The sequence below is a fragment of the Perca flavescens genome, chromosome 14 (assembly GCF_004354835.1).
Source record: "Perca flavescens isolate YP-PL-M2 chromosome 14, PFLA_1.0, whole genome shotgun sequence".
Taxonomy (NCBI): domain Eukaryota; kingdom Metazoa; phylum Chordata; class Actinopteri; order Perciformes; family Percidae; genus Perca; species Perca flavescens.
Window position 1 is genome coordinate 18,327,757 of NC_041344.1, and position 72,089 is coordinate 18,399,845.

Genomic DNA, 72,089 nt, shown 5'->3' on the forward strand with positions numbered 1-72,089 from the left:
GAGATCGTATTCTGAACGAGCCGCCATTATGCTCTGTTGTAAAATCCGGGAGCAGCCAGAACCACGTGACGCGTTCGTCCAATCAGCTGCCGGTCAACGTCCCTGGCCCCTCCCCTTTCCGCTGCGTAGTCAAGATGGCGCCCGTTTAGTGCGCGTAGTGTCCATTGTTCCACACTTAACTTTTTGACCGTTTTTAGGGGGTCATCCGGGTACTTTCAGTGCCCTCACTTTTTCGTTATCTCCACTATATACTTAAAACTAAGTGTTTGAAGTGTGCAAGTAGGCGGTTTGAGACACATGAAAAAAATCAATACCACTCTCATGTTTGTATGGTAAATATGAAGCTACTACAGCAGCTGCTTAACTTAGCTTAGCAAGACTGGAAACAGGTGGAAATCATTAATCCAGCACATGAAACTAACTTCCTGTAGCCTCAGCTGGCAGCTATTGAGAAATGTTGTGTTAATCAGTGAGCTTTAGAAACGCTGGTAGGCAGATTTTGTTATACTTTGGACAGAGCCAGGCTAGCTGTTTCACCTCTCAATTAAACCTCTCAGCTAACTCTCAGCAAAAAAAATGAATAAGCATATTCCCCCAAAATGTTGAACTATTCCTTTAAGTAATTTTAAAGGGAAACTTCACCGATTAGCATTAAGCTTTGTATCAGTAGAACCCCGGTAGTATTTTTGAATGACCATGCTTCCCTCCCTCATGTCCCCCTGAGAGGGGAGATCTCTGTATTGAGGGTCTGGAAAAAAAACCTCAGATGACGCAAAATGACGATTTTTGCGTCATGTGAGGCTTTTTTGCCCAGAGGCAAAAGATTACAGCCTGTATTCATTGTGTATTAGGAGCCACTTCCGCATAGCCCAAAGGGGGTTGGACTGTCGGCTTTTTCCGGAGATTGCTGAGGAAAAAACAAGTGTCAGCCATCTTGAATCCTCGCTTAGCTTCTCAGCAGGAGCAGAAACTGTTCATCCCGACAGAAATTTTGGGACGTAAGCTTTTATTTTGAAAAGTAGACGGGACGGCATGATATGGGACGCTCCAGGCTGCAGCCATACAGTCTTGGAAATTTTAGAACAACAATTATGTGCATTCAAACTACCACACACGTGTACCACCGGGATACATTGGAACACATTGGAGAATATGCAGGACACTTTATTACGGACGCAATACTTGACACGCTACGCAAGCTTTGCCTGCACGGAGACCAGCGGTGGTGCTCGATTCCTGTGGCCGGTAAAGGGACCTCATCAGTGGGGAGCGTTGAACGAGTGTGCCGGTGGAAAGCTAACGCTAGCCAGCCATTTGTTCACCAATCGTGCTAGCAAGTGTCCGCTCATTAAACAAACTGGACTACATCCAACTTCAACGAAACTCCCAACGCAAGTTCAGAGACTGCTGTGTTTTTGTTGTTGTGGAAATATTGCTGTGGACAATCCAGCCTGCTGTCACCGGGTAAGACTACTAGTGGAGGTGGGCTGTGTTACCCCGGACTGCAGGTTGCAGAAATGGGGTGATTTGTATCCAACTAACTGCTAACTGCTGTTGGAGTTTGTGACTGTAAAATGCCGACAATTCTAGCTACATCCAACGCAAATGTACGGCTGTGTTTATACTCGATGTTTATACCACAGCCCACCAAGAGCTAATGCTAGTAGCTATGTGTTAGCCTTCTTTTATTAAATGGCTTGGTTGAATTATAATGTAGAATGCGGTCTGTTATTTCTTGATAACAGACCACTGCTAAGGATAACACACCGTTGCCATGCATAGCAGAGCGTTGCCATGGACACAGTTCTGTTTACTCTGGAGCTATCAATCAATCCGCTGAAAGAAGTGCGGATAATGTATCAGCTGTGGCAAAAAAAAGCATGTTTTAAATGTGTAACACCACTTGAGCCACGGTGAAACGTTTTTTTGTGTGTTTATGGTTGAAATGACAATAAAACACACTTGTTGAGTTGATCGTCTCACGGTCTGTCTGTAAAGGGCAGGCGTGGCTTGGGAGTGGCCTCATACAGCAACAAAGCAAGTGCATTCTGGGATTTGGTGTCTTTCATCCATATGAGCCAAAAACACATTTTCTGTCTTATCTTGGCCTAGAAGGCACCAATTTCAATTTTTTTTTCTTCACATTTCTACTACATAAGTGACCCAATCTAAAGATATATTCAGCTTTCCAGCGGTGAAATTTCCCTTTTAAGGATTTGTGGGACTGTAAGGTGGGTGACAAGTGCCAACAAATTCATTAGATCACTTCACAGAAACAACATATTTTCTTGACTCTGATATATGTATATATTGTGCCAAACTGGCAACCCTGCGACCTGCTCAGGACTCTACTGCTGAAAGGTGGCTCCATGCAGGAAGGTCTATGAAAACTTTTAAATAGCCTCATAAAACCCTGGCGGACTCCTCATCTTTCACAACAAAATCTCAACCCTCAATGCCTAAACCCAAATCCGAATTTTGACAGAGAAATGTGCTGTCTACAATCATGGCTATGAAAATCTTGAAAGTTTATTATCTTTATAATTAGACGCCAATAACGAATCACATCTGTGCCACAAAAGACAATTATAAACACACAAGAGACGATCAGAACCTTAACAGTACTGGGCTTTCTGTTTATTTGAAAGCTATCAACACAAAGACTTACTCAACCATGTGGTTCATACTGTGAGCTAGTTCATGGTCTGCAGGTTGGTTTTAGTATGTGAGAGGCTGTCAAAGGAGACAAGGAAAGGATCCGAGCCAATTCCCAAGTGCTAGTAGGAGGAAGACTGTATACACATCATGTTTGACCTGGGTTAGTGGTGTATGTTTGAATGGGAAGCTTTCCACCGGTGGATCCTTCCTGCATTTGAGTGTGTATGTGCATTCAGAGGAGGAAGTATATAACAAGAACCTCCTCCTACAAATATAGTACACACACAAAGGGGTGTGTGTGTGTGTGTGTGTGTGTGTGTGTGTGTGTGTGTGTGTGTGTGTGTGTGTGTGTGTGTGTGTGTGTGTGCTTTTTGTTGGGATGCTTTGTAGCTTGTGTGCAATTCACCACTGCTGACTTCCCCTGTGGGAGAGCACAGACTAAAGTGAAACAATACACTTATGATTATCATTCTCCACCGCATGTGCACACACACACACACACACACACACACACACACACACACACTGAAGCTCCTCCAACACAAACCAGATGTCTCCTGGAACAGTGTTGAAGATGGAAAGTTATCGTCTTCACTTTTTCAGGAGTAAATATTTTTCACCGGTTGAAAGTTAACTGGAAACAGCCGGATTGAGGAGAGGGAGAGAAACTCAGATACACAAATGACATTGTCCTGGTGATTTTCAGGTGCCGAGTTCATAAGAATACAAGTAAAGTAAATAAATGTAAAAAAAAATGTCATCTGCTCATGATAAAAGAATGAGCCTGATGGTAAAACAAGACCACCGTGCTTACTTGTCTTACCTCCACAGGCCTCACACGTGTAACACACCCCTTGCTTTCACAAGTTTTACAAGCATTTTGACATAACCAGTCCTGTGCCAGTCACTTCAACCTCAAACTAAATTTATGTCATAAGTTCTTCCAACGACATTATGGTTGGTAGCATTTAATGCACACAGTGAATTGTTTTTACATTCAAACAGAGGACTACAGTACTAGTACTAGTACTAGTTTTAAAGAATAGTTCTGGATTATTACAACTTGTTTTTTAATTTTCATATCCATTGGCTATAATAATATTTGCACTTATCAAATTACAACATAACTACAATGACATCCAATGGGGCAAAAAAAAATGAGTGGTCAAGATAATCTGGCTAAAATGTTGGTTTAGATCAAAACTGAAAGTATACGCTCACCTGAAATCAGACCCATATATTGATTAATTGATTTAGACTTATAGATGGTAATAGAACCGGCGGTGTGGATTGGCTGGTGCCTACAGCCTGTGAGCCACTGGGCCTCCAGGTGTTTTTTCACAAAAACACAATATTAACACTAACAGGCAGCATGGAAGAGAGAATGAATCAGCCTGTACAATAATCTTAGTCTTATTTTGTGCTCAACTACGTAGTTTTCTAAACCAGTGAAATACTGCTCACTGTAAAGTTGAGTGTGAGATGTCTGTAATGTGGAAAATAAATAAGCGTTTGACTTAAATCAAGTGGGGAGTGTTTTTTGTGCAGAAGAAGGTGAGTAAAAATATGTGGTTTAAAGGTCCAATGTGTAGGAATTTCTCCCATCTAGCGTTGAGATTATATATCACAATCAACTCTCTCGCACCACGCAGTTCCAAGTACGTATTACAGCTACGGTAGCCTTCACGCTTCAAAAAGCCGGTCTCTTGCTCTTTTCAATATCCTTTTTCTTTTTCTGGGCAAAGAAGAAGACTCCTGTTCCTGAAATTTGGATTTTGAATACGTGTTGTCCTCCATGTTTCTTTCTTCAAACCGGGGCCGGGAAGCTACGATACCCATTAGCAGCATTAGCAGCACCTGTGAGTTTATCATGTGACAACGAAAAGCAGTGTGTCCTGTATGTCACGTATTTCAAGATGGCGCATGAACATGGAGTGTCTACCCCAGTTCATGCAAATGTAAAATTTGAAGCCAATAGGAATACTTGGAATTGATGCTGGTGGTAAATATTAATGAAAAAAGACAAGTTTGTGAACGGGCAACACAGATTTTGATAATGAACAACTAAACACGTTACACACTGGACCTTTTTAAGATAAATACTATACTCTGACTGTGTGTCAATGCTAAGAGTTGGTTGTATATCATATAGGGATGCACTGAATCCAGATTTTTGGGGTTCGGCCAAATACCAAATCCACTGGTTAAGATTCTGCCGAATCCAAAACCGAATACAGAATCCTACTCCCATCCTCAGTCCATTAACACAGTAAACACATTAATGAAGTAAACAATGCCCACAATCTCTAAAATAGTTACTTAATGTTGAATTCACACGCTCTTTTCACATCGTAGGAAAGCACAATGCTATCGCCAGATGAGTGACAATTTTGTTTGTCAAATTTTTGCTAACCAGTGTATGATGAAGGCATGTTGTGTGGGTGAAATTAAAAAGGTAACGTTAGCTAACGAGCAGCAGCTGGCCGTTCGGCCGCTCCGCTCCCACTGTAGGGAGACTCAAGAACAGCTGACAGCCCGGGAGAGGCACTGTCTGGTTAACACAAGTTTTTGGTTGTGACTGTCCTTCCTTTGCCGTACCTGAAGTTGCTGCATTTTGGCTGCTGTCTGTAGATTCCTTCATGCACAACTCGTATTCTTTTGGATGTTTCATACGCAAATGTTTTAACAGCGGCAATGTTGCGTATTGTTTTGGGTCCTTGCCACCACGAGACAAATCGGTATTGCAAATTGAACATGTAGCTTGACTTGAATCGCCTTCTTTTGACTGAAAGTACTGCCAAACAACACTTTTTCTGCTCACGAGTTCCATTTTCACTTTCTCACCGCCTACTGCATCGAACGGTCCACCTACGTAAACACCTTCTTTTAATCAATGGCAGCGTCATTACTTCGACCAGCATTAGCGCGCAAAGTGCAAGCGTAGGGTTTGGTTCAGTGGAAAAAAATTCTAAGGTTCTGCAGAAACCGAACCCTGTCAAAAAGCCCAATATTCGGCCGAATCCTGGATGCGGTGCATCCCTAATATCATAGATGCAAGCTTTATAAGCGATGCTGCTCAGTAAATATCAGATTCTGTATAACGTGATGATGGTTTTCAGTGGTTGGCAGCTGTCAGTTTTCCATAACTCATTTTGATGCATGTCACTGTGCAGTTCTGACTTTTGACTTTATTCTCTGATAAGTGAGTTAGTGTATTGTCTCAGTGATGATTGTTCATGTTTTATTTGCCCATTCAGACTTCTTTTTAGCAAAGTAACTGCATTCTCAGATCTCAACAATTAATTTTGTGACATTGTACAGTGTTATTGTTGTTGATACGTAGGGCAGCCACAATGTAATATATGTATAAATGTAAATAGCTGGTATTGATGCAGTAACTCAAGGTGAAGTTCTAGTTGTAGAGGGAGACAGTCTTCTCTGGAGAAAAGGACCTATCCAACACAGCTCAGGAAGAAAGATATTGTATACAGTATTTAGGATTAATTTGTCCAGATGTACCACCCTGTATCCTGTTCAGCCCAAACAAATTGTCTCGCCGAATCTTTATCTACTTCTCAGTCAGGATATTTCATTCTGACTCAGTCTCTCTCTCTCTCTCTCTCTCTCTCTCTCTCTCTCTCTCTCTCTCTCTCTCTCTCTCTCTCTCTCGTTATCATCTGTCTTCTCTCTTCCTCGTGCATTTATTCTCTCTTCCCTCCTGTCTCTCTTCCTTCCGTTAGCTTGCTCTGTAAAGGGCATTTGGCAAAACGTTATGCTCAGGGGATGTTTACATCACTGAATGATTGATGGGGTGTAATGAAACAATCTAACCTTGAGTAGACAGAACGTGTTCCAAGGAGCCATAGATCAAACGCACGCATCTCCCCTCAGAGTTGGGGACTTAGTATAATGTTAAATTATTAAGGAGACTATACGAAAGAATGAAGTAACTGTGAACTCATCTAAAGAAAAGTGCCGTGCTAAGTGGGTAAAACCATCACCTGCATAATATCCAGAAATCTTTAACCAAAATGGTTTAACTGTCTGGAGAGTGGAGACTGTGGTTCTGGTGTTTTGTTTCATCCAGTCACTTTGAATAGATAATGACTCAGTATTTGATCTATTGACCTCCTAATGTGAGCTCGTGGAATTAGAGCACTTTGTATTTTAAGAAGTGGAAATGTTAGGCCATCAAAGTAGAGAAGCAGCTAACTGAAATAGATCACTTGCACCGCCAAGTTGGGTTGCCCCCGGCAGACACCGCAGAACACTACTCCTTCATAACTCTTCACCACTGTTCTTCTGAGGCAGGTAAAAATGTATATGTATGTATGTTTAAACTGCGGGCGATTATTACTTGGACCGACCGGATTGTCCAATCAAAGCATTCTGTGTTGGACGCTGGTTCGACGGATTGTGGGAAAAAAAATGTATTCGTTTCAAATCTGTAAAATAAAATCGGTAAAATAGACGTAATTAGTGGCACATAACGTGAAGTAACATGGCATTTTATTTTGTTTGAGTTTTAACTTGTCCAGTGGGGCAAGTAAATTTCTCTTCCACTTGCCCTACAAAAAAATCCACTTGTCCCGGACAAGCCTTAATGTATAGCCCTGCAGAGGGAAAGGTTTTGACAAGAACAGTGTACAGTGTACAAATACAGTGTAGACAAATACAGAAAGGAAGAGGCAGACATGTATTACTGTAAGGGAGGCAATGACAAATATGTCAAGACAAGATATCTGAAAGTGAAGGTGGAATGTATAATTCAAGGGATGAGCGTACTTTCCAGTGTTATTTCTTTCCACAGGCTGTCCATTTATTGTCCAAGAGTCGTGGCAGAAGTGTTTGTGTTTGAGCTGGAGAAAGACTGAAAAAGAAAATAAGTCTGTCTGGCGCATAGCCAATGCTTTTATTGTTGAAAGGGATTTGTTTAAGATTAAAACCTTGTTTTATTCATGGGAAAGTGCTCATTTAGAGGGACATTATGTGACTTCAAAATAGAAAAGTTTTGAGGTGCAGATTTGTCTGAACTGTGTGTAAAAAAAAAAAAAAAAACACAAATGAATGATTTCACACAACAGTAATGAGGCCTTGGAAAAAAACAAACGCTCCATACAGTCAGATAATGAATATAATTTTCAATGATTTTGATGTTGGGACTCACTTTGAAGTAACCATCTATACACAGTTGCCTTGTGATGTGCTATGATGATTCAGACATGCCTGTTTTCACAGACACTGCAACATGAATCTGAATAAAAAGAACACAGCCTGTTTCGACCTGAAACATGCTTATTAAGGAGAAAAATTCCACCGCTCCCCCACACAGTGTGTGGTCTGGGGCATTAATCAAACAAAAAAAAGAACATTTTTGCATTTCAAATTTGCTGCATTTCAAAAGGCTCCACTGTCTGTGGGTTATGCCTTGTATAGGGATGGCAGACAAAGGATTGCACGGTGCGAGATGACTCGGGTAAAAAAAATAAACGGGTGGTTCGGAATTTGCTCAGCTTGGAAACCCATCATTACTGGGAATATGAGAGTATCACAGCTATGCTACAGCCGATTAAAATGTGACGTTGGGTTTCAGTGTTCAGTGGAGCGGGTTACATACATATGAGACATATTTTGCATCATATGTTGAGATGAGCTACTTGCAAACAATTACATACCAAAAGAGAGTTAATGAAAGTTAAGAGGGCATAATGTAAATGATCATGAACATACACGCAAACATCCAACCCCAACCACATCTTCATTGCACTGTTACACAACATACGATTGAAATTAGTTGACTGACTTAGAGGGTGTGTATAAATGAGGAAAAATTCATTCGTCAGTTTACAAGTGCTACAACTGTGTAGATAAAACACATAAACCAACAGAAAGTTGTGTTTTCCCTCACAACAAACATTAGGTTTTGTGTCGTGCAAAACAGACAGAACAAACAGCAGTGCTGGTTTCAAAGCCAGATTCTATAATTATATTGCAAAACCACCATTGCTCATTTCTGCACTGTCGCCACAGGACAGTAATTACGGACATGTGACGATTAAAAAGGACGATTTTCCAACAGCATTAGACTGGGCAGAGGAGAACCACTGAACAGATGACCGACTTACATCCTGATTATAGGAGGAGCAGACATCCGTATGTCACCGCATGGGGAAGTGCACCAACTAACAGGCTAACATATGTGTGCTTAGTGACTGTAAGCAATCTTGGTACCAGGCACTGGCTGGTGTTTGTGTGGTCAGTAAACACAGGATTCCCATTTGCAAAGGTAATAACAGTTACAGTGGCTCGGGGGGTGGAGGGGTGGGGGTGGGGGGGGTCAGCTTGCCCTCACAAAATTTTCACAACAGAAGTGGAAATTGAAAAAAATGAATCTGAAATCAGAATCTGGTTGGTGTTCCCAAACATACACTTTTAGCCTTCTGGTAAAATCCTCTTGGCTGTGGCCCTGTTTGTAAACTAAAAACACATTTCCACGGAAGGCTTAGGGGCTATTACCCCATCATAGGTGCACACAAACACATAAATACACATATGCTTTGCATTGTTCATTGTTGACTCCTGTGCTGACAGGGTTACCTTGTTACCGAAACATCTGTTTCATAATCCTTCATATTTGTTTTTCGACACAGGTGTTCCGCTTTCCTGTTTGCTGTGGTTGAGTCAGTTTTTATTGCAGGTTAAAATAAATTTAGTGATATACCATTCAGGTTTATTGCTTTTGTAATTTGCTTCTTTTTTGTACATGTAGTCCCTTTTTTGCTTCTGAATAATAATCAACATGGAACCGCTATAGGCTTTAGAGTTTTCTTGTTCTAAATTAGTTAATTTTATGTTGGTCATTTTAATGCATAATGCATTTTGTGCACTGTGTGAATTTTTGTCACATGTCATTTTGTTCTATAGTTTACATTTTTACCTTTCAGACACGTAAGCAGACTAAAGCTAGAGGCTTTCCCCTGGCAACCTGTGGCTTCCGGAGGTTATGGTTATGCAGGAATGCAAGCAGACTTACAGGCTCTTACAAGTTGAGCCAACACCTATTTAGCAAGGCATTTGTGCAAACCAGATGACCTTTTCAAATATCACAAGAGCGAGCGATAGCCTGTCATTTTAGACTATGATTAAAACACTATTAAAGCGGTTCTGCAGAGGATTCATATTCATGCCCCTGTGCATTTTAGTGCGGTGTTTTTGAAGGGAGTGCCACGACTGTTTGTGACCTTTATCAATGTGTTGCTCAACATCAAATGTAACAGAAAATTGTGCAAGCCCCGCAGATTAAACGCGAATGACATTGGTGGAAAACAGAAAGGAAAAAACATGCGAAAACCCTTCGCTAAAGCACAACCCCCCTTTCCTCTTTCTTAGAATGTTGCTATTTGCTTTGGGCAAATGGGCTGCAGTTGCACAACTGTGCAGCCACTAGCGCTTCAGAACCACACACACACACACACACACACACACACACACACACACACACACACACACACACACACACACACACACACACACACACACACACACACACACACACACAGGGCAGTAAACCCTGTTAGGAAAAGCTAGCCGAGGCAATTTGCTGCATTACAGGAATGTTTTCAGTTCAATTTAACAGACCCTCAAATTAAAAACACCTTGTTTTACTGAAGAGAGCCATCGCACACACATATTCCCATGCGTTTATTGAATTGTAACACAGGGAGACCTCAGTTTCATAAGAAGTCCCTGCTTACTGACCCCCAAAGCTTGTGAAAATGTATTATGGCTTAAGACGTGTTATGTATCTTAATTTTGTAACACAGGAATACCCTCTGGCAGATAAGCTCTTGTTATTCAGCCTGAAATACGCATTTTTGAAAATCTTGTCCATATTAGTTGCATTCCGTGGACCTCCTCATATCCAGTAGCTTAATGATGGGTGGTCCTCTGTTCCATGCATGTATTTAATGCCCAGTCTTCAGATCCATGGAGCTGGTCTTGTTACTTCAGTGGATACACTCCCCCTACCCACCTTGGATTATAAAGAAAGAAATGGGGAAAAAAAAATTTGCTTTCACAGCAGCTTTGGGAAAGTCCAGACTCAAGTCACGGGGCCTACTATATCTACATAATCTAGATTCTATATAATGGCTTTAATCATCCAACAAGCAGGTTCAAAGGACAGTAGATATCAGTTTCACTGGAAATCCCTTGTAGATTATTCTCAGATTAAGTTCATAGTACTTTTATTTGTGTTCAGTATAATTTCAACAAAAACAGGAATCATTGGAAATAAAGTTGCCATATCTGTGTGTTCTCTAGAGATTACATGCTCACCCTCATATCTATCCCTCCACCCTTCACGCACAGTCCTGTCCTTGGCCAGAGTAGGCTGTTTCCCACCCCAGGGCTTGGCCATATGTGAGTGTTGGCTCAGTCCCTCATGTGAAGGTCAGCCCTGATGGGACATGTGAGCCCCAGATTGTCACCCTGGGGTTGGGAAGCAGGGCTAATTGACTTTAAACCAGGCTGCATGACATGCATTAGGACACAGTGACAGGACTACTAAGGGACAAAGGACACATTTACAGAGGGATGTGGTCACCTACAACTTCCTCAGTATGAAACCGTAAACATGTATACAGTGCCTGGATTTCAGAGGAATTAAAGTCATGATAAAACATTGTGGCTACAAGAAGATAAACATACAACACCAGGAATTCCCCTCAGCATGCAACTGAAGAAATAGTTCCGACATTTGGGGAAATATGCTTGTTCACTTTCTTGCAGAGTTAGAGGTTAATACAACTCATATCTGTCTGTAAAATATGAAGCTACAGCCAGGTTAACTTAGCATAAAGAATGGAAGTAAGGGGAAAAGGCTAGCCTGGCTATGTTGGAAGGTCACTAATTAACACGTTACGTCTCACTTGCGCAATCCGTACAAAAAGTAAACTACACATACACGCACACACACACACACCACACACACACACACACACACATATATATATATATATATATATATATATATATATATATATATATATATATATATATATATATATATATAAACCCACACACACCTTAAAACAAAATGTGTGGTTTTAGGGACTTGTGAATGTGCTTTTAGGCAGAGTTTTTCACTGCTAAACAGAGCCAGGCTAGTGGCTTCCCCCTGCTAAGCAGTGTTTGTGTTTAAGCTAAGCTAATCGACTGCTGACTGTAGCACACACACACACACACACACACACACACACACACACACACACACACACACACACACACACACACACACACACACACACACACTCTGAGTAATCAGTTAACACTTATCAGTTCTCTTGAGCTCAGAATCACAACTAATTTCAAACAGTACACCTCAGCTTTGTTAAAGCCTCTTAAGGATCTCCTTCCCCCCCTTCACTTCCTGTGCTCCTTTCATCCCAGTTGGGCCATGTAGGGACAAATCATTGTGGGGAAGCGACAGCGTAAATGGTGGTTTACGTGGAGTTTGATTAGACGTCCAGTCAGGGCTGCCTGCTGATGGAGACGAGCCAGGGAGAAGCATTGTGCAATCAATGGGCCTGGTTAATTACAATAGATCAAACACAAGCTCCATGGCAACCCCTGTCACATTTGCCAAAACAAAGGCCTGCGAGGCATTCAGCATGCATGGCGGCTGTGACATAGTGTTACGCATGGCTGACACAGGGACAATTAGCAGGAGCCTAGTGTTTCTGCACAATGGAAGCATACTGTAATTTTTTGGGTAGATCAGCACACAGACAATGCTATATTATTAATGAAACATGTCATACTGTAATTAACAGTTACCAGATCACATTGCTCAACAGAGAGGCCTGAGGTATTAGTATATAACCCTTTTTTTAAGCTACACTAGAGACATGGTTCTAGGGATATCAGTGTTGGAATTTTGTACAGATGTTAATTGTGTCCAGAGGATGAATCCATATGATATTTGGTGATCTCCTAAATTGTCATCCAGTGCCACGAGCAGGTCAAAGTTCTCACTTATCCAGCAAAATATCTCCACATCTATTCAACAGACAGCTATGACATTTTGAACAGAATTGAGGCTGGAGGCTTCCTTGATTTCAAAATATGAACAAATACCTTTAAAATTCATGACATTGTCATTAACCTCAACTGTGTTTAGGTGTAATTGGCAAATGTTATCATTCTAACCCAATAAACTAAGATGGTAACCATGGTAAGCATTATACCTTCCAAATATCAGAAGAATATCAAGAATTTCAGTTAGCATGCATGTTTAGCCCCAAGCACTGCTGTGCCTAATTACAGCCCCACAGAGCTGCTAGCATTACTGTTGGCTCTTAGTTTTCCTCTTCCTTTTATACACAGTCTGAGCTCTAGGAAATAGTCCAAAGATCTCACAAGACAATAATAGAAGTATCTGGAATTTAATTTTCCAACTAAAACCAAAAAAGTCCATTGCGGTTTCTCATATGAATAATAATTTTAAATCTCTAAGCACTCAAATTTAGCGTTGTTTATATTCATACAGTAGCTGAACGCAGCAGAGATTCTGTACTTTCGAATTATGTATTGGTGACGCAAGTGCTGGTGCACTGGCTTTAAAAAAATCCACTTAACACACATAAAGTAATTCATCTCAAACTTTTACTTTTACTGAAGAGTGAAGAACTCACTCTTGTTCTCTGAGAGAGTCGTGACTGAGATGGACACCCATGCTGTCCGTCTATCAGCTAGCAGCAGGCACTGTCAACAGGCCACCAGAGATGGGGTCTGTCTGTTTCAGACACCAGCTCTGTTCTAGTAAACTCACTAAAGTTGGCTCTCCCATCCAAACCACGAGCCAATCCTGAGAACAAATGTTAAGTGCAAATAAAACTGGGATTCATATCCTCATAACTCAGTTTCCCTCTCTCTGCATTGCTTTCTCTCTGTGACCCGTCTGTGCCCCTGTTTATTTATTTCTTCATCTCATTCTGTTTTCTCAGCCCCCCCCGCCCTTTCTTCCTGCCTCTATCTGCTCTCAACTCAAATTAGTGTCAAATTCCCCAGTGTGCTTGTTATGTGTTTCTAATGCAGTACCTACCTAATAACAAGTGTCTTGTTCTTTGATGCCTTATATCAATTCTCATTCGTGTATAAGGGGGCAGCTCTCGGACATTAAAGTAGCTGTGTGTGTGTGTGTGTGTGTGTGTGTGTGTGTGTGTGTGTGTGTGTGTGTGTGTGTGTGTGTGTGTGTGTGTGTGTGTGTGTGTGTGTGTGTGTGTGTGTGTGTGTGTGTGTGTGTGTGTGTGTGAAGGCAGGTCAGTCATGAGAGCAGAGGGCCTGCATTCCTCTGTGCAGTAATCCTCATGGGATAGACCTCATTAGTGGACTGGCTGTGCCCAGGCTGTCTCTTGTGTGTGTGTGTGTCTGTATGTGTGCGCATTTGTTTATATGTTCACACATTTTTTTGTGTCCTCTTGTGGCTGTTTGTGAGAATCTCTTCTTCTGTCATCTTTTGATGCTCCCATGATGTCCTGTGTTGGTGTGTAGTTTCAAAAGACAGGGTTAGACTGCTATATCAGGCGTGTTGATGTGTGATACTCAGTAAGGGAGCGTGGGGAGGTCAGTAAAGTCTACAAGCAGATGAGATGTTCTCAAGAGACTAGCTTGCCTTCTCAACCTTAGAGAAATCACTCACACACACACACACACACACACACACACACACACACACACACTCTGTCCTCTCTTTTCTCCATGCTGTCATGTACTAAGTCCCTGAGAGACACTTAACACATGACTCTGTGGTTCCAGACACAGCTTTGACCCCCCATGGTTGACCCGGGCTGGGCCTGACAGCGTCTCATGTCACATTCTGTCTTTGGTTTCACTTTATTTTTCAGCCTGGGGACAAGAAGGGGGCGGGGGGGGTGCAGCGTTCAAGGGAAACACTGTGTTCAGATTTTTCAGAATGTGGAAGGAGAGAGCGGTCTTTGTTGTGCAAGAGGGCAGACAAAATATTTTTTTTCCCACTCCACATGACCCGGTGTGCACACTCAGCTACTTTGCACTTTCTTGTGAAATATATCACTTACCTGAGACATGAGGCTTGTAGCAGCCTCTGCCTTCTGTTTGTAGAGCAACGAAAGACAAATATTTATATCATAATGGAGATTTCTCTTTAAATAATACCTACTGTATATGCTTTAAATTTGAATAATATGTCCCTAGTACTACTGTATTCACTGTATTTTTTCCTTGTGTTAGTCCTATGAATGTAAGATGAACAACAAAAAAGAGTTACCATGTGTTCTGCCTGTCTGATTGTCTTTCTGCTTCACATCTTCTGCTCCTGACTCACATGAGGATGCATTATTGAGTAGGCAACAAGCACGAGGTAGCTGCAATCTAAAGTGCTTTGAATGAACGCACATTTTGAGACAAATGCAAAGGACAGAGCAGGTGGCAAAGCAGAGCTGACGCGACTGTTTTCCACAACATTGAATAGCAAAAACAACGTAATGTTCTTTGTTGTTTTTTTTGTCTTTATCAGAAAAAATAGCTCGCATAACATTTAAGTCAATGGTTTAGTTAATCAATGTTCTGAAATTATTTATGGAGTTCATGTTCATAAAAATAATTTGATATTGATTGTGATGGACTGTGGCACTGATACAGTATGGCTGATAGGAGTGTTAAACACACTTGCTACTCACCTGGCAGGAAACTGGGGTTGATTTCCAAAGAAAATTCCCTTATACACTTGTCTCACCTCTGCATTGGTTTATTTATTCATACCCACAGTACGTACAGTGGGGGAAATAAGTATTTGACCCCTTGCTGATTTTGCAGGTTTGCCCACTTACAAAGAATGCAAAAATCTACAATTTTAATCATATGTACATTCTAACAGTGAAAGACAGAATCCCAAAGAAAATTCCAGAAAATCACATCATATGAATTTATTAAAATTGATAACCATCTGATGAGGAAAAACAAGTATTTGACCCCCTGGACAAACAGCAAGTATTCTGGCTCCTACAAGCCAGTTAGTCTTTCTTTAAGACACAGCCCCAATCCGAACCAATTATCTACATCAAATATACCTGCCTCACCTTGTTACCTGTATAAAAGACACCTGTGAACACCCAAACAACCAGCATCCAACATCACTACCATGGGCAAGACCAAAGAGCTTTCTACGGACATCAGGGACAAGATTGTTGATCTGCACAAGGCTGGGATGGGCTACAAGAGAATCGGAAAGCAACTTGGAGAGAAAAGATCAACTGTCGGTGCAGTTATCAGGAAATGGAAGAAGCACCACACAACCGCCAACCTCCCTCGGTCTGGGCCTCCATACAAGATCTTGCCTCGTGGGGTGTCCCTGATCATGCAAACGGTGAGGAATCATCCCAAAACCACAAGGGGGGAACTGATGAATCAACTGAAGGCAGCTGGGACCACAGTTACAAAAGAAACGGTTGGTAACACACTACGCCGTCATGGATTGAAATCCTGCAGCGCACGCAAGGTCCCCCTGCTCAAGAAGAAACATGTACAGGCCCGCATGAAGTTCGCCATTCACCACCTGGACGACTCAGAAGAGGCCTGGAAGAAGGTGATGTGGTCAGATGAGACCAAAATAGAACTTTTTGGCCTCAACTCAACTCGTCGTGTTTGGAGGGCAAAGAACACCGAGTACAACCCAAAGAACACCATCCCCACCGTCAAGCATGGTGGTGGCAACATCATGCTTTGGGGGTGCTTTTCAGCCAAGGGGACGGGACAACTCCATCGTATTGAGGGGAGGATGGACGGGGCCATGTATCGTGGAATTCTGGACCGACATCTCCTTCCCTCAGTGAGAGAGCTGAAGATGGGTCGAGGATGGGTGTTTCAGCACGACAACGACCCTAAGCACACGGCCAAAGCAACAAAAGAGTGGCTGAAGAAGAAGCACATCAAGGTTCTGGAGTGGCCTAGCCAGTCTCCAGACCTGAATCCGATTGAAAATCTTTGGAGGGAGCTTAAAATTGAGTTGCCAGGCGACAACCTCGAACCTGAATGATTTGGAGGCTGTCTGCAGGGAGGAGGGGCCAACATCCCTGCCGAAATGTGCACAAACCTTGTCACCAACTATAAAAACCGTTTGACATCTGTGCTGGCCAATAATGGCTTTTCTACAAAATATTAACATGCTGTTTGTCCAGGGGGTCAAATACTTGTTTTTCCTCATCAGATGGTTATCAATTTTAATAAATTCATATGATGTGATTTTCTGGAATTTTCTTTGGGATTCTGTCTTTCACTGTTAGAATGTACATATGATTAAAATTGTAGATTTTTGCATTCTTTGTAAGTGGGCAAACCTGCAAAATCAGCAAGGGGTCAAATACTTATTTCCCCCACTGTATATTAAAGATGCCCTCCCCATTAGTCAAGTTCACAGACTACAAAGGATCAGGTGGATACTATGAAGAAAAAAGCCCCCTCTAAGTCTTCCATAGTTTGTTATTGGATACTCAGACAGGGCACAACAAATCAAACGTTCAATTAAAAGATGCTGGCATATCCTAACGAATGACCCTAAAGTTGGTGAAATATATAATACCAAATAAACCAATGCAGAGGTGACAAGTGTGTGCAGGAATTTTCTTTTTTCTTTGGAAATGGATCTTCTGGAGAACTACTTCCCTGCACCACAAAGGAGACAAAGCCTGTGGTGTGTGTGTTGCTTTGTACTTATCAAGAACCTGAGGTTGGCCAACACACAAACAGGCTCACTAGCTGATGCTGACACACACGCACGCACTTTCTCTCTCTCCTTCCCATTCCTTTGAAAGCTGATGATTTTGACATCATTAACAACAGCCATGGGGTGGGAAAGATTGGCAGACAGACTAGGCCAAAGGTGGATTTCAGGTCCAACACAAAATGCACAAATCTGAAGCACATACAGTAAACGTGACAACAAGCACTTGTATTCGTCAGGCGCAGATGCTCTCAGACACACTGCATAATATAATCAGACAGTCTAACTAAATAAATAACTCTTTTTACATGCATGATTGGCCTCTTCTAGGTCTTTTATTTCTGTGAAGGATATATAACATGTAGCCTAACCATGAATCAAAATCAGTCTGTAAAGAACACACACCCACACACATCAAGTTTCTCACTTCCCTCTTATTCGTTGCAAACAGTGATTTATACCGAGCGGGGATATCCAAGTGACACCACTATCATGCTTTGGAAAGTAAATAAGAAGTCACTTCCTGCTTTATCACCATTAGATGATATACTGTAGCAAAGCACATCGGCACGATGTTGACACATAGCAATATAGATTTACAATTCTACGTTTGTTTAAAGCAGGCATCCCTTAATTTATGTTTGTACTTGCGATCCTGGAATGCAGCAAGGATGCTGTACAATAACTTATGACTTACTGCCCTTGACAACAGGTACACTGCCTTTTCATGTTGGTGCATAAATCAGGAAATGGGAGAATTAGCAGTTGTTGTATACATGTGGGTTAAGACATTCCCGGCAGCTCGAGGTCTCCCATCTTGGTAATCACAATTACGTGACTGGAAGCACACATACAGCAGCACTTCTGCAGTTATACATGAAAATATGCAATCTAGCTTAAACACACACACACACGGACATCATCAACATCCTTCTGAGGAGCAACGTGATTTTTGCGTAAACATAAACACCACTTTCTAAAACCAAGTGGCGCGTGTTATCTGTACGCATTATGAGCTATCCGCGTGTATGTCTACGCAGAAGAACGGGACATTGCATTTGGAGCTCTGGTTGGGTTTAGGAAAAAAAGAACCAGACGGTTGGATTTATGAAAACAATAACGGGACGCGGGACAACAACTATTTGGGTTTAGGAAACGTGACCCGCGGGACACGAAGGAAATGTGACACGGTCTACAGGGTGAAAGTCCTGTGTTTGACCCATCCACCACCCCAACCAACATCCTTAGGCGGATTTTAGGCCTTTCCTACTACTCGCTACAGCATAAATTGACACGCAATCGCAAGGTAATGTAAGTCAATGGAGGCCAAATGGCGTTGATAAACACGCTAAAAAGCGATTAGACACATTTTGCGTCTTGATAACACGCCAAAATGGTATACGAATTGGCGTGTCATACATACGCCACTTCATGAGATTTTACCCTGGACACCATATCACCTCATGGTTTCAACTTTTAGATTTTGATCTTACTGTAAGCCTTTTTTGTAAATGTTTATCCGTAGAACAAAGAGTTTTTATAAGTATTAACAGGTCTCACTCCTGTTTTACAGATTTGATAACAAATATATATTTAGATAGTCTTTCCCAGGAGTTAAAATCTGTCAATCTGGGTTTTTTTGTGTTGATTTCCCTGTTGTAGGTATTAATATAATAATCTATGATTATTGTTACCCTTTTGAATGATTTATGTGATGCATGTATTACATTTAACTGAATCATTATGTCTTGTGTTATTTGATAATATTTTTCTTCTTTCGTTCTTTTTGTACAATACTTTTGCTCTATCCACAGAGGCATGTTTTGTGCCTTGTATGGGTGTATCAGACACAGCTCTGCTCTGATTGGTCCAGTCTGAGAGTAGATTGACTTACATTATAACCACCTGAGTGATGAGTGTGTGTGTGTGTGTGTGTGTGTGTGTGTACACTCTGCTTTCTGATGATTTCTTTGACAATGTGACGAAGATCCCACAAAGCTATCACTGCTGTGTGCAGATCTTTTGCTTGATCATTGCACACGCACAACACATATGTTGTTATAGGAAGGAAGACACACACATTCACTCATACGTGCATATGTAACCTTGTTTGCTGGTGTGAAATCCAGGGATTGTGGCACGGTTCAGAGTTCTTAGAACACCAGCAACACACAGCGAGTCTGCCAGAGGAACCACAGAGTGTGAGACACACACACAAACACACGCATGCACAGAAACGTACACACACCATGGCAGCACTGTCAGTGACTCAGTGTGTAAGTCACACTCCGGCTATGGTGCCTCTCGATTTTTTTAACAGCCGCCAGCACTGCACTGTATTTAATATTCCAAACAACTCTACTGCAGGACTCTGTGGCAGACATGCATGTATATTGATATCAGCATGTACATTACTGTATACACACACACACACACACACACACACACACACACACACACACACACACACACACACACACACACACACACACACACACAATGTCCTCTGGCCAAATACGCCTGCACAAATAAGATTTAGGAGTTATGTTCACACATATACAGACAACACATGCACAAATATGCACGCTCATCATTGTGGATGACTGCAGATGAGTCAGCAGGGGAGAGGGGGGAATCCTTGCCTCCTGTGAGCCAAATCTATAGGAGAGCCAATCATAGGATTCTGCACCACAGATACTGACTCCATAAGGTTTGACCTATGAATCACCCCCTTATACATTCTCACAGGAGACTGTTCACAGCTTTAGGTGGAGGAAAATATGGAAAGGTGTGTTCTTGAAATGTCACGTCAAGAGTCTTTATATCTGTGTCAGATTCTGAGATGGAAAAAGAATCACCACCTGTTTCCAAATGATTCAGTCCATTTTTAAATGCTTAAAATGCATATCCGGATTTTTTTGCCTCGCAGTTCAAAGCTCACTTTCGTGGCTTTCAAAATTCATTCAGTCTGATTTTCTAAAAAGGTAACTGATAACAGGTCGCACGCACGCACGCACGCACGCACACTCACTGCTGCTACCTACAAGTTGACAAGAACAGTTTCCCAAATAAAAGCACACAGGTAAGAAAAGTTTTAACCATCACCCTCTAGTGGTGACTTAGGGGAAATGAACAACCTCAATAACTTAGCCATAGCATTTGAATTTGTTTGCATGTTACTTTAATTGTGGGGACTCCAGGTGCAAATAGTTGCATTTATTGATCGTTATGGAAGACATCTGCAGAACCGTAATTGAAGAAATTAGCAATTTAGTTTGATGTTCAGAGATAACAAAAAATAAATAAATTGTGGCACACAAGAAGACTTCTAGCAATGTAAGATCCTGGCATAAGACTCGAGGGAACGGTACAGCAGAAAGCAGCTGCACCGAGGCTGTGCAGCGGTTGACGTTTGCCGTGGGTGTTGGATTTGATGGGAGTGTCGCGACGCTGAGGGGGCAATGAGTCACAGTCAACGATAAGGACCTGCCTCTCAACCTCTCAACTGTCCAACCCCTGGTACTCCTCCTTTTCTCTTTACTTTTGGTTCTTTGAATGGGTATCCTTGTTTGTCTCTAAGCCTTTGTTTTTTTCCGTTTTACAGTCAATGACTCATAACTAACTTTTGCCTCCTTTTGTACCTTTGACTCTTGGCTAACTGGAAGATTGGTCTTTCTTTTATCACTTGCCTCACATGATGCTTCTTTATATTCCAGGACCTTTCCTCCAGCCTATCATCGTCCATTCTCCTACTCCGTGATCAGGGAGTGGAGCCTTTAGGTTTATCTGCGATTTGGAAAAAACGCTCTGACTCACACACACACTTTATAGGCGATGACTCATTGCCACACAGGCCATTCAGATCCACAGTACACCAAAGTAAAACTGGTACATGAGTGCGTGTCAGTGTGCCTGTGTTTGCATAAACATTAACCTTTATATGCATTAAGGTGCTGTTGCACAAAGGGTTGATGACACACCACCTACGCGGCTTTTATCTCTCACAGTCACTGAGATTGCTGTAAGGGATGTTTTGGTAACCCTTTATTGAAAATGTCTGAATTCATGCACAGCACTCCACTCCATGAATTCAGTTTGTGCATGTGTGTAAATGTGGATAATGTTTCTTTGTCAAACATATGATACAAACCAGTAATATGTGTGTGTTGATGTGTACAAGTCCAAGGGCAGAAAAGTATTTTTCATGACACAGGCAGATGAAGAATGATAAATGCGTTGAGTGACTCATGCAAGACAGACATAGGAGCCAGAGCCATCAGCGCACGCATGCACACACACACACACACACACACACACACACACACACACACACACACACACACACACACACACACACACACACACACACACACACACACACAATTTGTACAACTTTTGCATGTATGTGTCGTTGCGTAACTACTGTCACCTAGGCTGATTCACACTATAAACATTTTCTGAAATGACAATCAACTTCTCTGCTGCCATTGTTGGAGCTAGTCATTGTTTTGTTATATTTAATAGTTAAATATTTATTTAATTTCTGTTTAGCTTGAATCATAACAGCTACACAAGCTTGTTTATATCAGTATTTTTATTTTGGTTATTTATTTATAAGATTATTTTTGGGCTTTCCCACCTTTATTTTGATAGGACAGCTAGGTGAGAAAGGGGGGAGAGAGAGGGGGAAGACATGCAGCACCTGCTCTACCCACTGATCCAACCCAGCAACTATTTTGGTTATTTTAAGTATCTGCTAGTGCTTTTGTTTTGAAAGTACCACGCAGCCTAACTGTCCTAACTGTCTAACACGTAGCCACCAGTCTACATACTGTATTTGGGTGATCAGGTATGTAGGAGGTAGACACCGGCGAGGGCTGATGGTTTTTTACCAGAGCCTAGAGACGCCATTGTTCCTTTTGTTTAAAATGTTTGTTTGCCGAGAACTTGATAAATAAACCTCACAAAATGCCATCTCTGCCTGGACAATGAACGTTTTTATCTCTGTGTAAGATTCACTTCTTTGGTGCCTCAGTGGCTGTTTGACTTTGAGTTTTTAGTTTGTTTTGTTCAATCTGAGGACAAATCACCACTTCAGCCATTTTTATGCAAAGTGAGGGTAAACCATCTATTAATTATAGAATGGCAATTCACTGAAACAATGCAAAATGTTAAAACTTATTTTCTTTTATTCATTAAGATGAATAGATGGTGCAATAAAATGATCTGGTAGTTCCAGTAAAATGAATATGAAATGTGCATATCATGTTAAATATATATAAAAATATATAAGACAATTGGCTTGAATTTCAAAGACAAATGTTAGTGAAGGACAAGATGATCTCTTATAAAGCATGACACAACTACAACACACTTACACTACAATACTGCACAGATCACATGTGTGAGGTGATTTTGGCAATGACACAGCTTTTCTTGAACATTATAAAACGGTAATACACCTTTTGATATCTTTTTGTTCCATACAGACGAACGCAGAATAAGAAACAAAATCAATGTTTGTCATCTGTGTCCTCCTCTTCGTCGTCATCTTCCTCCTCTTCAGATTCATCTTCGTCGTCGTCTTCTTCCTCCTCTCTTGTCTGCCGACTGGAAGCTCTTTGTTGCTGTGACAACAAATAAACTGTCACTATGCAACTAAAATTATTAGCAGGCAGTTGTTAAACATAATTTGTGCTTTCTCAATTTTTTATTTTTTGTTTCCGTCTTTCACTTGGGGCAATTCAAGTACAGGTGTGAACACACCCCAACATGCACTAAATTCATTAGGTTACATTTGTCTATATTTGTAGTAAATTACTGTATTATATGTTGAAGGACTGACATGTTGAAGTTCATATCATGGCATGTGTATAATCAAAGCACGAGACTTTATGTGCATTTTCATCTTTTAACTTTTATTAGCAGTTTTCCTCTGGAGTTTTATCAAGCAGGTAAACAGGCTCTGCAATCCACTTTTCTAACTGTGCTGTATACCTGACTGCAACTGTGTTTGTTGTTTAGCAGGGATTGCAGATCCCCACAGATAAAATCAAACCTAATCAAGGAGTTTGATCTCACGTTGTGACGCAAGATGCATTTGAGGCACATTCTGATTACGTGTGGACTGCAACCTGCCTCTTCAGGTTCAAAGGTTGTGTATCATGACGGGGGATCACTTGTTACCGGGTTCAATCGCTATGGTAACTTATGCTGAACACCTAACCTGCTTGGGATTAGGTTATGTTGAAGATTAGAGATCAACCGGTATAAAAGCACTGCCTACTGACCATCGATTGATAACTGTGTCACCGTTCTTAGAAGATCCGGAGACAGACAGACAGACAGAGGGAGAGAGAGACTCAGAAAAGGTAAAACATATAGAGACCGACAACTCCGTTAACATTCCCTGATGGGTATTTTTACGAAAAATAGATTTTAAGCGGAGGGAATTAAGTATAGGCTATTTGTCAGCTTCTTGAGCACATCGGTTTGAATTATGTTTTTATATTTTTTTTATTTGCTCTCACGATCACTTACCACTGCTGGGGTTGCAACTGAAATAATAGGCTAAAGCAACAACAGTTTATGGAAAGCAAAAGTGTAATTATGATCAGATCTTGTGCCTGACTGACGGGGAAGTGATTTACACTTAACAGTGTCGGCTTTTTCTTTTTTCAGCTTTCCTTCCTATTTTAGAAAGCAGCGACTGTATTGTGTTTTGTCTGTAAAACCGTGTGTTCTTCATAAATCTTCATATTTATGTGAATTATAGTTTGCTCTTATGTAAATTATGCAGCTCTGGTAGATGTTTGCGATTCGTCGTGCTGTGCAAACGCCGCCTCTTTTATGTGAACGTGCGCGCCGCTGGATTAGGAAACCCGGGGTTGATTGAACTAGTTGTTAACCTCCGTCGTGACACAGCTTATGTGGGACTGCGGTTGTTAGGTTAGGTGAAGCCGGTTAACTGAAATAAAGCCAGGGCATGTTGATCTTGATTCGTAGTACAGGCCTCTTGACATCTCCAGATCCAAGATCTGAACACACCTAGTCTCATGTTGCCAGACCTATCTCCACAGTGCCGTGTCACCACTGAAGTATGGTCTGGCTAAACCGCTTATCTGTTCTGGGATTGGGGAATGCACTCGGTTTGTATTTCTTTAAACCAATCATAACTGTCCTGGGCGGTGCTAAGCCCCGGATGCAGCAACGATGCCCTTGCAAAATAGATAGCGGAAAGAGAAGGGACATCCGTCAGGCTGGATGTCAGGCTTTATCCCAGCAATGTACATCTGTTGAGCCTGACTAGAACACACCCTATGAGACCTAAAGAAGAAAGTTCTTCTGAAGGTGGGAGGAAATGCATGATGTTACTGGCATGTAATGACGTGTAGAAACTCAAACTAAATGATGGCTGGGGTGATGCTGCGTATAAACTTTGGCACAACTGATAAGATCCACTGATACGTTGTCAAGCACTAGCCTGGTATGAGGAAGACTACTGGGTTCAAAAAAGGTGATCATCACAATGTAACTTACGCAACTCTCAAAGATAAATAAAAAGCAATGCCATAACAGAAACTTAGTCAAGCAGGGATCTTCTGGGGAAATTCTAGTTTTTAGATTAGAGCATCTGTGCACTGTCTGTATCTTACCTGTGAGGTCCCTGTTGTACTCAGGAAAGACCCGGTCCGATCGAGGGAGGTTTTGGAATTAGCTCGCACTATGTCTAAGCGTGAGTGGTAGTCAGGGGGATGCAGCAAACTCCTGAATACCTGCCAAAGACAGTAGGCGCTATATTATTATAAGAGAAACAGGAGAATGGAAGCAATGCCTACACATCCATTGCAATCTTAATGTGTGAACTGGACATAATGCAAGATAACAATGAATTTAAAAAATGACTGTAGAGTGGCCACAGTGTACACAAACTTGAGTGCACATTGTTAGTTTAGGAATGTTACACAATACTTGCTGTATTTTATATAAAATAAATAACATGTTGAGTCTTAGGAGTGAAAACACACAACTTTCCAACCTGGAATCTTTCTTTGATCACACATAAACAAAGCAGGAAGGTATGCCTCTGATAACACCGCAAACAGCCATTTAAAACCACATCAAAAAAATAAATTCCACCAGAACTCTTGATCAGGATTATCTTCATGCCTGTCATTGTGCCTTTTTCAGATGATTCAATCTTTGTACTATGAGTCATTGAAAAACAGCCTTGTCCGGGTGAGGAGTTTCACTTCAATATGAATGGAAGGGAGAGGATATCAGTGCAAAAACAAACCGATGAAATAGCAAGGGGTGCAGCAAAATTGCATAAGGGCATCTGCAGGAGGAACCTCGCTCACTGAATATCATTCAGTATGTTTACATCCACTATTATTCAGAATGTAAACCGCATATTCTGGTTGGATTTTCCGAATAAGGCCTTTTTCCGAACATAGCGTTTTCTGATTAAGACGTGGGATATTCCGGTATTGTTCTTGTTTTAGAGGCATTGTTTGGACATGCATGCAGCGCATTCGGAATCTGCGTCTCAATCTGGGTTTTCACCGCAGGCTTAGGGTCTGCTCTGTGCGTTGCTATGGTTGATGTAAACAAACCAACCAGCCAACAGTTTACAGGGCTGCAGACCCGATAACAAGGAGAAACACAGCTACTTTTAAACATTATCAAAGACTTGGATATCAACAGGTTTTTGGATTTCGCCATGACGACCTTTTCAAGAATCTGGTTGAAGGACTGAAAGAGGGACGCTGTGTTCGTCACCGCTGGTAAACTTTGAAAAAAAATCATATTTTGCACGGCTACATGTAAACGGCAATATTAGTTGAATATTCACTTTTATTAGCCATGTAAACAGCTTAATCGGTATATTGTCTTTTTCGGAATAAGGGCAAAAAACTGAATATTATGTGCATGTAAACGTAGTCAGTGATCCTTTGTTTTCTCACTACATGTTTTGTCTCTGTAAATACTAATAGCAAACCTCTCAGACCAAACTAAACAGAAGAAAGTAGCCAGCTATTACTCTGAATTGTAAAGAGTTCACCGCAGGTTACTTCAAAGTTACCACACAAGTTAAAGGGTGTGGACTAGAGAATATGTAAAGTATGAGCAATGATGTGATGAGTAATGGGTGAATAAGAGAGCTTGGACTTGTTAAATATAACCATCAGGTTAATCAAGTGCACAGCAAGACTAATCAGCTTTAGCCCTAGTACACAGGCACATTTAAATATACAGAGTGTTTGTCTGTGACACAGTGATTATGTCAGGTCAATAATTACACCTAACTTCGCATTTTCAAACATTTCCTTAGCACAAACACTAGCAGGCTAATTAGAATGACTGGGCCATGGTTAACCTTAAGCAGAGCATCAGCCTACCTCCAGGTCCTCCTCCTCATCCACACTTTGAATGCTCTGGTAGGCCAAGGTGTACACCTCCAAGGCCTTGGCATGGAACGACATCTCCACTGTCACAAACTCACCAAAGATTTTCTATAAGGGGAAAGACATGGAGAATAATTCAGTACTGAGTAGGCTTTGGAACTATTTAAATAAATCACAAAACTACCTTGTGGCCACAAGACATGAATAATAATTTTGAAATGGTAAGAAGAATAGTTTCTAACAACTGAAGGAGGATTAAGATGTGTGGACAGGTGTAAATAATTGTCAAATTTTAATCCTGATGTTGGCATGGTGAAATGGTTTATAGATTAATTTAACATGTAGGCCCCGGTCAGTTAGGGCAAATGGTGTTTTATCTCAAAAGTAGTCTATATCCATGACCTTTCACTTCCGGGATTGTTTAGGTGCCGCCGGAAATTACGCCAGATGTCTTTCATTTCGGCCGGATGTCCGTCAACTTCCGGTTTCTTTGTGTTGACATTTTAAAGTCCGGTCCATTTATGAGTACTATGGTTAACTGCTCCTCAGATATCTGCAGGGAAAATCCAGACGGCTAGCTAGACTATCTGTCCAATCGGAGTTTTCTGTTGCACGACTAAAACAACCTTTAAATGTAGACGTTCCACCAAAACAAGTTCCTTCCCAAGGTTATTTTGCAGAGGCTTAATGTCGCCCAAGACGACTGTGATTGGTTATAAGAGAGAGAGAGGTCGTTGACAGATTTCTTGGAGTGGTGTGACAGGCATTTTCTCAAGTTAAATGTTCAAAAGACTAAGGACATGGTTAATTATTTTAGAAAAAACAAGACTTTGATGGTTTTATTCTACAAATATAATATTGAGTCCATTTTAACTTTTTGTTAAAATCAGTCTATGGGAACATTACAATACAAAAGTTCTCTGTCCAAAATTGTTACAGAGGACAGCAAGATAATTGGCATACAGCAGCTCTCTCTAACAAGGATCTTTGAAAGACAAGTTTTGCAGAAGGCACGGTCAATCTTGTCAAGTTCTGACCACCCCACCTCTGGGCGGAGATATAGGCTCCCTAGAGCAAAAACAAACCGGTATAAATTTGTGATGAAATTGTTCTTAATCAGTCTGTTAGTTGTGTGCTGCGAAGATGTTTTATGCCTTGTTTATGGTGGTGGTGTTGTTGTTTGTACCTACATACCCTCACTGTCTGGTTCCACTTCACTGCCACCCACTGCTTTAACAGACATAGGCTATATTTACAACCACTAAAATTGTTGTTCTTAATTTGATGTGGATAGAAAGCTCAGCGCAGCAGACCTTGATGTCCCGGATCTTCTGCTTCTCAAACTCGTCTATGGTCTCCTCAAGCTGCCTGGTCGTCCGTGTGGCATCCATGGTGGCTCTCTGGAGATCACTTTCAGCCTGATGGTCAAACAAGTGAATATACAACATGATACAAAACACATCAGACCAACATGAGAGGTTATGGCTGGCTACAGTTTTTGAGAAAATCTGTATATAAACTAATTCAACAGTATGCCTTTATGCTTGTTAATTTACTTAATTAGTAAATAAATACTTGATACCCGGGCTAATATCATCCAACAGCTGCAGTACCATAAGTTGCAGCTCCTATCCGCAAGAGCCCTTCAGGTATTCACACGCTAATACAGAAAGGGAAAGCAATAGCTTCTGCAATGTTGACACTTGTGTCTCATGCATGCAAATGTAAGACCTTAACTACACACATGAGAAAATATGAACTTTATTAACTGAACTGCTGCAATTACTTTTGTTTCCTATAGGTGCTGCAGGTTGGCGTGTGTATAGTTATACACATGTAATACAAATAGTTTACACTACATAGTTTACAAGTGATGTCCAAGATGTGCTTCACATTTAATAAAGAGTTATGAAAAATATGAACATATTGGATGATTTCCGTTGGAGTTGTTACACTTTCAAGGTAATTCTGAAATGTGTTTCATCTTCGTGGTCATACAGCCCAGATTACACGGGACACACCTGAGACTGAAGGCTTGGTCAAGGAAAAACCAAACAAATATTAGCCTATTGTCTGTGTTTATTCTACTACTGAAAGTTTATCCTGACCTACACACTGCAACTGGGTATGAATTGTTATTGCATCAAGTGGATGGGAAGACAGTGAAAAGTAAAACCTTGTCAAACTAGACAAGATAAACATTCAAAATGGATCCAAGTTTAATTTCCTGTTGCAATATTAATCAATATTAAAAAACTAACAAGAAATTAAGCTTTACCCAAGATGTCTCCTGCACTAAAAAGTATACAGGTAATTGTTGTAACATTGAAAGTCTCTTGTCTGTTTGATATTAAAGGGTTTGAGAAACAGGTCAAGGATACAATGATCTGCCTGTCTGAGGGGTTTCTCTGCCTGGTCCTCTCAAGCTGAGCCATCTGTTTGGCTTCTCTGTCTCTGGCACTCTGAGTCGTCTTCAGATCCTCCTGCATGGATGCACGAGCACACAAGGACTAAGTGGTCATTACGAGAATAAACAATGATAGTCAATTATTTTTTTATGTCAGGACATAATCTAAAAAACATTTGATATAACGTGCAGGCTTTTGTGTTGTCTTTACTCTGAAACTGTTGGTAATGTTAAGGGAATGATTGAAATATTAAAGAATGATATATTGTTTCAGTGTTGACAGAAAATCAAGTACAGCCAAGTTCACTTTGTTTAAGACTAAATAGTTTAGCCTGATCTAATTCAATTTTGGCATGCTCCTCTGCCTGTACAACAAATGGCAAATCACAATCAATCTCAAAGCAGACTGTTTGTTTTAAACAAGTTAAAACGTGTCTTGTGTGTTTTTGGCACATACTTTGAAATTGTGCACATCTACAGTTTGAAAGTATTTAAGTTTTTTTTTTTTTTTTTTTATACTAGAAAAAAGAGGCACTCTTTTGACAGTACTTTGCAACAGGGGGTGACTGGACAACAAGGCAACATGATTAGTTTTATAATTTATGGCAACACTGTATCTGAGAGACTCCAAAAGTCACAAAGAAACAATTGACTTGCTATATTTTTTAAGTAGAACATTTCCTTTAATCCTGGTTAAAACAAGATGCAGAGAGGGGGAGATACTGACAATGGCACATGGAAAGGCTGATGTGCCAGTGGGATGCTATCATTAAATCAATACTGCCCTCATGTGGCCATGCAGTGGTAATTAAATCCTGAGAGTAAAATTCCCCCTCAGCCCCTATTCTAATTTTGGTGATACAATTACTGCATCCTTGTAGGCCAGAGCACATTTAATCTTGAAATGTGTACTTAAAAAAAGCTGCAGTAATTTAGATGGTAATTAAACACAACTTAGGGACACTAAACAATTTCACCGTCTTTAAAGCACTCGCCCATTTTCTGTCACCGGCAGCTGGAGCAGCATTTCTGTATAACTGTTTAAAATGTGATATCTCAACAAGCAAGACTCCGTGTGTGTAGACGTCAACATGGCTGCTGCCCACAGCAAAACTTACCCTTTTACGTTTCACTACAGCTCCATAGCTTTTTAATGGCTCTATGACTTTGGCTTCAAGTCTTTCCACCTGAAAGGCATAACTTTACGTTATGTTCTGTCTTTCACAACACATTTATGCTGTTAATGTGAAATTATGATTGAAGTCAAAGCAGCAGGAAATAAATTACTGTAGTTTTACCTCAGCTTGGCGGTAGTCTTGAATCTTGGCCAGGTGTTCAGCAAACTGCTTCATGCCCCTCTTCAGGTGTGGCGTTTCTGTGTCTGCATAAATACCGATTTCCCGAACCAGGACATCTGACTTGTCTCGTAGCCTGGCTGTTTTACGGACATAGGCAGAAAAGAGTTGGCACATCTCTCCAAAATGTTTCTCCACATTGGTGATGTTTTCCTGAATCTTTCTTGTCTGGTTGTCCCTGGAGAGGGTGAAGGACAGCAGTATTCAAATAGTGTATAGGGACACACAAGTGCATTTGTCTCACCTGTTTGTAGGGGGAGGAGAAATTTTTTATTTTTCTTGTACAATAAGTCATGAGTTAGAATGTTCTAACTACATATTATGTGTAGTAACCAATTGATGGCTAAAACATCTTGTGTGTTTTTTTCCAGATTCTTTTGTGAAGCCTATTGTTATCATAACTGACTGATGATACAGGCACTGAGTGTAGTAAAACCTATTTATTTAGTAACAGCTAGCTATCTAGTGTTAGTTACCGTTTGAGAAAAGGCCATTTTCTATAGGTAAACGTTAGCATTTGAGCTATATTTTGAGGATTATAAACGGAAATCCGTTTTAACGGCTTGTAACGTTAGCTGATAGAGAGGTCATAAACAATCTCATCATGACCCAATAATAGCGTCTTGTATTTACACCTTAGGTACTGATGAATAACGGTTAACTCGTTCCCTGCTATATCTGTGACTAATGTAAAGCGTGAAAGCGTACGTTAACTAACAGCTAGCTGACCTTTCATATCCTCGCTGCACTTGGGAGGTTGCTTTTTGTAAACGCTAACGTTAATTTACCGAGCACCAACTAGTTCCACTGCAAATAACGTTAACGCAGTTTTTTTTTCACGCAGTGTGTCTCTTACCTCGCTCTTGCATCGGGTGTACGGCTCATATTTGTAGGAAAAGGAAGTAAATGAAATGTATTCAGTGTTTAGCCAAGTTTATCTGGACGCAGATGTAACGCTAGCTAGCTAACAAGGCTTCTTTTCTCCCAAGCTAGCACGCCAGTCTGTCGTTTCCATGGAGTCCCCGGCGTTTCCGCTTGAGCAGTGTATTCTGGGAGGTTGAGTCGTTGGTTGACTTTACTTTTTCTCTTCGCCCTTTCATGTTTCTTGAAGTTATATCTAGAGTTGCATGTTCTTTACAACTACTTTTTAATTGGAGTGAAGTGTGGAGCTCCTGAGAGGACGAAAAAAGTCAGCTCAAGGTGAGGCAACGTAGTTTGTTTTGATAGTTTTGCCTACCTTAATGATATAGCCTATGAAGCCATAGTGGAAAGAAAATATTGCAGTTTTTACGCCACATTCATTAGACTTCTTTAATTAGTAGTTTCTTAGCAGATTACGATTATACATACAAAACATATAATGATTAAACAAACCAACAGTATAAAGCAGTCAAAATTAAGCTATATCCACCTTGACCAAATACATTCAAATGCTGCCTGTGTGTTGATTAATCAAAAATAATAATCAAATAATATTATAACATTTACATCACCTATATATGGGTCAGTCTGTATAATAAGTACTTACGTATATCTTGCTAATAATACTGGACTAAACTAAAATTTTTATAACACCTTTATCCAAACCAATTTACATTCAATGTACTTTTCATTTACACACACAGATACTGGCTAAGATACCATGCAAGGGGATGGCCAACCCATCAGAAGCAGTTGGGGTCTGGTTATTGCTCAATGGCAGTAGGAACTTGAATCGAACCGCTGACCCTGCCATTATTGCACAGCCGCTCTACCTGCTGAGCCACAGGTAGAAAACTGTTCCTTTGCTGGAGTTAAATTTCAAATGCAGAACTTGTACTTGTTGTAAAACATTTTTACAATGTGGTATTGCAGGTAAGCGTCTGAATACATCTTCCAGTATTCTACTTTACATACATGCACACTGGTAAGCGAGTTTAGATTGTTTCAAGGAGGAGGGCAAAATTTTTTTAGGCCTTTTTAATTCCACAGGACAGATGAAGACATGAAAGGGGAGAGAGAGGGGGGAATGACACGCAGCAAAGGGCCGCAGGTCGGAGTTGAACCTGCGGCCGCCATGCCAAGGAGCAAACCTCTACATATGTGCGCCTGCTCCACCAACTGAGCTAACCCGGCCACAGAGCAGGGCACGATTATGAACTCATGAGTGTTTAAGGTTTAGTCAAAGACTTAAAAAAAAAAAAGTGCAAAACTTAAACATTTGTAACCTGGATTTAAAAGTGAAGCTACCTATGAACTGGTGTAATGTGCTCAGTTTTCTTGGCCTTTAGGACTCTAGCAACAGCATTCTAAATAAGATGAATTTGTCTGAGAGTTTTTTAGGGGAGACCTGAGAAAAGACTATTGCAGTAAACTAACCAGCTTGGATTAGTTTCTTCGTGTTTCAGTCATAATTTATCCTCTCAATTACTTAATTAGTTAATTAGTTAATAATTTGATAGGGAACCACCTTATAAGCCTTGTAGTTAAAAAAGTATAAAGTAGCAAAAAATATTAGCTAAATGAAAACGAAGCAGAGACCAAGACAAAAAAAAAGGTGCACTGTAGCAAAGCAGGAAGTAAACTTTTCTTTTGTTATCAAGCCACCAAAGCTATAAAAGCAGTTATAAAATCTGTTGTGTCACGCCTATTAGAGATATTAACCAACATATCAAACAAGTAATTTGATAATCTCCATGGTTTCTTTCCTGAGCAATAGCAAGTGAATATCCCTGCTGGAAAAAAAAACAAATATTTGGCTGCTTTCTATGGCTTCTATAATTCCCTAAATAGATCAAGGTACATTGCTTACATTGCAACAAAGAGGGCCACAAATAGTCCTTTTTAACAAAAGCTTGACTGCTTTTGAAATGGTGCCAAGAGCAGACTTTGTGATGACTGAAATGAATGGAGGCCTCATTGTAATTCCCTCCTCTGTGTTTGGGAATGCATGAATGTCACCAGCTGCCACGTCTGCTCCTCTGTGGAAAATGTCCAAAAACCTTAATTATCACGCTTAATCATCCATGGGATTGAAGCAGGGGAGATCCCACTGTAACAGATTGGCGATGTAAAACACGGTCATTGCATTGAGCTGTGTGCCTGGAATCCCAAGAGGATCTGGTACAGCTGATGCTGGATTCATTTTTTGTTAAATGCTTCTGATATAACCTTTCTCTGCTGCGGCTGATTGGTCATCACATCATGTTTCTTTTTTTTTCTTTGATAATTTAATAAAAATACCCAATTATTGTAAGTCCGAAAATTGTGTATATTCAAGTAAGCAGTTTAGTTTTGTCTTGATTATAGAGTGTTGTAATGAATTCCCTGAAAAAAATATCTTGGCCTGCTTGAGTTTAAACAGCATCAAGCTACATTTACAAGGTAAACTTTATTGTCATTCAAAATGATACATTGCAGAATGAACTGTGTTTACTCAGCTCAATACACAGATAAAACATGGATAAGAATTTAGGAAACAACATACATGTCCAAAACAAATAGCAGCACATTTTAGTGCAAAATTTCTGTCTATTACAATAAGTCAGTGTGTGTGTGGGACTGTGTAGTGTGAGTGTGTATGGAGGAGGTTACAGGGAGTTTAAGACTAATGGCTCAGGGGAAGGATTTGGCTGTTCTGCATAATTTGCAGCAGTTAGTTACAGATGTTTATGTTTCTAAATTTCTCACAGTGCAAATTTTTCTCACAATTATAAAATACAACACAACATGGTTACATTAAAAAGAGGAACCTAGAGACAAAGCAGTCTCTCTGCTTCTTTGGTGTGATTGCATTTCTCGACCACATGGTGGCAATCTGCTTCCATTTGTCACTTTGCCAAAGATCCAAATATAAATTTGCATGGTTACAGGTGGATTCTGAGCTTTTTGTGTATTATTAATCTCTCCTCACTATCTTCATCATCATATGTTTACATTATTCAGGACTCCCTGGCAGTAACCCAAGAGTAGATTCAAAATCCCTAAACATTATAACAAATATAACAGATGCTGTCTAGCTGGTGTCCTGCAGGATCTTTGTGTTAAAAGAAGCCTCAGGCTGTTGAGTTATTTGCGTTGGCTGCTGGTAAATGTATTCAGGAATGGTGGCATCTCAGACTGTGCATCTGACTTTCTTAAAGAACAGATGGTGTTGTTTCCAAACTACCAATTAGCAAGGAGAGGGTAGAAACCACTAGCAGCTCTCCCTGCCTCTTTCAAGCTCTCTTTTCTCTCTCTCTCTCACTCTGTCTCTCACTCTTCCGGTCTTTGTCCCTCTTTGCCCTCTTGTTCAGTCTTCAGCTCTCTAATTCTGTCTGCCTGACTTTCCCCTCTCTGCAGCCCTCTATGCCACAGTGGCAGTACGACACTGGAGCGATGTGTGGCCCGCTGAACAGATTGGGAGTGACATATGTCAGACGTGGGGGGACTTAGTGGGGCAACCGAGTACGTGTCCCCAAGCGTGCTCGTGTGTGTGTGTGTGTGTGTGTGTGTGTGTGTGTGTGTGTGTGTGTGTGTTTGTGTGTGTTGACTCTCCCCCTTCAGGTGTGAGTCCTGATGTGAAGCCTCCAGACCCGAGGCTCACCTCCCTCACAGAGGCACTCACACGGCTTTAGATTCCCTGTTAATAACAAGGAGGAGTCTGTGGGAGGTGTGTGTGTGTTCAGGGACGCTGAGGATTATGAACAGTGTGATATCTTGTTTGCCACTTGGTGCACAAAATGAAATTACAAGCCAAGAGTCAATATCTCATCATGCTGATTTTGGCCTACCTCTCTCTCCTTCCTCTAACAGCTACATTCCTGTGATTTGGCAGAGGGACACAGCACTGCTCTCTTGCAGGAATTAACCCAGAAATATCCAGTGGGAAATATATACACTCTTGTCTGTGCTTTAACTCAGTTTTAAGCGTTATAACTTTTAACTAGTCCTTAAATTAAACATTGATTTGTTCTGAGATGTAATGACATGCTCCCCTGGAAAGTCTGTTTTAAAAAAAATAAATAAAAAAAAGCAAAACATGGCAATCTATCATACAGACAATCAAGATGTCAGCCTTGTCAAGTTCTTTAACATAACAGGGTTTCCCATACATAGGTTGTACTTGAGCGCACCGCCCAGGTAGATTGAGACCCGCCCAAGTAGATAACATCCAAATAATTTTTTTTTCCCAATCAACAATGTATTTTTTACAGCACACAAAGACCAGTGGCCTCCAGCCCCTCTCGCTCGTGAAGTTGCGCTCCGCGTGCAGGACAGCGTCAACGCTTTACTTCATGCTCAGAGGCTATAGCAGTTAGTAGTAACTTCCTGCTAGTGGTCTTGTCGCAGGATTAACTGTATTAACAAACCGCTGTGAAAGCTCCCTGTACATCATTTATCAGAGTTCGGTTGTTAGCCCTATCCACGGCAGCCTCCTCCACTCCATATCTTTACAATGGAGCTAACCGGAGCTAACTGTCACGTGTCGGTACAACATCAAATCACAAGAGGGGGAAGGAGGAGCAGATTGTGGCTTCTCCGCGCTGTGACAGGAGCGGCCTTTGAAAGCAGCTTACCAAGACACAGACAGCCAGGTCGCCTCTTTGATGAAACCGCAGCAGTGCTTACTGGAGAGAAACTAAAACAAAATCTCAACGTTGGTATCGATACTTTTGATATTTGGATTGATTCGTCCACCACTAATTTGGAATGGATCCTTGAGTCCGAATAAAAACCCGAAGTTTTATTAAGTTGGCTGTAAAAGTAGTCAGAGTTGTTTGAATGATAGAAATCTTTAGATGAGATCTTAAAGAATGTAACAAGGACATGTATAGTCAGTCCCTCCAGGATTTTGCGATGTCGCGGTCGCAACAATTCACGTGAATTCAACCAATCACCATCAATTTGGTGCGACTCGCAATTTTGACCAATCACCGCAGCTTTTCCACAAATTTGACCAATAACCAGAGTTTCCTGCGACTTCAACCAATCCCAGCAGTCAGTATGTGACTCTGAGAGCAACTGACCAAGCGGGAGTGAGAACAGGTTGACGTAACACACCTACGTCGCCAAATTCCTTTCCTTGTTTCTGATATGAAGACAAGACGTATGACTCAAACATCTCACATTTACCAACAAAACGTACAGCGTAAGACTGTACAACATTTCAGACCATCCAGCCAACCTGTATACATTTTAACATCAATGTATGCTGTAACGTTTTTTCACTCCAAAGTCGCTGAAAGCTGCTGCTGTTTCAATCCTGTCGGTTCTCTGGAGCGGGCGGAGCTGCGCGCGCACACACACACACACACACACACACACACACACACACACACACACACACACACACACACACACACACACACACACACACACACACACACACACACACACACACACACACACACACACACATGCACACAAACACCACACACACACACACACACACAGGATTACCTAAATTGAGGACAGGATTACCTAAATTGAGGACAGCTACGCTCGTTATTGTAAGTGCAACGATAAGTTAAAGTCCAATAAGTACTTTATCAAACCGTATGAATGTGTGTCCCAGCCCAGGATAGGAAATTAACTAACAATGTAAAGATCAACAAGCCACTGACACATATGTTCAGATCTTATTAATTCAATAAATTATTTTTTTTTTTTTCTTAAATCCACCAGCCATTTTCATATCATACCAACATTTGCAGCATCCTGAGCCTTTTTGGTAAGGTTACTAGGAAAACTCAGCAGAGTAATTTCTCCCCAAAACAAGTTTCCTTTTTATTTTAAAAGAACTATACAAAAACAACTTTCACTATCTTTCGCAACTTGATTGCAACAAAAATATAAAAGACATTGCAACTGTTATCGCAATTTTAACATTCAAAAAAAAAATGCCTTTAAATTCTGGAGGGATTTTATAGTAGCCTACAAAACAGTGTGTTTACGATCCCAAAAAACACGGATTAAAACACTTAAAAAAAAAAAAAAAAAGATAATGAACAATGATCTAACAAAAGATAACTTTAGATAGCCTTAGTCTTATATCATTTAACAGGAATTAGGAGGAGACAGTGTTGAGATTTTTAATAACATGTAACGGTCTGTATGGATCACAGTATTAAGGTTAAGTTACATATAATAGCCTATTTGGGCTCTGGGTAATCAGGTATTTTATCTGCTGAACCATAACACTTGGCTACACTTCATCTGTATCTTTATCATCTTTCAGTCTGATATGTTTAATATGTAAATAGTTATTTATTTGTATTATATTATTTGTTAATGTTATGTAGACTAGTCATTGTTTTCAAGAAATAGTTCATAAACCTTTGTTTGACTAGTTTTTACTAAACCTAGCCAGCCATCATGCGCCACGCCGTCACATCCCGCGCCACCCACCACCATAAGTAAACTCTCAACCTGTGGGAAACACTGCATAAACATTCAACAAACTAAACAAATAACTTTATTAAAGCTTTACTGTCAGCTTTTGACAAAATGCACTGATGTGGCAATCCTTTCTACTGTCAAAACAACATCTCTCCTGATACATTCTTTATGTATTAGTTTGACATCACATGCAAGATGTCACAGATCCCTTCTCCCTGTGCACAGACAGCCATGATAAATGGTTTCTGAAGCACATATGGAATTCCGCGATATTTCCCTTTAACTCCAGCAACCTTGAACAAAAGTCCTCCCTCTGCAGTTAAGCGGGTGCTTGAAGGGCAAGCCAACGCAGACACGGTCCAGTGCTTTTATTGACCCAATGAAAAACCTCTCCGTGTCTCCAGGGGCTTGGAGCTCAGGTTAGGGTCTTTGTTGTCTGCGTCCATTAGTGTCTCCTTGGCCATCTCTCTCTCTCTCTCTCTCTCTCTCTCTTTTTTTTTCCATCTCTATCTCTCTTACTCTCTCTCTAACACCTCCTTTTCTAACTCCCTCAGTCCCTCGCTGCTGTTCTTTTCCCCTGAGGAACTGCAGAAGAAAATGTCACCAGATCAAATTAGTGGGAGCCTCCAACACTGCCTGTCTGCCTCTGTCTGTCTATTCCACCGAGTGATAGCGTCACTCATGGAAGTTTCTAGAAGTATATTTGTGTCCAAACTTTATCTTCAACAGGTATGATATACTCTATGACTAGTAATAAAGTATTTTTCTTAAAGTTGTTTTTCTACTCACGTATCATGCATGTTTTCACCCGATTGGTCAAAGTGTAGGTTAGCAAAACTTCAGACTACAGAAGATGAAAACTTCAAAAACATCAGTCTGATGAGAAAAACTGGCCTGATGTCAAACAACCGATGATTATTTCCGTCGAGCTGCCGTTGTGTACGTCAGGGCAGCGCTGGTGTGTGTGTGTATTTATTTTTTTGGTCACTCAGAGTTTGTGACCCAGTGATGCAGCACAGGATTTACACGCTGAAGTTCCATGGTCTGGACGTTTTTCACGGTGAAAAAAGAAGACACGCGAGTGCAGTATGTAATATATGATGGTAAGATGGTTAGCTTAGCATAAACAAACACAAATAATATTTGTTTTATCTGTAACAAAAAAAGTGAGATATAACATGTTAAAGTTAAATTTTTTGAAGGTCCCATGGCATGAACATTACACTTTATGAGGTTTCTTAGTATTACTATAAGTTTCCCCAGCCTGCCTATGGTCCCCCAGTGGCTAGAAATGGTGATAGGTGTAAACCGAGCCCTGGGTATCCTGCTCTGCCTTTGAGAAAATGAAAGCTCAGATGGACCAATCTGGAATCTGCTCCTTATGAGGTCATAAGGAGCAAGGTTACCTCCCCTTTCTCTGCTTTGCCCACCCAGAGAATTTGGCCCACCCATGAGAGAGAGACATCATGGCTTTCAAACGAGCAAAGTGGCAGTTGGTCAAGGCCACACCCCCACCCTCCACTTTGCCCCCCCCTCTCCACCTCAATAGCTACAGACACAGAAATGGCACATACTAATGGCTCTAGTTGGCTGTAATTCTGCACCACGGCTGAATTTCGGGAAAGAGACTTCAGATACAGTATTAGGGGACCACAAAGGTCTATATAAAAGCATCCAAAGAGCACCATGTCATGGGACCTTTTTAACTGAACAGCTTCGGAGTCATTGGAATGGTTATATGACTTTTTTTCGGGTTGAATGGTGGTCGTCTCGGTCCCCCCCTAGCGCCTATGAGCGGAAAAACCGCCCTTACAACTTTTGGCCAGCGAGCGTCAGGAAGTATCGCGTGGTATCAGGTCTCACGATGTAACAAATTGCTTTATGGCACTGCACACATACAGGAACCAACTAGCTATAAGAACAAGGTAGCGATGGAGTTTTTCACACTATCGTCATGGCTGAGCCAGTAAAAAAAAGAATTGACGGAGGAACAGAGAAAGAGGAAATGGCAGACTGACCGAACGAGGAGTCAGACACAAGTAAACTTTAATTGGTGAGCTTTTGAGGTTCTTGTAGGCCAATGTTTTACTTTCAGACAGTGCTAGGCTATCTTTTGCCCCCGCTTCAAGTCTTTATGCTAAGCAAAGCTAACCTTCTCCTGGCAGATATAGGAGTATTAATCTTCTCATCCACAGTAACTCTCTCAAAGGAGTGAATAAGCTTATTTCCTTCTTTTTTTTAAACATGTCAAATAATTCACTTTCATCATCTCATTGAATGAGGAAAGCTACACCTTAACATTCTGAAAAGGCCCAGTCTTTTTTGCAGTGTCACCACCAGCACCACATAACTTATTCATAGCACATTTCATATTCATAGCCTTCTTTACTTCACTTAGACGCATCGGACATAGTGATTTCTCTCTCGGTCTGGCGTTATTTACCTTAATGCATTTTAGTGGAGTGAGAGGGAGTGTTGCCAGAAGTCCATCTTTGCAAACAGATGACTTTAATGCATGTTAACCTTGGTAGCAGTAAAAGGCCTCACCGTTATTCCTCTTAAACCATACTGTGTCTGTCGGAGTCCATTGGGGAGAAACTGGAGCACTTCCAGGACTCCTTTACCCACAGACCGCAAAAGAGCCCTAAATGAAAATGACTTCAGACTATTGAAAAAGAGGAAGAGGCTTGATTGAAGGCATAATGTTACCTGTATTTATTAGTGTTAAGAGGTGCCTAAAAGATTGTTTGTGTGGACCATTTTTCCTGGATGTTTGCTAAATGAAAATTATGTTGTAGGCTAAACTATTTTGGTAAAAAAAAAGGATATAAAAAGAGAAGAAACAAAGCGATCTTCAGTAGGATTGAAAAGAACACACAGAAGTCCATTTTCATGGTGCTCCATCACAGGCAGATGAAAGTGGCCATGTCCTTCTGCCATCAATATGCAAATGGGAAAAAATGGCCCTTGAGTGCAGGGAGCAGTTCCCTCAAGTGCATTCATTAGCCACCGTTAGCATAATTGATTCCCAGTCAGGCCATAAAACTGGTCACTCCCTGTGCCTTTTGCTCTGGGGGATCCTCTGGGGACTTCACTGGCTAACATCAGTCATAAATCATTAAAGGACACTACTAGCCAATGGACTGTGCCAAGGCCCCAGAGACGTGCGACCAACAGTAATACTGTCACTGACATCTAAATCATCGATGTGACATATAAAGGTGCCTACAGCCTGACATATCCTACACTCCACCTCGCTATCCTCATTTCTTAACTCGGTGTAATAAAAATGTATGTGCTCTGTAATTAGGCAGCATGTACCTCAACACAGCATATGTCAGAGTTTTTTGATTTATGCCATAAATTGCATAAGAGATTACTCCATGTCATTGTTGTGTTATTTTATAAACATCTTGTGAATTACCTCTTAAAAGTAATAGTTAAGCTTTGATTCTTGTTCTTATGACTCTAAAGTTGAAGGTAAAATTGGAAGACAATTTGCTTGTGTGCACATATGAAGAAAAAAAAACATGGTAAGGGTCTGTTTATTTATTTAAGGGGCCACCAGAGGAGTTTTGGGACCTTTAGCCAAAATAGACATGACCCCCCCCCTTGCCAGTAAATATGTTTCTATGACCCTCTAACATGATCAGTAAAAAGAAATGGTCCTCCTCCTAAAATATATCAATACCTTCTGTACTGGTTTGCACTTGACAAATATTTACAAAATGCAATTGTTTTTTTTTACAGCAATGACAGATGTGCTTAAACCTCTTGATTCTCATCTGACGCATCACACTCCTCTATTATGGTGTGGTGGCCATTTCAGTAGATTTACTATGTAACGTTGTTGTGGAAACACAATAAGCATGGAAACTAAATGCACACTTCCTGTATTACTGCATTACTTCAGATACTAAGTTACTCCTCTAGTAAACTAGTATTCACATGAAATAAAACAATAAAACATTGAGACCATTCAGCAAGGCACTCTGGGTAACATTCAACTCACCATCTGGTTGCTATGGACTCATCACTAGGCTTCCTCCACTTCGCTGTTTAAACAAAGTGGAATAAACGTATAAAAGTCCAAATCTACACAAAACCCGCAATCAATTAGTAAGCTGACATCAAATGTGGCATTTAAGAGGCCTTTATTGCAACCTTGGCACGGTAAGATGTCCAGACATAGTGCAACATTCATTTTTGTTTTTTACGTCCTGCTGCTCGCATCGTCAGCCAGGAAATATTTTTTTTTCATATAGTTTTTTTGTGTTATTTAAGATATTTATAAAATATCTGATCTTACCAGACGTAATTATTCCACTCATTTTTTAAACAATGCAATTATCCGTTTCAGCCACCAGGGGGGCAGTGCTCCCCGTGCCCCACAGCCAAACTCATGGGTCAGACCCATCTGGTAGCAAAGGAGGGCCGAGACTAAGAGCTACATGGAAAAATATGCACCAAACAAGCCACTTTGAAATGTTGCTGTTTCATGTATACAAAAGTTGGGTAACCCCCCCCATCTGGACTGAAAAATATTGGATGACCCTCCCCTCAACAAAGAATAAAAAGACATGACCCTCCCCTATTTTCCTCCGGTGGTCCATTCCATAAATACCGAATGGTCCCTAAAGCTAATTAGTATGCTAAGAGGTGTACCTCTGTCATGAGTTACTTTGGTAATTAAATGAACATCAGGACTGTAGACTGGTTACTGCAGAAGTCATGATAGCCATTAGCTTCAGCCGTATTTCTCTCTCCAGCATCACCATTCAGAGCAGGTGTGTGGCTTATTAAGGCTCCAATTAGAGCAAGAGAGAGGGAGAGTCTGTGTGGTAAAAAGATATTTTTTTCATTCTCTTCACCCAACCTTCCCTCCATCCATCCATCCATCCATCCATCCATTCATTTTCTAATACAGTCTAATTAAACTCATCAAGTTGTGCAGTGAAGGCTCCCAGCACCTCAGCGAGGCAGAGAGTGAGTGAGAGGGACAGAGAGGCAGTAGAGAATGATAGCGGCATACTCATGATGTATCGCCACCTCACAAAATAAAACATATTCATAAAGAATATTCATTACCTCTACCAGCCATCCCCCAGATGGCCAGAAAATTGGCTTTGTGTTGAGATGTAGATTCAGGCATGCATATTAATGGAAGACAGATGTAAACGCATATTCATATTCTTTGGCTCCTCTTTTTTGTGACAGACAAAATGATAATGCATCCACTTAGGAGAGGGGAAAAGGGGCTGCATCCGGGAAGCAATTCACCTCTAATGTGCTGTTGGGTTATTGGCTTTTTGTCAGACTCGCAGTGTGTGTCTCTATTTGTCTAGTGTGTATTTGTGAGTGTGTGTGTCTCTCAATTCAATTTAAAAAATGTTATTTAAATTTGCTTTACTGGCATGACAAAATCAATACATCTGTGTTGCCAAAGCATCGGAACAAATGTACGAACAAACAAGGAGTATATACTTCTGATATAATAATAAAAGTAAACAGGATTTTAAATGTGTCACTCACTCACTCTCACTCACACACACACACACACACACACACACACACACACACACACACACACACACACACACACACACACACACACACACACATTGAAGCTTTGACTGCTACCGTTTAAGTCACACTTCTTATTGCAACAATATGTGTTTTAATTTGGCTGTTTGTGGCTATGCTCACGTGATGCTCTGGAACAAATCTGACAAACTTTTAATTTTACTTTATCAATAAAGATCTTATCTCCAACTGCCTTCATACAGTATACTAGCCCCATTGCTTCCACAAGAGGACAGTAGCGCTCTCTCAGCCTCCTCCTTAAAGGCCAGACCACAAAACTAGCAGCATAACTTCAACATTGGTGGTATGTAAATTATAGTCCTTATAGTTATAAGGATTCACATAGTCAGCAAAAAAGTGGTAGTGAGTATGTGTGTATTGGTGTGGCAAGGTTTTGTTAATGCTTGAGATATTTGGAGGGATGGCTGTTGCGATAAATTTGACTTAACTAAACACGCAATTAATATAAGAAAGACCCAAGAACAATCACTATTTTAAACAGCATTTGAACTATTTTCAGGTTCAGGTTGTTTTGAGCGTTTAATACTGTACTGCTGTACTAGTTTATATTATTTGTTATTTTTCTAAATTATGAAACATTTATTTTCTTCTGATCCTAATTATTTTATCATGCAAAAATATTCCTGCCGTGTTCAACCCTTTGTCATGATACACAATTAAACCATTCAACTAACACCCGTGACACGAGTGCTATAGACACTGCTCCAACAACCTATCCCAGGCCTCCCCTATACATATTAGATCTCATCTCCATGTTACAGCCTATATATGTCACTGTAAGAACAGAGGAGGTTTTTAATAGAAATGGCCTCATAAACCCTCAATACTGTAACGGTGCGCTGCTCAATTGGAGTAAAACCTTCTTTGTGTAAGTGTGTGCCAATATGGAAAATTTAAGCCAGTTAATAAAAAGCAGTGCTAAATCAATGGGAGCCATAAAAGTTACAGGGTGATATTAAAATGTGTGTGTGTGGGGGGCAATGGTGGCATTAACACGCTGGGCCTGAATTATCATGTTAATTTAATATCCAGTCTTCAAATGAAGCAGAAAGCCCAATAAAGGTCAATTAAGCAACTAGCCTCCCATCTCCATTTAGAAATTTATGGCCTCATCTAAATCATGGAGCTGGGACTGGGGCGAAGGGGCCCCACTGGCTGCTGGACACCTTTGGGACCAAATGAGTGCACAAGCTTTTAAGATCTAAGTTCAAGATGGTGGTTAGTTTGGATTGGGACACCTCTGTGATTGTAGCTCCACCTTGCCCCTAATAACTATTTGGAATTATAGATGTTTTTCTTGCTGCTGCACACAAGAACAATGTTTACACATCCAGGCCCCATTTTATGCAGCCTAAATGCAGCTGTTGGAAGCAAAGCCAAGTTGTATCCAACATGAACTTTCTACCCGTGTGGATTTTAAATGTGGGTGGTGAGCATCACTGTGTGCTTTAAAGAGCAAAATAATTTCTTACATCTGTGGAAACTGTGGTAATGTCAAACTAAACCTTTTATCTGCTTGTCATTATTTTGTATAAATTGTTAACTCTTTGTACATCTTGACCTTTAAGTAAATTTTTGTTCCCATTTTTTATTTCAGCAAGATTAACTTTGAATAAATCAAACACAAACCCAATGAATTACTCAGACTATCAATAATTAACCAGAATTATTTGAATGGATATTAATGCAATATGCATTTGGCTACAAATGGAATTGTTAATCAAAAAGGATTCAGATTTGAAGTCAGTCTCTTAAGCTATACACTTGCCGAAAGTGACAAAACGTTAATTGCCATTGATCAGGCTTCTTTTTCATTTAAATAATCAGCTTTAACTTGTGTGGTAAGCCCTAGTGTTGTGTAAATGACATCTATTTTTATATTTGTATTCATATATGTATGTGGATAGATATTCTAGGGTCCTACAGTATAGAATAATTGATTTGGCCAACCTCATGACCAGAAAAACTGCTAATATATCAAATAACTGCCAAAAATAATGACAACTCCCTACCCTGCCCCTTTTTGCCCTGCACCTCACCGGTGGGGATGTGCACACTACCATTATAGCTCCCTACCCTCGCTACTATAATCAGAGTGGTAACTGAAGTTTAATATTGATGTCCTCTGACACAATCGTGAATGAACCGTCAAAAGAATAATGAATAATTCCCATGCAAGCACAATATGTATCGACCACTTATTGACCTCCTCAAGCTAGCCTGCTGCATTGACATGGCTTTATGCAGATCCATAGTCTTATGAATAAATCATACTGAGCTAGTTAGAGCCAGTCTTTCAAGGTTCCCAGTTAATAAACAAAAGAAGGAGCTCTGCTATTGTGTGACCTGAAACACAATACTGTTTTTATTGCCTCTGAAGTCTATGACAACACAAGGATAAAGCCTCAGCTGAACAAATACACTTCTCATGACCAATCTGACCTTGTTATTATCCCAAAATCCAGAGTGACATCTCTTTATTATTTATTGCATTGTTTATATTCTGTTTTTGAGTTACTGCACTATGTCTTGTTTCTGTTATTCATGCAAACGTTTTAAGTCAATCATTTATTAACTCATATAGCTATTATTTAGCGGGATTGTCCATACGTAGTAACCTTGCTCATTACTGTTTTTTGTTATCTGAGCAAGTTCAGTTTCCATGATATTAGAGCTGAAAAAAAGTCAGTTATTGACAATAAATTAATCGCCAACTATTTTCATAATCAATATTTCAAGCAATTCTTCAAACAAAAATTGCCCCAAATTCAGCTTCTGAAATGTGAATATTTTCTGGTTTTCTTAGTCTTCTGTGATAGTAAACAGAATATATTTGTGTTTGAGACTGCTGGTCAGACAAAACAAGACATGGGAAGAGATAACTTTGGACATTTTCCACAACAATAAATGAATCAGAAAATTAACTAACAATTAAGATAACTGTTACATGCCCTATTTTGATGTTGCAAGTAAACAAGGATACTTGAGTGTGTTGAGAAGATTGAATCAAACAAGTTCTCCCAAATGAGACTATAAGTTACTGTTAGGATTGTCAGCATTAAAAAAGATTAAGGCGTTATGCTCGGCCCTTAATCGCATTGCGATTAACGCGTTAATGTTTTTTAATTGCGTACTGCCATTTATTAATTTATTTTCACTTCACTCGGCTTTGCGTCGTGCCTAACAGGCTATTTTGACTCTTTGCCGCACTTTGCCATACTTCCTCTTAACACATCCTGTTGCTGCAGGTTGCAGGCATGATGGAGAAAGACAGCAGCAACACAATTCTGAATGGCGCTTTTTATTTTCCAAAACTCCCGGATGGGTCGAAAGCCATATGCACATTGTGTAAAGCTGAATTAAAATATCACCGAAGCACGTCAAGCTTGAGCTACCACCTACGAGCTAAGCATAGTAGTACAGTTAACGTGATTCAGGTTGATGCTAGCGGGCTCAGGCAAAGCACTATTTTGGAGATTGCTACTTGACCTGACTACGACTTGCGGATGAAACCAAATCCCAAAAAATGACTACCGCTCTTGCAAAATGGGTGGCAACTAACTGCAGACCTGTCAGCATTGTAGAAGACTCTGGTCTTAAAGACTACGGTTGGCATGTTCTGACCCGTCTTATACATTGCCATCGAGGGGGACAATAGTTTCACGCACACATACGCAGTCTGAACGACACGGAGAAAGCAGCCAAACTGGAACTGCTGCAAAGTGATGCAAGGTGATCACTGGACGTCAGTGAGTAATCAAAATTATTTAGGAGTTACTGCACACTGTATTGACTCTAGATTCAAATGTGTGATTAGATTCACACATTTTTCTTTTGTTTACAGTAAATAAATAAATAATAAATCAATACATATCTTAAAATCAAGTTCATAAAGTCATTCTTTGCATTCATTTGATTCCTAATCAAGATACACTGGTAAGAACTGCTTTCCATTGTTAATATGTACTTAAAAACAGTTTTGAAATGCAAAATAATAGAATTTTAATCATGTGATAAAACATGCAATTAATCGCGATTAACTGTAGAAATTCAGCAATTAATCACGACAAACAAGCATATCAATTCCTTCCTTATTGAAAATTATACTTCATAGCAATCACCATAAATACTAGGGAACAAGACAAAGGTTTTGCAGATGCTGGTCTTGGGTCTGATGCCTCAGTTTTACTTATGCCTATACTTTGAGCAAAACTAAAGTACAAACATTGGCTTGTGGCACACATGGCTTGTGCATCTTTAAATACACTTTCTGTCTGTAAAGCATCCCCATACAAAATGCATAATATGCAACAATTCAGCAAAATGTTATAGTGGAAAATGAGCGTCCTTGCTTCGTTCCACATGCTATACATCTGGATAGTGTCTGGGCGCATTACATGAGTGAATGGGTTAGTGACCCAGATTCTCTAATGGGATTTTAGGTGTCTTAAAAAATAGAATAGCTTTTTTTTTCAAATCAGACAGATGTTCCTCTTTGATAATTACTTAAACATTAAACCAGGAAGACATTTATATGAAAGACGTAGTAAAGAATAACGGTACATGTGCATTAGTATAGATTCTTTTGGATGATGCTTTGGTTTGATGTTTTCTTCAACTCGCATGACACCATGATGAAACATTTATCCTGTGCTCATGGCTCCTGCCTGAGTCAAAATAGACTTGGGCCTTTGTTTATCAGAAGAAATAAGATATCAGATATTCCAGTACGCCCAGAGAACACACGCACAGTCTGTGCTGCCTGAACATGCCTGTGAAGCCGTGCTGTGCTGAAGGCAATGTGTCTCCCCCACCCATAACGACCATCTGTCATTAGTGTAGATCAATGGAGATGATAGATGGGGAGTGCTTGCTGTGCTGACAGAAGCACTGAGACAGGAGTCCAGGAACTACCATGGTTATGGTGCGTGGTCCTGACCCAGCAGGGCAAAAGCCCTGATGTTAATTTTATATCCATGCTGAGGTTGGGTTGATATGACTTTGGACTGTCAAGCTAGCTACAGACTAGCTTTTGAAAATTCAAATCAATATTAGTCAGTTTTCCAAGTGTTGCATATGTTTGGAGCACTCACCCACATGCCTTTACTCCTGCGCCAGACGTGTTATAAATTCTCTCTGAATAATCCATTTTCCTAAGCACTGGGTTATATATTCAAAGCATGTCATATGGAGTTGATGTTGAACAAGGCAATAAAACAGGCAGAGAATGGACTCTGCCAACACATCTTAAAGCATGACATCCCAATAACCAGACCAAACCAGTTTGGATCCACCGAGTAAAATCAAGAGGACTGGACATGATTTGATGAAGCCCATTTCACACTTGCTGAGAGATATGGACAGTCCAAGGCTTGTTAAAATCCCTGGGGTTTTGGACAAGAGCTTCTGAGGATTTTCAACACAAGTCATTCTTAACACAGATGAGTAGACAAAATGAAGGGCTTTTCTCCAATTTAAACCACTAAAATTGAATTCTGAGGTAACAGAGGCTCCCCCGTGGGAGGTATCCCTCATCTGTATTCGCTCCCCACTCGCTCATATGAATTCAGTTTCTTTGTCATCTGTTTACATGTCCTGTGATCACATCTATGACCTACTGAGAATTATTTGTTTTGATATTTGGAGATGTTAAATTTAAAAGTAACGGTAAACTCAACACAAAAAAATGCATCCAATAATGGAATAGAAAATACAAACATACCAATTCTGATTACTCTCTCTCTAATAATAAAAAGGAGCCATACAATGACACAAAACCCACACAATCACCTGGATACAGTCTCACTAGAGTACATGTACTGACATGCACACACACACACACACACACACACACACACACACACACACACACACACACACACACACACACAAGAACACACACACACACTTTCCTCTCTTATACACCCGGGCAGTGGGGATTGCTTCGGAAAAACAGCACCTGCTCCTCCATTTGAAAACTATTTAGGGAGGCATCAAACTCTATCAGGGCAGGTCTGATTGCGGTCGCCTCTTCACAGTCCCCAATCACTCAGTGAGTCAATTAGCCCCCCGCCCCTCCACACACACTCACACACACACACACACACACACACACACACACACACACACACACACACACACACACACACACACACACACACACACACACACACACACACACATACAATATGCACAACAGACTCCCATTCCCCTCCGTCCGCTGTGGGTTCCGCCAGGAAATGAGAGTCCATCGGCGGCCTCCCGGCAACACCTGAGGCCCCCCGCCACCCAGCCGCAACCCCCCTCCTTCCACCCACTGTCAGCTAATAGCGGTGCTCCAAGGGCACCCGAACCACAATGACGTTCAATTCACCCCCATTGTACCCCTTTTACCAAGCCTCATACCAGCGACTCAACAGCTATTTAGCAGATGATAGGCAAAGAAAGAGAGTGGATGAGAGTGAGGGAAAGTAGGAAATGAGAAATGCAACAACAGGGGTGATGCGTCCGCTCACCTCTGTGATCATTTATTTTGTTCAGCAAAGGCAAATCTGATTGTGCTGTTCACTGTGCATGTGCTAGGGTCGGTCTTCGTCTTTGCAAGTATTAAGAGTGTGTTTGCGTGCTTGCAGGCGTATTCCTCGTTGCATCCACTTTTACCTGCGTGTATGTGTGTGGGGCCTACATTGCGTTAAGTCTTTGGGTTAGCGGGTGGCGCTCTCTCACAATCGCTTATTTATTCAGGGCCTTTTGAAATAATCGAGTTGACACATCTGTCAGATGGTGAGAGGAGGAATGCTAAAAGGTCACCGGGCGAGGTACCAGCTGCTCCCGCACCAAACCTTTCCTGCCTCCAAATAGCACAGTCATTACACCACAACAGATGGGACTCCTGCCTTTCATTTCTGCTTCACTGGAACACACTTACTCTCACTCACACACACACACACACACACACACACACACACACACACATGCACACACGTATATACAGAGGTGCAGTCACAACAGACACTTGTCACTGACAAGACAGGCAAACAGGCAGAGACATGTACTGTAAACATCTGTACACACACACACACACACACACACACACACACACACACACACACATTTATTCCAACCCTCTGTCACTGTCTCTTTGCTCTCACCTGCACACTCTGTACTCTTTCTCTCCAGGTCTGATTTCCATGTACAAGGTCAGTATCAGCTGTCTACAGGGAATGTCAGTCCCTCATACCCAGAGCATGACAAAAGGACAAATGCAGTCGCACAAAGGACAAAAGGCGGAGGAGACGTTCTCTCTGCAGTCTCTTTATTTCTCAGGCAACTTCCATTATTTTATCTCAGAGCTATTTTAATCATATCTGTTCCAAATAACAGAATAGAACATTTTGGCCATCCAGAAAGTGATGTATAATTCAAACCACGGTGAGATGTGATACAACAAAATCTTTAATGGACTTATATCTTGGACCAGCATTGTAGTCTGAAAAAAAGTGCTAGGTATTGTGAAACTCAAAGAAAAGCCTTAGGCCTTGCTCCAAGTCCTGCCTTTGATGGAGCTCTGTAGATTCAAGTTTCCTTATGAATAGAAAGGCCTTTTCAGATGACTGCATAAAAAAATCAATTTCCTCCCCCAAGCACTAAAGGCATTATGGCAACCTTAATCACCCTATAAGAAAACCAAACTAGTGCAGACATGTTGTTTCAAGTACACTTCAAAGATCATTGCTTAAACAATCCAGCTGTCGCCGATTTATCTGCATGCACATCATCAGATTCCATTGAACTCTTTGATATTGTGTGCTCTTTCAACTTCAAGTGAGATACATGGGAGACTCTTTGTTTTGCTATAAAAAGGGCATATTGATCTTAAATATGTAATTGTTCTGAGCAAATCCTATGGTCATATGTTGTATTTGCCAGCTTGGCTATTGTTCCAGTTGATGAGCTTGACGGAACGACTATGCAGGGAGAAAGCATAGCTAGGAAACAGTATGCTGCAATGTATAGCTTGCTGTATGCAAATGTTTTGAAGCAGAGAGTTAGCAAAGTCGTGTACAATTAATTAGTAATTAACGATTATGCTATGTGTAGTGTACAAAAACAGCACCAACGCACATTAAGGATAGGTCTGTATGTGCTTTGTGACGTCACACATTATATTGCAATGCTTATTATGCATTTTCCCTTACTAATAAACATGCAGGATAATACAGCAATCCACAATGTGTGTCAAGCTATAAAGTGGTCAGCAGGATGCATTAAAAGAGTAATAATGCATAAATCATTTAAATGCACAGTTAGGATATAGCCACTGGTTTTTATAGTCTACTGTATGGGGAACATTATTTAGATGTGTCTCCAACAGCAGGTTGAAGCATTACATTTCCATCCTCTGCTCTGTTTGTGCACATCTTGGTGTTGTAAAATATTGAAACCTCTCAGGATGGACATTACATCTACTATGTTGTTAACAGGATCTATTGCATATTTTATCCGTGCCATTTATGAGCTTGTGCAGAAAATAGAAGTACCAGGTACAAGGAATGTCCCGCTTTACTCTAGGGCAAGTGGCATCAGCTACATCATTGGAAAAAGATGGGTTTTTATTGTAGTACATGGCACATTAATCATTACACCTATACAGTAGGTGTAATATTAATGTTCCATTACACAAGCTATAAACATCCTCTTCCAGTCAGCACAAATGAAATGTTTTAACTGTGATACAAACCTAGTGTCATTTGTCGCTAAATGATATCAAACAAACCGACAGTGACAGACAGGCTATCACCCACGATGACACCCCACATGCATGTTATCATCTGTAAGCAACTCTTATCAGTTATTTGTGTCACTACAAAGTTCATTTGTCGCGCCCATATGTGACCCATTAACATAACTATCAGAAAGCGTCGCGGTGTGGGAGACTTCACAGCACACTCATGATGCCTCCGAGCTCCTCTCTGTCCGTACGCGCCAAGCTGCACATGTCAACATCATGACCGCTTGTGTGCATGAAGGAGAAATAATAATCAAACGTGATTTGACGGATGATACTTGTGTTGTGTGTGTGTGTGTGTGTGTGTGTGTGTGTGTGTGTGTGTGTGTGTGTATACGTGTGTGTACATTTACATATGTGTACACTGATGTGATTGATGCCCCCTGCTTCACTTCCCCCCCAGCACCCTGTCAGATTTAGTGCCCTCAAACTTCCTTTGGCCCTGCCCCCCCTAAGCACAGTAAACATAAAGCAGCCGATTTACTTTATGACTCCTGTGCTCTAGACCTTTAGTACATTTACTGTCATTTTTATGTATTAGCTGGTACTGGAATGCGGCGGATGATAATGACTGACAGGCAGCTGGTCATGGAGGGAGAAATGTGCTTCGCTGGCAGCTTTAATGGAATCAACAGAACAGTAAAAGGGATTCAATTAAAACTTGTTCTTTGTAAGGTTTCGTCACAATGGATGGAGCTCTATGGCTACATTAAAGACTATTTCAAGCATGATGGATTCTTTAAATTAGATATTGTAATTGGATTCACTTGTGCAATTTGCATCCTTGATGAAAGTGAAGGAAAGATTCATGTAACTTATCTAATACATGTAAATCATTTAGCACTCTTAACCCTTTAACCTACAGCGTTCCCCTTTTATTTCACCTTAAAAAGCTTCAAGGTTGAAAAGAAAAATCTTATTTCAAACTGTCAGTATCACATATTTGCCCTATATCCTTTCTCAACAGTAATTTTTCTAATTTTCAATCTTACATTCAGTGAAATATTTGAGCCAAAGACTCCATGTTTTTTATGGCTGCACCATTCCATCAAATGGAAATATTTGGTATCTTTAGAAAATCTCGACAGAAGTTATGTGTTCTTGACAACACAGCTTAAGTTTGAAATGACAGTGTTAAAGAAACATTTTAACATTCCTTTCTTGCTTGCAAATGGATGACAAGATCAATATCACTTTCATGTCTGTGCAGTAAATGTCTTGCTGGAACCAGTTAGCTGAGTTTAGCATTAAGACTGGAAACAGGGGGAAACAGCTAGCCTGTCCAATGGTAAAAAGATCTGCCTATTAGCAGCAATTAAGCTCACCAATCAACACTTTACCGTGCAGACATGAAAGTGGTTTCAATATTCTCATATAATTCTCGGCAAGAAAGCAAATAACTGGGTTTCCCAAAATGTCAAATTATTTCATTAAATGGGTAAAAACAAAAACTATTTTTGATGGTGTATCCACGTTATTGCCTAGTGGTGAATTGTTATTTTGAAATGCTTAGGTCTCTGAGTGTCTCTGAGGCCGTCTGGGGAAATACAGGAAATTGCTATTTGAGATAAAAGTGGATGAGACAGGATGAGAAAAAGTACATAAAGATATTATATACTTCATCACAAAACAACCCCAGAGTGCACTGAACAACAAAACAATGCTATTGACAAGTGGAAAGTTATGGCCGTTAATGGGGCAGAAAAATGAAAGCAATTATTAGAGATGACATTTACATCGATTTCGAGAAATTAAAGGTGAGCCGATAAATTGCTACAAATTCATAAAAATGTGTGCATATATATGTAAGTGTCTAAATCTAAGCATAAAGATCTAGGCGAGGACACATTCTGTATAACTGCCCCAATAACTCCTCAAACATTTTAAGTGTTTCCAAGATAATTATCTTTCGTCTGCTTTGTTGCATCAGATACAGTCTTTTCTATCGTGGTTACTTCTGTGCTTTAGGGGGATTAAAACTTACTATTGAGTTCTAGGACGAGTTTTGAGGCCATTAGGGATCTTGTTACCACCAATCAGTCAGTCTTGGTCTAATATACTATGACAGTTATTAAGAGTACGACGCCTTCAGCCATGAGCGTTGATCAGTGCAGTTTAAAGTTTATGCACTGCATTCTTCAGCCTGTCACCATTCAACATTCAAAATGTCTTTTGCTCTCAAGTCTTTGCCTACTTTGACTAGTCTCTTGTCAACAAGACCTTTTTTTTCTTTTTTATGCTCTCTGTCACTTTCATGTGAATCTCTCTCACTATAGCTCTATACTCTCCTTTCTCCCTGTCCTTCTCGGAGTCAAGACGGTGGCAATAATCCTCCCTAATAGCAGATGACAGCTCCACATAACTTCTGACATTAGCTTTTAGCCATCACAGTTTTACAACCCTTAGTCTTGACGGCAAATTTGTCAGCAGGCAACGGTGGCATTGGCAGTCTCTTTTGCTCTGCTTTTTCTCTCTCTCTCTTGTAATGTCTTTGGGACTAGACTAGAGCGATCTGGAGCCCCCATCGCACACTCTTTATTAAAGAATGGGCCGTGGTGTTCCATCACTTTATGCGTCCCATCACACAAAAGTACATGCACACACAGTCAGTGAGGCGCACACACCCACATTCGCACTTGTCCCCACAGGGCCTCAGATTGATGGTAGTTCCAGAGTACAGTCTTATAGAGAGAGAGAGAGAGAGAGAGAGAGAGAGAGAGAGAGAGAGAGAGAGAGAGAGTCTTTTCATTACACAGAAAAGACACTTCTTCATATTTTCTGCATCTTATTTGCAGTATTAATAAAGATCAAAAGTCCGCTTATTAGATACAGTATCTTTCAAAGCTACATCACATGGCTTTCATAAGCTGTAGCAAGTAGACTTTAAGTTCATTAAAGTTATGTGCTTGTTGTTTAATGTTCTTGCATTTCCATGCATGCTAAACTTAGTTGTCGCATAAAGCCCTCTTTAATCGGTCCTGCTCCAAGTTGGCCCGGGCTAACTGAAACTACAATGACAAGAGCAATTGAAATAATAGTGTAGTATTAACATTTCATGGATTGTACACTTTGAATTAAGATGCATACTTAAATACAGTGGATTGGCTCCTGGCTATGTTAATTGTGAGCGGTCAGTTTTGAAACTTTGCAAGACGTCCAGTATTTTCTGTGGTTCTAGAGAAGATGCTGCAAGTGGACATAACATTCATAAAGTAGTTAGTTAGTTAAACTTAGTTTAACACTATGGTTGCTATGGTGGATTTCTTAAAGTAAAAGTAATCCATCCTTTTTTTTCCTTAAGATTATTTTTTGGCCATTTTTAGGCCTTTGTTGACAGGACAGCTGAAGAAATTAAAGGGGAGAGAGAGGGGGAATGATATGCAGCAAAGGGCCACAGGTCAGAGTCGAAACCAGGCCCGCTGCATCAAGGAGTAAACCTCTATATATGGGCGTCCACTCTACCAACTGAGCTATCCATGCACCCAAAAGTAATCCATCCTTTACGTGGGGCTAAAGGAATCCATACTAGATGAACTACTTTATCTAAGCAATTAACTGTCAAATTTGTTAGAAACCATTTCTCACAAACATTTGCTGCAATAGTAGTTTTTTGTTGTTGCTGTGTTGAGGATATTTGGCAAAGACATTACTTTTAAAACAATCACACAAGGATTCATTAAATAGACTTTGTTTGGCCATAGCAGTATGGAAGAAAAAAAACAGTGTATCATCTGCAAAACTGTATAAACTGAATGTTTTCAGGAGTACTGTCAAGAACTTGCATAGATTGTCCGTTGATCCTTGGGCTGAGTGGTGCATTTAGAGCTGTCAGTGAAGCTCCAACAGGGGGATGAGGCATCGGGTAGGAGTCTAGGGGATGACATAAGGGGACTGAGGGGGGTAGCCATATGGCTGCTGACAAGGAGAGGGGGCAAAGCTGACAGGGCCGAGGGAACGGGGATGGCGTGCGGGAGGGAAGAGGAAATCACACTGGAAGGACAACATGCTCCCCTTCTGCCAATGCAGAAAGCAGCGGCGACCTGTGTGTGTGTATAGTGTGTGTGCCAATGACTGACAATGCTTCTGATTGAATCCAACGTGGAGGCCTGTGTCCTGACAGCACTGATGCCACAAGTTTGGACAGGGCCTGGAGTGTATGAGTGACTGAGAGCCAAAGAGAGAGAGACGGAAGAAAAGAGTGTGCATTTCTTATTATTATTTGTTTTATGTGTATCTGTGTGTTTGGGTGTGTGTGTGGCGGGCAGCGTGGGTGTCAGCCAGCCAGCATGCCAGCCAGCCAGCCAGCCAGGGTCCTCTGTGTGCCTTAGGAGCCTCACTACCAGCTGGGTAAGCCAGGTGCTCGGTTGCCCCCTCACGCCCCCTGGCCATTCCATTACTGCTGCCCTCCAGGCCCGCTCAGTCAACTGCCACTTGCTACCAGATCAATATTAGCTTGCACCGAGGACAACATGTCATTCCACCACTGAGGGGTCAGACAACCCATTGTTAGGCAGCATCATATACAAACTGGTTAGGGAAACAATATTGTATCAGAATGTTCAGTATTTCTTTCCTGCACATAATATGTGAGAGGGGAAATGGCATGCAGCAAAGGGCTACAGACCAGAACTGAACCCACGGCCGCTGCGACAAGGACTGAGCCTCTGTACATGAGGCGCACGCTCAACCGCAGGGGTCATCAACTACATTTTTCCAAGGGCCAGAATTTTTCTAAGCAGACATTTTGGGGGCCAGACTTTCAAATAAAGAAAATAAAATGTATTTATACCAAATACGCATATTCTTGTTTGATATTTTCACTTTCTTACTAAATTAATGCTAATTTTTTACATGTATTAGTGTGATCAAACTCCTGAAAAACATGGAAAATACATAATGATAACTGGCTCTTTAAATTGAAAATGATCTCAGACTAGGAGGCAGTTCACTGAGGAGTGACGTTTAAAGTCTGTGATTACGAAACGTAGTTGTAGTATGCAGTGTCCTGATTGATGGAAAATGCTTGCTGAAAGAAAGGCCTGTTGTTAGGTAAAAATGTCACAGTCAAAGAGCCTGAAGCGTAAAGTTGACGTGGAAAACCAGCTTTAATGATGAATGGACTCGTAAGCAGGCTACGCAATTGTGCTGTATGCCTCATTTGCAATGAAACAATGCTGTTGCAAAAGAATATAACCAGCATCATCATCATCAAGAATGAAGAATTCGAACACGATGATGGCGTCATTCACGTATATACTTAACGCATATTAAGTAGCCACATGCATTTTGTTTTGGTCTTATAATACATCCATAGATGTACTGCTCCAGCGGTTTAGCCAGCAGTTAAGTTACAATAATTTGGCAAACTCAGAGAAACAGTTACACTACAAACCAACATCTTTCATTTTAGCTTGTCTGTAGAAATTTGCTATTTGCAAAGCAGAGCTGTGTTTGCGTAAAACAGCTCGGTGGACAAGAGTGGATTGCGCAGAGAGAGCAGATTGAGATATAATTTTCTACATGTTTATGAATGTAGAACAGGTAGGTGGGTATTGATAAGTATTGACTTTTCACTCATGGAGCTTTTATTTTACTTACAGTAACGACTCAGTTCATCTGCGCCAGCGGCCGTTTAATCCTCTCGGTGTTGTTCCCCATCAGGTACATGTGCTGGGTGTTGTAACACATACCTTTCGGCTTTGCTGTGTGTGTGTGTGTGTGTGTGTGTGTGTGTGTGTGTGTGTGTGTGTGTGTGTGTGTGTGTGTGTGTGTGTGTGTGTGTGTGTGTGTGTGTATGTGTATGTGTATGTGTGCAGTGCCGGCATCGCTGTTCAGAATCCTGTCTTTCTTCCAAAATGCAACACTTGATGCAACTGAGCTTGAAGCTGCATGGCATTTTGTCTGGTTTACCTTGGTGTTGTCCAGTGTGACTTAACATTAGAGCTGCAATACCGAAACTAATGGGAAAGTTAATAGGGGTGGAATTACAGGGGGTGGGTTTGCGCTCTCAGTGTGGAATGTTACCTGCTATGAATGCTCGAAATGCTAAATACCAGAACGCATTTACTTTTTCACATTTTCTGAATTCATGATTATTCTGCGGTAGCTGATAGCTTTGGCGGCCCGGATGTGGCCCGCTGGCTGCCAGTTGACGATTGCTGCTTTACCAGGTGAGCTAACAAGGCACCCCAAATGTGATATTATTTTAAGAAAATATGTAAGGAATTATGTATCAAAGTAATTGTATTAAGTTAGTCTATTGCTTCTCTGGCTTTCAAGCTTTGACAGAGGGAGTCATTCTTTCATTTTCTCTTTGTTTTATTAGCTGGCATAATATGGGCAACCAGTCAATGCTTCAGACAGGTGCAGATACTGACAAAGATGCTATCAAAAGCAGCATTTGCATTAATTGATTAGCATTGCACACAGCCAAATTTGCATTTTCCATAATAATAACTATACCATCTTAATGATAAGTTCTTGGCTGCAGGAACAATTTTGCTGACAAAGCTCCAAGGACACAGATGAGCTGAATGCTGAATGTGCACATCACCACTGCTTTCCTTTAGCACATGAACGGCAATTCCGGCACCAAGATTGTTTTCGCTCCTGCTTAAGTAGTGGCACAAAAGTCATAAGTAGGTAATGACTTCCAATTAGTGATGTCCCAAAAACATATCAACAATAATCAACAACATTCCATACTGTTTCAGAACATCTGGGAGATGCTGAGCGTTTCATCAGCGTACATTGAATGATGGCCTGTTTTAATGCGGCATCAAACTCTTAATAGCTGCTTTGTACCTTTTCACGTGCGGGTTCACTTTAGAGCCATCTAATTCAAAACAGGGATTCTCAATTATGCAATGTCCCATTTACATATGCTAATTAGGATCATATTAATTATCTTGAAATTGGGTAATTAGCCAATCTCAATTAAGGCATTGTTCATTACACTAAATGCACAGGAAAGGTGTTTGAAGTTTTTCCCCATGCCTTTATTCATTTCTGTGTGTGTGTGTGTGTGTGTGTGTGTGTGTACGTACGTACGTGTGTCTGTGTGTGTACGTGCGTGTGTGTGAGAACTGGGCTGCCTGCCACATCTGAATCAAGCCTCGGTGGTGTATTTAATAATTTAAGCATCCCAGCTCATACAAGGGATGCACCCACAGCTTTCATCGTTACCAAGCATATGGTTCTGTAATGAGCCTGCTTGCTTGTAAAATAGTAATGCCAGTACAGAGCAGAGTAGAAGAGACAACAGCCAGCCTTTTCTCTTTTTAGCAACTCAAGCTAGCCACGGTGCCAGCGGTGGCCAATGCATTATACAAGCTTGTTTGGGTTCCCATGTCGCTTAGCTGATGCTGGGAAGGCCAATTTGTGTTAGCCATGAAAGGAAATGAGAAAAAAAGTATTGGAAGCAATAGAAGATGTCAAATGCATCTTTCTCCACCCAAAACAAACAGATTACCTGCGGGGAAATGCGATTTACATACTGCTCTAAACTGAGTCACAGCTGTGAGTTGCATGCACAGCCAAGATAAACATTATATCATACTCCCTGACTGCTTGACATCTTTTGTACGCTACATAAAAATGCTTACTGAAACTGCATGTCAATCAGAATTGTGAAGAGGCAAATTAAGTGTATTAGCATATAATTCAGGTGCCATAGTTCATATGTTTTTGACGAGTTTGTGATTTTAAATGCATTGTTGCGGGTGCCATGTGCCCAGAAGCGCAGCAGGATTCTGGATCCAGCTGGAGGTCTGGAAGTGCTCACTTCCTTGTACAGAGCCTAAGGCATTTTGGGACATGAGGTATCTCTCTGGCTGTTCCGGCACACAGTCTTCTCTTCCTCCTCCTCCTCATCGTCCTCCACCTCCTCCTCCTGTCCTAATTTCCTAAGGAGCTGTGGTGGTGTGTCTTTGTGTATGTGTGTGCTTACATGAGGTAGTCCATGCTTGCATATGCATGTGTGTGTATGTTTTAGTCTCAGACACAGCAGGGAATATCATCCTCGGGGTGCTGAGGAAAGATGATGAATGATGCTCTTCCCTTGAATATTAAATTGGCTGTCTATCTGCTTGTGATGGAAAGAGAAGTCCTCATTCAGAGGTGCTGAATAGCACATGCAATGCAAGGTCAAAGGCTTAAATACAATTACCTTAAATTCCCTCACATATAAATGTCTACTGGTGATTCTCATCCTTTTCCCTCATCTCATTAGCTTTTAGCTAACACTGAAGCTGCCGTTATATATCATTGAATCCAACATTTGACTCTTCTCTTGTTGACCCCCGATTAAAAGTCAATGGTCTTAACAGCTGTGTAGCTGTGCTAGCTTACTATTAGTGTGTTTTGTTTATAAGAATAGATACAGCATGCTGAGCAGGCTTTCAAGACAAGCAGCATAGTAGCATAAGAAAAGACTGAAATAATGTGGGAGTAAAGTGCAGTGATGTGCATATGGGGAAGACAGCAAGGGGAAATCACCATTTTTGTTGTTGTTGCTGTGACTGCTTAAGTGTTCTATTTTTGAACTTTTTATTTAACCTGGATATGTCTGTGCCCTATTGAGACTTTTCCGTTCTTAATTTTTGTGTGGAGGGGCACTAGAGACACTAAGTGTCCCTCTGAAACTTGGTCCAAGTGCTTCTCTTGTTGGTCCAAGTGCCCCTCTGATCAGCCGAAGTGCCCTTCTGGTTGTCCCAAATGTCCCTGTGTTTAGCTCAAGAGCCACTCTGGTGTCAACCCTTGGGGCAAAAATGAACCCTGTACATCGAAGAGGTGCCCCTTTTTCATTTTCAACCCTGCCCCCTTAAAAGCCTGCGCACGACACTTTGTGAGTGAACAGTGATGCTGGTAATTTGTGTGGCAGCTTTTGTTAGAGTCACAGCTGATATGTGTTGATAGAGTCCTTCTGTTTCTGCTGTTACTGTCATAAAAAACAGTGTATGTAACAGGATAGAATGGCACCCACATAAAAGGGCTTTATTGCTTTATATTTTCAAAGCATAAATAATTACACTCATAAAACTTACTTTTTTGTAACCATAGACTCTCATCATCCAATTTTACTGCTACACCAACAATAGCTGCCACAATTTTTGCAGACATTTAATTTTGGAATAAAAACTTCACATTGACAAGTGAGCGCACTGCTGCTTCACACTAAAATCGATCTCATTATCTCAGTAACAAACTGTCAGCAACATTACAGTAGGTTTTGGATGAACAGAGGCAAAGAGCCAATGTTCTCACAGTTGATTTGTTTTCTCTCTTCCACTGGGGGGAGCTGTGGTATACTATTAGAGGGCTCACATGATATTTTAGTGAGTAATGAATACCAGAGTGCTAGAGAACCTTGAAACATAACACAACACAACATAACATATACTGCACACTTCAAGCAGGTGAGACGTACCGCAAAAGATCATGAAAATACAATATTCTATATTTTTCTTCTAAATTACAGAGGCTGTTTTGAAGGACAAAATAAAAATGCATGAGAGGGCTTGATGCTGCGATCTGTTTGGAAATGGGCTTTGTTTTGTTTTCTGTAATTGCAAGTTCTGCACAGCCATCCAGTGGAGATAGACCAGTGTTTACCCCTTGATCCATGGGCTTAACAATAGGAGAGGGAAAAGATAGAGAAAGAGAACTCAGAGGTAACATTTGTCAGTGGCAGTCTGTCATTCGCCTGATTGAATTCATGGAGAAAAACGGCGAGACTCCACCAGGGCGATGCTTGAGTGCCTCTGATCTTCATTTTCCACCGCCCCTGTTATTTTTCTTTTTTTCTCCCTCCCTCTCTCCCTTTCGTTCTCTCTGTCTGTCTTGTCCCTCTCGTTTCATTGGACTCAGATCTCTCCATCGCTCTAACCTTTCATTATGACAAGACAAAGCTTTAATCTCTCACGAGCCATTTCCCCTTGTGACAGGCAGAGTGAGCGGTGATGGCCATGACACACACAAGCGTGCGCGTGCACACACACACACACACACACACACACACACACACACACACACACACACACACACACACACACACACACACAGTGTACATCTGATGCAGGTATGCCCACGACTGACTTAAGGCAAAGTGACACATGGTGAAGAAGAAAGAAATAGAGAGCAGGAAGTGATAATAAGAAGGTGGCGGCAAAGAGAGGTGCTTGGTTTTTGCTGCATACTTCTATCCATTTTCTATTTCAAAATATTATGTTACAGTAATATGGGTTGCGTAATCAAGTGGTAAAAAAGTGTTCCAGCTAACACACATGGACTAAAAAATAATGCTTTTTATCTATTCTGGTGTTTTAAGAGACATCAAAGTCCCAACAAATCTATAAACTGGTTAAGTTCAAGCCTGAAATACAGAGGTGGCATCAGTTGTCATATGAAAATTTCACGCACATGTACATCTCTGATCTAAACCATCAAACAATACAGTGTGTCATCCTGTACCTAGCCTGCCCCCTCCCTTATTTTGCATAGCAGCCTAAGAGCCACACATCATAGGGACTTCATAATCACACCCCCTGCTGAGGTGACAGCCTGATTGGATATCTGAGGGAGGCACCCGCATGTATTTGCATACTAATTGACAAATATATCCCGCCTTCACACACACACCCTTATCCTTTTGTCTCCTTCTCTACCACTCAATAAATTAACATCACGCCCGCTTGGTGCACAATGATTTGGCCCCTTTGATTTGGCTTAGTGTAACAGCACTGACAAATTTAGCATTCAGTTTTTTCCTGCTTCAAAGTATTTTTTGATGCAAACAATATATATATATATATATATATATATATGAAGAGGACAGAATTAGTTATAACGGCCCTCTGAGGAGAACATGAAAAATTGTAGACAATTCTGAAGCAAGAGAATTGCTATCAAAGCTTGCTCTGAGGCCTGATGGGATGAGAGTGAAGGGAAAGGAGAGATGGAGAGTATGAGACAGAGAGGAAGAGAAAGAGTAAATTTCATTGCTCTTTTCTGCTAAGCTAAGAGATGGAAGTAAAGTACATGCTGGGAACGTGTCAAGTTGGCAAAACAAGCCACCCCCGAGACTTGACACCAGGCAGAACTGCAGCAACCCGAGCAGATGTCTACATCACAATGTTCCCACACCATGGAGGGCTGTACAGTACATCTACACACACACACACACACACACACACACACACACGCACAGACATACTGTATTCTATTCCCCCACACATGCAGAGTCACAGGTTTGACAAGTTGTCTAGATGTCAGCAGATGCTCAACCTCTTGCGCACACTAATCCCCCCCTGCACATGCGATCGCACATTCACCACCAAACACCCACATACACACACACACACACACACACACACACACACACACACACACACACACACACACACACACACATTATGCTCCTATATCATTTTCTGCACCCCCCTTTTCCAAAGCACCTCTTTGCAGCCGCTGTTTTAATGAAATGTTGTGGCCCATTCACCCTGCTTGAGCTGAGCAAAGACCACGCAGCATCAAACCACACGATTGTTTGTGCGAGTGCCAGCGTTACACACAAATCAACCTCATTGAGAGACGAGTGGCATGCAGTAGTTTTTTGGGCCTGTTGCCAACGTCTTTTTAGTTGTATTATAAAACAAAGCCGCAGAATGGTGTGGAGAGGAAAGAAGGAAAGAGGGAGAGAGCGAAACTTACTGTACGTACACAATGCCGCTGACTTGAGCTTCAAAGTTACAGGAAGTCATTTATTTTCAATGGAAGCCGGCTTCTCTCAGCTGCAAGAAGCGGAAAATCCGTCAACGTCGCATTTTGGGCGTGTTGAGCGACCAGAGCGTCAAGCAGAAAGTTGAAGTTTGGTAACTTTATGGTAATGAGCTATGACGCGGATCAGCATCAAACGACCTGCAACCAATCGGAATATAGACTTCCTGCGCGCTGGCTGATTCCAGAGAACATACAATGTAAACTTTCGTTCCTACCAAAACATTAGTTCCGAGAAAATGGAGGAAAAGCTCATCATCGCTGTTGCTGGGTTCCCTATAATTTATGATATGACTTTTGTTTGTGTATAGGGACCAGTTAAAAATAGCTGGGATAGTTGGTGTCTCCAGTGAGTTGGTGAAGTGCGTGATGTTTTTCTTATTTAAGTACGTATGCTAGTCTTCCTTGCTTGATGTGAATGTCCTGCCACGTCAGAGCGGCCAAAGCGTCAAATGCTTCCCCGTACTTTTTGACAAGTGTCCTTGACAGGGCGGCCAGAGCTTCTTTTGCAGCTCAAGTCGGTGGCGGTGTGTACGTACAGTTAGAGGAGATTTAATTATTATAAACCAGAGGCGATTAGATTAAAAAAGGCCACAGACTTAGTGACTTCATTTAGACGTTTAATTAGCTGAGCACGTATCTCTCTGGCTTCTGCCCCGCATAATCTGTGAAGTTTGGTGTGAATGGCGTCAGACCTGTCTCTCTCTCTCTTTGACTCTGTCTCTCTCTCTGTATCTCTCTTTTTTTCCTTTATCTCTCTCTCTTCTTGGACCAAATAAATAATTCCCATTGCCTCTTTGAGCATGCACAATGAAATATGTATGGATACACGCCATGGTGCTTTTGAAAAGAACTATTTCAAAGGTACTGAGGTCTGCTAAAATCTTCATGAGTGCCTCCTTTCCTCGCTGCTAGACAGAATGGATTCTTTGCTAGGCTGCTTCAGCTCTGCAGCCCTCAATAAATAACTGCACAGAAATATGAGAGCGTGCTCCCAAATTCTAATGTAATTCCAGTTATGAACAGAAAGAAATACACTGAAAGCCACACCTGCATGCGCAATAAATATCACATAGTATACTATTTTATACTGTTGTAACACTGTGCAGACATCCAGCACATAAAACGGCATGTATAATAATATCAAAAACAACTGTTGCAACATACGGGCAAAAAAATATGGTGAACTGAGAAAACGACAGGACGCTGTTCAGAAAACAAAAGAACACATCACAAAGGACTATACAGTATGTAAGAAATTGTGTTTACATTCAGTTTATTCATTTGTAATATATTTATATTACTGTATTTATATTGTATTAATGTTTATATTGTATCACTTTTTATTTAACTTTTCACTTTGCACTATTTTTTGTCTTGGATTCAGACTTATTTTTTTTTATAGATATTAATAAACATGTTGGAAGGGGCCTGAGGCCTAAGCTTTTCATTGCCAACGACTGCTTCTCTGTAATTGCTGCACACACGATAAGAAAGAAGAACTTGAACTTGAACAGCAAGTTTTCTCCTTATCTATACATCCTACCCCCATTTACTCAGTTATGTATGCTCTTGTTGCTCTTCTCTTTTCCACTTCTTCTGGGTAGATTTACAATTTGAATTTGTTATAATACTTATGCACTTTTAATGTGCTTTAGTATGATTTTGAATGCAGGGCTGCACAGCTGTGGTATATTTACTAAATTGAAGATCTGAATACTTTTTCCACCTCTGGTTTTTATTACATGTTAAAGGATATGTGTGACAACAAGAATAAACACAATGAATGAGCTTTCATGCTCACATTTTAAAGGATAAGTTATAGGACGCCATTGCTGTAGTACTTGCCAAGTTAATTGCCGAGATCTGCTAGTGCAGTGACACAACAGGAGTCCGAGATCCCGTGTATCAGACAGGTTAAAAACAAACCCGCAAGATTACCAAACTTATTTGAAAGTGAAAACAAAAGTGAACTGTAAAATTATTACCCACATTGTCTGCAGGCCATCTTCCTGGTTCAAGTTTGACTTACCGTAGTTATGTGCACACAGTTTTCCTGTGCCACGAGGAAGTAATGCTAACAAGTTCACCTACAAATAAAGAGGTTTAGATCATTTTGGATTGTTTACAACCTATCAATCTGATCGTCTCACTGTTTCAGTTGCTGTAACTCTGTTGCTATGTTCATAGAAATTAACAGTTACTTCTTTTTGTACAATTTTATCATACCTGATAGAAATGATGGAAAAAAAATAAAACCAGAGTTATAACAAACCGGAATCATCCATCAAGTTTTTTTTCTCATTTTGATTTTATTTTCTGTATTCACATTCTGTCAGACCTTAACAACAGACAAACCCATACATGAGCAACTTCGAAGCCTCTGTACTCTCAGTACCCCATCTCCCTCCGCTAAACCCTCTCTCCTCAGCTCCCTCACTTCTCCTCCACCTTCAATTCTTTCTTCTTCTTCCTTCAGTCTCCGGGGAATGACAAGAACCAGCGTGAACCTTTGTGTCACTTTCCCTGCAGTCTTTTTCCTACCTTGTTTTTTTCTTTTCTTCACTTTGTTGCAGAAGGTAGAAGAATGTTTTATAAAATAGGACACTTAATAATGGGGAAAAAATGTTGACTGATGTGCTGTCACGGAGTACAGCATCCTTGGACCTCAAAAGAAAAGAGGAGAGAGAGAAAGAGACAGACGTACACAGACATACTTTTTGCACAATACAAATGCCTTTGGCTAACGGCAAAATATCTCTTTTTTATACTAAACAAATGCACATAGGCTAGAATTCAAAATATGTTTCTGCACAGATAGCAGGCTGGAGGATCGGGATGGATTGTGTGAGCTCAAGTTGTTGGTGTTTGGTGTGTGAGCAGAATGCTAAACGCTTCCTGGGTCAAGGGGGGGGAGGCGAAAGCATGGTGAAATTTAATGGTGCCCTCTGACTTAGCTGCAGGTAATGCTGCAGGGGTCCAACATCCTATCCGCACTGCTGAGAGGGAAAAGGAGGTGTGTGTGTGTGTGTGTGTGTGTGTGTGTGTGTCAAGCTTGAAATAGTCTGTGTGTTCTGAGTGTGTTGTCTGCACTCAGGTTCCAGTATTTTCAGTAATGAGTATGCTGCAGCACTCCAATGTGTGTGTGTGTGTGTGTGTGTGTGTGTGCACACACACACACACACACACACACACACACACACACACACACACACACACACACACTGTACATTTGTTTTGGTGGGTGAAGGACATAAACAAGATTACAGGCCGCTGTTTCACAAGAAAACAGTAACCACCATCAACTGCATCTCAACAAAGGTGGATGTCAGTGAGGAAGGAATTAATCTCTAAAACCAACAAATGGTCACACTTAACAATACGGTGCACAACATGTTTAGTCAAATTACCTCTAAAAATGAACTAAAAAAATCACTATGAAACAGTGTAATGATTAGTTGCTAGGTAGCTGTTAATCCACAAATTGATCAATGGCTTAATGAAAGCCTCCATGATTAACTCTGCTGCTGCCTTGTGGCAAAAACTAGTTGATTTCTAATTACCTCACCATTACTTAACTGTTTTCTGCCCCCTAAAGCAAGGTGTCATTACATACATTATAGGAAAATGACATCTTAGTTTTTCCATAGAATTCACAATAGGTTAGTTAAAGGGCCACTCCAGAAATGTACTAATGCACTTCCATAAAGTTGGGGAACTCACAAGAGACAGATTTAAGAAGAATGGTCAAAATCAATGCAGCAGATGTAAGTCGGGATATCCCTAATTTAAGTTAAGGTCCAGGCACACTGTTTCCCTGATCATTCTGCTCTTTTTCCAACTTTCTAATACTGTAGCCTGCTCTCTGTATGCCCCTGGTGGGTGCAGACACATCAAACAATCACGAGCTCAAAGACTTTCATCAATCCCTCAGTTTGCAATTGCAATTGTTCAAAGAAATCCAAACACACGTTTGAAGCTTTATTGCCTGCATTCCCACATGACAACAATCTCAACAAAATATTTCTTTCTGAGGCATCTCTGAAAAATAATATCAAGAATGGCAGCAAAACAAGTCTTTTAGAGGTCGCACAATTGCAGTGTTTCTTGGAGATAAGGTTCCTAAACCAATGGCTCCCCATGTAGCAGGTCTACTGGTATTTCATGAGACAAATAGTTCTCATTAGTCTAGGCCATAGATCAATTGTTTTTCATCTTAAGTCCCTGATCGTTAAAATATAAGCACCCCAGTTTTATTAAGTCCTATCAGGATAAATGACGTTTACTGCTGCACAATTCTACAAGGTGCACTACAGTGAAAGATAATTCCCTTTCTGCACTGCCGAATTGAAGCCATGTGTTCAATCGATACTTGTTACCCAACTTTTCAAACTGTATTTCTGACTCTCCCATCATTCCTCCCTATAGACAAAATCTCTCTCCACTCTCTGGCTTTCAATCCACACTTTACCTGCCTGCCTGCACACAAACCTGAATTAATCTCCAAAGCCTTCCCCTCATCTCTTTGTGTGTGAACGCTCACATTTTGGAGAATTGTGTTCTGGGGTGTGTGTGTGTATGTGTGTGTAGGTGTGTCTCCTCCTTTCCACATTAGAGATTCACCAGCTCGACATGATATTGTTCCCCTGCCTGGAGCTCCGGGGCTTCAGGGGGTTTGTGTTTGCATAGCAGAGGCTGTACTTTCACTCATGTAGCCCCCACAGGGACTTTCTTTGACACTGTCAGCCCTTTGAACTCACTGTGACATCAAGCGTCAGGTCACTTGTTTACAACCTTGGCACAAAGAGAACTTTCACTAATTGGCCCATATGTACCTGACAGACAGTTGGGACATCAAAGTGCTTCGCCGCCCAGTTGATACCAGCTTTGATGGGGTGACTTTGAGACTGTACATTTGTGGTTTGGACACTAAAGAACTGAGTTGCACGTTAGCTGTTAGCTGTTCCTTGCTGTTTGTGTGTTCTCAGGGAGGAATTATTTATTTTGCCGTTCTACTTGCATGCCATTTCCTCTGCACTCTCTAGTTTCTACAAATGCTATTACCAGGCAACCTGTTCTGAGCCTCATATCAGCCTCAATGTAAGTTTTCAATAGGGGCAGACAGGAATCAGCCCTTAATAAATGATATCTTGTAAATATGTAATACAAAAATGTAATTTGAAAACCTAAATCAAAGAAAACCCCTAGCTTGTAAAAAAAAAAAAAAAAAAAGTGAAAAATCAATTTAGCTCAGAGCTCAGAGCAGCCACTTAGGATCTTATTTTGCCCTCCAGACTTATGGACGTCCGCTGTGTCTTTGTGTGACCCTTCATCCTCTGGAAGGTGGACAGGTGGCGGCTACTGGTGGGCCTGGAGGGCCCTGTCAACCCCATACAGTCCAGCAGCTGACCAGAGAGAGAGAGAGAGAGAGAGAGAGAGAGAGAGAGGGAAGAAGTGGAGGGTAGACAAAAGAGATCAGAAAATAGAAAGAAACTAGAAGAGAAGTGACATAGCTAGAGAGAACTAAACCAGTCCCGTGTCCGAGCCTGAGCGAGCTCTATACCGCTGTCATAGCTTCAACAGGAGGCCACGTCCCCTCTTGACTCCAACAGGCGTGGCAAAGCGATTGGTTTCGGTCCAGTATAATGGCCAGCTATGAATGCTGAGTGTGACTGTGGGGGACCATTAGGGCCACAATGGCCGACAAGACACTAAGCACTCCCCAGAGGTCTGAGGGGCCCTTTCATGCCTGTCCTGGGGCTGGTAGGGCTGCTGGGAGCGGGTGGCCAGCTGGTTCTCTGTCCCCTGTGCAGCCTAATGCCATCAGCACTCTCCGCCCCTCTTTGAGCTGCCGGCCGTATGGAGACACAGGGGTGCAAGGTCTGTGTGACACATGTGGGCATGTAGACGCACACGCTCACGCACACGCACACGCACACGCACACGCACACGCACGCACACGCACACACACACACACACACACACACACACACACACACACACACACACACACACACACACACACACACAGTTGTTCATATAACTGAGCATATAATTAGTAGTGCAACAATTAAATGGACAAAGATGTTAATTCAAATTCTGATAGAATATAATTAGTGGAAATGCTGATTCAGCATTCCAACTATTGTTATTCTGTTCTTTATTTGAATATGAGTTTGGCCATTAATGGAAATTGATGTAATCATCTAATTGATTTAGCAAACTCATCATCATCTTTTGAAGAGAAAAGAAGGTGTGTATGTTATCTCCAGAGCCCATAGGAGAAAGAGGCAGCGATGCAAATGCTGTCACACCCAATTCAAGCTTGCGTCTTCCTCCCTCTCAGGTCCTAAAACGTTTGCTACTGCTGGCAGAAAACTTGTTTTGTCGACAGCCTTTTTGAAAGGCAAGCGTAATAAAAGGCTTTTCTTTGGTGGCAATTTCAGTCTTTTCTTAGCTGAAAGAGGGCGAGAAAAAGTTTTACTAATTGACGTGGTAGCACAATTTCAGCCGCTATTCCAGCCAGCCGCGATGAAAAGCCTATTAAGGAACGTTTTGTCAATTACTCTTTTTTTTTTTTTTTTTTTTTAGGGATTCATTTGTGTTGTATTTATTTCCTCTGCTTGCATGTTTGGCTGCCACTGCACACAATGACAAATTAAAGCTTTAGTTTCATGGCAATGACATGGAGGGTCTCAAGCTTTGTTGTGAGCTTTGAAAGAATGCCAGGAAAGTCAACTCTTGATCGCTCGTCCTTGCTTCACTGGCTCAATTTTGTTCCAGTGCATTAAAAGATCCATTGAGTTCTAACTCCAGGCAAGGTTTTTGCATGAGCTCTTTCTTTAGTTAGAACACATCTTTAATAAATCACAATCAAAAATAAAACGATACGACTCAAGGTGTCAGACAATGCAATTTATCTTGTTTACAGTCACACCCGAACAAGTAATCTGTGATTTAAAAAAAAAAAAAAATAAAGGTAAATGTCATCATATATTTGAAAAAGAGAATCTTTAAGGATTAATTGCACTAGCACACAGCAAGAGGCAGTAATCAAATGCTTTACGCAATGGTGCTCTATACGAGATGAAACGGTAAGCCTCAGTTTTGCCAATTCACATGCAAATTCGGTTCAAAAGAGAGTCATTTTGGTAGATGTCATCAAAAATGTGCCTTTGGTCGTTGGGTCTGACTAAGCACCGAGATCAGCAGTTTACTTGAAATAGTATCTTATTCCATCTGTTTCAGCCTTGTCAGGATCGACTTGATGATATATCTTCAGTTTCTCTTGCTGAATACTGACAAGTATTATTTAAGTTAACTCCACCGTTCTGTTGGAAATACTTCTCAGAGATTTTACAGTGGCGTTTCTTTGAGCCTGCCTCTTTGCCTTCGTCTACATTGTGAAATCCATCCACTTTAAAAACACCTCAATACAAATTTCCCTGCAATGAAATTGATGCCTTGCCGCCCTCAAACATATGATCACTTACCTCTGAGAAATGGTTAGATATTCGCGGGTCTTGAGTAGACAAAATGGCTTCTCAGTGCAATGTATTTTTAACTTAAAAAAAAGAAGATAATAGCTGAGTCTGGTCGGAGCAGGAAGCTTGCTACATGTGACAGAGAGAGAGCCTCAGCAGGCAGAACTATCTGACAGAGGTCAGCTGATGTCGAGGTACATCAATTTTATGAACCTTCACCCCCCTCGCGAGCTCGCTGCCACTCATGTGTTAAATGGGTCTTGTAGACAGAAGAGAATGCCTTTGTGCTGAAATAAATGGAGGGGAGAGAATGGGGTTAAGATGACTCCTTTGAGTTGCATCAACCTACATCTGTTCATCTTTCTTTTTCTCTAACTTCTCTCTATCTTCTCCTAAAAAAAGCATTTACTGCATGTGAAGGCTTTTTGTCGATAAGACAATGCAAAGTGGGAACTTATTTTGCAATTACACTATGTAAATTACTCTAATCATAG

At 40.9% G+C, this 72,089-nt stretch overlaps 1 protein-coding gene and 1 long non-coding RNA gene across 4 annotated transcripts; one reads left to right on the plus strand and one right to left on the minus strand.

Annotated features, from left to right (window-relative positions):
- Positions 1-22,634: 22,634 nt before the first annotated feature.
- On the minus strand, positions 22,635-31,766 carry cibar1 (CBY1 interacting BAR domain containing 1). Of its 3 annotated transcripts, none has more exons than XM_028597598.1 (10): positions 31,442-31,766; positions 30,529-30,763; positions 30,349-30,417; positions 29,205-29,306; positions 28,845-28,850; positions 28,137-28,241; positions 28,018-28,050; positions 26,818-26,931; positions 25,072-25,191; positions 22,635-23,043 (listed from the first exon to the last, which is right to left on the minus strand). In XM_028597598.1, exons 1-10 carry the CDS (start codon positions 31,468-31,470, stop codon positions 22,930-22,932), a joined length of 927 nt encoding a protein of 308 aa, XP_028453399.1. In that variant the 5' UTR covers positions 31,471-31,766; the 3' UTR covers positions 22,635-22,929. The 3 variants fall into 3 exon arrangements, with proteins under 3 accessions (XP_028453399.1, XP_028453398.1, XP_028453400.1); XM_028597597.1 differs by having other exon boundaries at positions 28,018-28,053; XM_028597599.1 differs by lacking the exon at positions 28,018-28,050 and having other exon boundaries at positions 31,442-31,764.
- Positions 31,421-35,430, plus strand: LOC114568171 (uncharacterized). The gene is made up of 3 exons (XR_003694252.1): positions 31,421-31,785; positions 32,211-32,353; positions 35,359-35,430. It is a non-coding gene; the product is annotated as an uncharacterized LOC114568171 (long non-coding RNA).
- The last annotated feature ends 36,659 nt before the right edge of the window (positions 35,431-72,089 follow it).

Bases quoted from the DNA above. Each gene is read 5' to 3' on its own strand.
- cibar1 (XM_028597597.1), bottom strand. From the start codon at position 31,470: ATGAGCCGTACACCCGATGCAAGAGCGAG. The intron at 29,307-30,348 runs GTAAGTTTTGCT...GCATCCATGCAG, and splicing joins CTGTAGTGAAACGTAAAAGG to GAGGATCTGAAGACGACTCA. The intron at 23,044-25,071 runs GTAAGATACAGA...TTGTTGTCACAG, and splicing joins GTACAACAGGGACCTCACAG to CAACAAAGAGCTTCCAGTCG.